The sequence below is a fragment of the Cricetulus griseus genome, chromosome 7 (genome assembly GCF_003668045.3).
Source record: "Cricetulus griseus strain 17A/GY chromosome 7, alternate assembly CriGri-PICRH-1.0, whole genome shotgun sequence".
NCBI classification, from domain to species: domain Eukaryota; kingdom Metazoa; phylum Chordata; class Mammalia; order Rodentia; family Cricetidae; genus Cricetulus; species Cricetulus griseus.
The window spans coordinates 19,844,326-19,916,414 of record NC_048600.1 but is presented as its reverse complement, the minus strand read 5'-3'; the positions used below and the strand labels follow the sequence as shown (position 1 = coordinate 19,916,414).

At 42.5% G+C, this 72,089-nt stretch overlaps 1 protein-coding gene and 1 long non-coding RNA gene across 3 annotated transcripts; one reads left to right on the top strand and one right to left on the bottom strand.

The window, feature by feature from the left end:
- Positions 1 to 24,776: 24,776 nt before the first annotated feature.
- Osr1 (odd-skipped related transcription factor 1) lies at positions 24,777 to 26,455 on the bottom strand. The gene is made up of 2 exons (XM_035448260.1): positions 25,761 to 26,455; positions 24,777 to 25,029 (listed from the first exon to the last, which is right to left on the bottom strand). Exons 1-2 carry the CDS (start codon positions 26,423 to 26,425, stop codon positions 24,894 to 24,896), a joined length of 801 nt encoding a protein of 266 aa, XP_035304151.1. The 5' UTR covers positions 26,426 to 26,455; the 3' UTR covers positions 24,777 to 24,893.
- Positions 26,456 to 34,854: 8,399 nt separating this feature from the next.
- On the top strand, positions 34,855 to 54,770 carry LOC103162357. 2 transcript variants are annotated; one of them, XR_004770877.1, is made up of 5 exons: positions 34,855 to 35,046; positions 35,309 to 35,455; positions 47,554 to 47,705; positions 48,765 to 48,997; positions 50,691 to 54,770. It is a non-coding gene; the product is annotated as an uncharacterized LOC103162357 (long non-coding RNA). The 2 variants fall into 2 exon arrangements; XR_003486976.2 differs by having other exon boundaries at positions 34,856 to 35,046; positions 50,712 to 54,770.
- Positions 54,771 to 72,089: the final 17,319 nt, after the last annotated feature.

Below are 72,089 nucleotides of genomic sequence, written 5' to 3'. Positions count from 1 at the left end.
CCAGTTGGGCAAAGAGGATCAGGTTCTATATAAAATCCTAAGGAAGAAGGTGATATCCGCCCTGGGAGGGGGGGTTTCAGGTCTTCCCGAACATTTCACAGGCTATCCGCTCAAAGTCAGAGCTGCTAACAGCCCTGAGGGTTGCTGCCCCCACTCTTGACTGTGAGACTACATTGTGGCTCTTGGGGATACAGACAGGATTGTTTCTGGCTGCGCTTGAGCTATGAACTCAACTGTAATCCTATAAAGCCCAGCACGGAAAGCCATGGGGAGCAAAGGGAGGTTCCAAGCAGCAACAATACTCAAGACACAAAGGAAGGAGCCTCTACGCTTTACCCACCCAAGCCCCAAACAGAGCCTACTATTTTCCTATATTAAGGACTCCCCGGGTAGAGGCTGTCATTATACCTGTTTCACCATCCAATCAATAACCCTGAAGTTCCTGCCTTATTGTCTTTCTGAAGAACTTTCTTTAACCCAAAACAAAGTCAAAGAAACAGGGCAGAGAAGCAGCCACGTAGGAGCTGGGAGCCATTGCAAGTCTACAGGGAAGTGGTGAGGCTTTGAAAGCCAAGCTCCAAAGAAATATTCAGAAATGGAGATGAATAATTTATGTATAAGTGTGCCAATTACAATGCTACTTATACATTAAAAGCCTAAAACAAATTGCCCAAATTTAGATGTTTAAGAAAGTTGTGCTCACCCTGCAGTGGTGGCACATGCTTTTAATGCCATCACAAAGGAGGCAGAGGCAGACGGATCTCTGTGAGTTCAAGACCAATATGGTCTAAAAGAGCTAGTTCCAGGACAGCCTCCAAAGCCACAGAGAAACCCTGTCTCGAAAAACAAAAAAACAGTTGTGCTCTAGCAATATCATTCCATTTTGTTCAGAAAAAAAAATAGTTCTCAACAAGAGGATTTTTTTTCCCAACTAGCTATTATCAGTTACAATTTGTCTTTGTCTTATTTCCTGGTGCTTTGATAAAATGCTTGACAAAATCACCTTACCTAAGGGAGAAAGATTTGCTTGGCTCACAGTTTCAAGTTTTAGTCATATCTGTGGAAAAGTGAAGGGGCAAGGAACCTAAATCCACAATCAAAATTAGCAAGGGAATGAAAGCATGTATGCTTATACTCAGCTTATTTAGTCCTACACACAGAGAGAGGGGAGAGATCAAGTGTGAAGTGTGTGTGTGTGTGTGTGTGTGTGTGTGTGTGTGTGTGTGTGTTAGAGGGGTGGGAGTGAGTCCAGTACCCAAACCCCAGGGAATGATGGCATCTACTTCTTTGGCAGAGCTTCTTACATCAGTTGACATAGTCAAGAGACTATAGCACAGACATGCCTACAGGTCAACCTAATCATGGTGGTGGTAGTGGCCAGAGCAGAAAATCTGAGATATTCAACACCATCTTCAATGTCAAGTATGGGGCAGAAAGTGAAGTGACAGTTGGGCAAGCCTATAATCTCAAAGACTACCCCTAGTGATACACTTCCTCAAATAAGATTGTCCTTCCTAAAGGTTTCATAGCCTCATCCAAATAGTACTGTCAGCTGGGGCCCAGGGGTTCAAATGCCTGCACCTATGGAGGACATTCCTCATTCAAACTACCACAAATGATTGGATGGAAAGAGGATTTGTTTTTATCTCATGGCTTCAAAGGTTTCATTCCATGATTGGTTGACTTCCTTTCTTCTGGGCCTATGATGAAGCAGAGCATCATGGCAGAAAACAGGTAAGGTTGGTAAGGTTGGATTGGAATTGCTCACCACACTAAAGCCTAGAAGACTAAAAGAAAAGAAAAGAGAGAGAGAAGGACTTAGGGCGATAAATAAACGCCAAGTGGTTAATGTGATGATTCATAGGTGGACAAAGAACTGAAAATAAGTGACTATTAAGTGCTTAGAACTAAATAGGACATTGATATTACTCCCTAAAAGGGTCAGAGAACTTTGTGGAAGAGGGAAAGGAAAGCTTGTGAGAGACATGTGATGGAGAGGAGCACTATGTCTACTGTATATGACAGTCATTATAGTCATAAACACAAGAGTATTGGTGGCTACCTACACAATACCTGGGGAAGGGAAAATGACATGAAAGTATGAGATGGGTAAGAAAGAAAGGAAATGGAAGAAAAGGTAGAAATTTGTTGATGCATAGTTAAATACGCAACTCACAAGGAAGCACCCTGTGACTCACTTCTTCCAATTAGAACTTCAACATCTCCAAACCCTACCACCACTTATGAATGTATCAGTGGAATAATTCACTGGTAGGTAGGAGCCCTCATAAACCCATCAATCCTCAGTAATAAGACTCAGCAAACAGGGAGTGAGACTTAAACATATGGGAGGATACTTCATATTTAAGACACAACGAAAGAGATGTGCACCTCCAGTGAAAGCTCTGGCATAGGAACTTTTCAAGCCAGGAGTATGCAGGACTGCAGCTTGTAGCTCAGTGATATAGAGCTTGCCTCTCAAATAAATTGAAAATCATCAATTAACTGTATCTAAAAATCAAATGAATAATAATAAGGATGAGACACAGGAAGAAAATACCAAAAAAAGAAAGAAAGAAAGGGGAGTAAAAGATGGTAGTAAAAAAATATTTAATTCATAATTTTCAGGAGAATCTCACAACTGAAAATCCCTTAACAATCACAGCGGGAAGTCCAAACTATTGCTTCATTTATATCCTTGATTTTTTTTTATTTATTATGTATACAATATTCTGCTTCCATGTATATCTGCACACCAGAAGAGGGCACCAGATCTTATAATGGATGGTTGTGAGCCACCATGTGGTTGCTAGGAATTGAACTCAGGACCTCTGGAAGAGCAGTCAGCGCTCTTAACCGCTGAGCCATCTCTCCAGGCCTATCCTTGATTTTTTAAATTAATTTTTTGTCTGTGTTAACTCCACAATGCACCATGACTGTCCTGGAACTTGTTCATGTAGACCAGGCTGGCCTCAAACTCACAGAGATCTGCCTGCCTCTGCCTCTCAAGAACTGGGATTAAAGGCATGTGCCAGCACCACCTGTTTTTTAAATTAATTTTTAAGCGTTAGTTCTTTGGGAGTGTCTCGCATGTTTTGATTGTATTCACTCCCCAAGTTTTCCCAGATACATGCTCTTCCCTACCACCCAATGTTGTATCCTTTTTCTTTTAATCTTTCAAGACCAATTAATGCTGCCAAAGTATTCTTGGACATGTGGCCTTCCACTGGAGAGTAGTCAACTGATTGGGGGCTACACTCCTATAGAAAGATGCTTCCTTATCATCCATAAGATAACCATTGTGAATTTCCACAGGTAGGAGTGGGACAGTGTATCCAGTTCCCCTGTCTATGCTGGTATTTGGTTTAGCTTGGGTTGTACGAGCTTTGTGTATGCTATCATCAATTCTCTGGGTTCATATGAGCTTCCCTGTTGTGTCCAGAAGATAATGTTTCCTTGTGGTCGCCCACCATTTCAGGCTCTTAAACCCTTTCCATCCCACTTTCCACAATAATCCCTAAGCCTTAGAGAGAGAGTGGGGTAAAAATGTTCCTTTTAGGTCTGAGCTTTCTGTGGTCTCTTATTCTCTGTACTTTTTCCAGGTGTGGACTTCTGTGTTACTTACCTTCTACTGCAAATCAAAGCTTCTCAGATGAGTGTTGAGAGATGCATTAGTCTATGGGTACAATAATGCCATTAAGAGTCAGTTTAATACTATATCCATGTAGTAGCATAATAGTAATGGGTTCTCCCTGAGGGCCTAAAATCTGTCATTATCAGGTCTATCCTTTGCTTGATAATGGTATCAGGTATATGTTAAGCAGGACTTAAATCTAATCAGAAAGTGGGTGGTTACTCTCATGCTGTTTCTGCCACTATTGTACAAAGTGGCACCTCTTGCTAGGCCAGTCATTATTATAGCTTGAAGAGGTCACAATAGAGAATTATTGATACCTATGTTCCCCTCCAGTAGCTTGCATAGCACTTACCAGCACTATGAAAGCTAACCAGCAGGGATAAGGTCCACACCAGTTTGATTTTACCATGTTCAACAACTCAAGTATGTAGTATCTTCAGCAATAGGGTCTTAGTGTCAAGTTCTGGAGAGTAACCCAGAGTAATAATTTTTAATGTTTAGGGAATGTGTGGGACCTAATTTCCCAACAACTACAAAAGAAGAAACTAATTCTTGCCAATGAGCTTTTTATTATTAGCCTCTTGTGTCTGCTAAGAGCATCTTGCTTTGATATGGAAGCTTCTATTGTAGTTGGTTTGAAAGATTATGTTTCAAGGGTATTTTTAAATTGATCTTGGAAAGTTTTTCATGGGCCTGGAATGATGTCTCAGTACTTAAGAGTACTTGCTTCTCTAAGGGAAGACCTGGATTCAATGCCCAGCACTCACAGAACAGCCCAATACCATCTGCAATTTGATGCCCAAGTATCCAGTGCCCTCTGCTGCCTCCATACCAGGGACACACGGAGAGTACATATGTAGATTCAGGCAAAACATTCATACACATAAATTATTTGCAATATGAGTATAAGTATGGAAGGCCGCCTTATAGATCTTAGCTACATCTTAAGCTTAAACCTACTGTGTTAGGTGGAAGTTCGAAGTCCAAGATAGTCATTTAGAGTAATATGGAAAAAATATGACATACTTACAGATGTGGTTCTCTTTAGAATGGTTGTCGTCAACATTGTCACCATCTCCATCATCATCAAAAGAAAATACGTGCAGGTTCAACCCATAATATGAAATTCAAACACTAATAAAAAAGTCACAGTAAGATAGGGTGTATGTGTATTGTGAATATGTGTATTGTGCGTAGAAACTAAGAGAAGAGGTTATTGCGTATAAGAGACATAAAAGTGCTTAGTTCCAACTGAGGTTAAAGCTTACGAATACAATTCTGTCATGCTAACAGGTTTCAAGCAGATCCTTAACTCTGGATCTCATCATCCACTCATATTTGCTCTTCGGCCTTCCCAGTGGATCCATCTGCTCCCCATGGAAACCTGCAAATGCTGTTAATGAACTCAATGTTCTCTAAGTTTTCCATAAAGGGTTTTTATTAAATAAAATGGAATTTGAGTAGCTCACAGTTTTAAAAGATTCAGCCATAGGTTGTACAGTGTTACTCTCCCTCCACTCACTCCTATGTGCTCTGAAGTCCTAATTAGAGCCACAGCTATCCCTGAACTATTTTGCCCTTTGCCTTTATAGCACAACATGTAATTCCTATTACTATAATAAAGCAGTAACTTCAGTATTTGTGAAAAGCGAATAAAGTTTATAAGCCTATCAAAATACCTCTTGTTTCTTGTAAATGTTTGAGAAACATTGCTGAAATGTTTCTGAGAATTGAAGTTTAAGATTTAGCAGGAACCAAAGAGTAACCTCACACTGCACCTTGCTTCCTTCCGAATGACGTAAGCCCCCCCCACCCTACAAGGGACAGAGAGGGAGAGCTACTGGCACTCAAGAGCAAAGTCGGGAGAAACAGGTCATGATGAAGACAGCAAACTTCTCAGAACTACACACAGCCCTTGCAAGTCCATGCTTGGTCTCCCAACTTGAAAGAGAAGTGAGTGGAGGTGGAAGAGTGTAGTGTCAGACAACCTAAGAGCCTTTGGGAAAAGCAGCCTCTTCATCTTATCAGTATATTGTGCCTGCAAAATCATCTCACAACCTTGTCCTTCAGCGGGAGATTAAAATTCTGTTCACATGAAAAAAAAGTGATAAAAAGCCAGGGTCTCTCCAATTTTCAGAAGGACTGCAGCTTTCCCTAAGCTATGATGTCTATAAGATGCCTACTCAAGTGCCTACCTCTCAGATTTATGACCTGTTCTTCTAGTGTACTTTCTGTTGCAATAGCCAAAAATCAACTTAGGATAAAATGGGGCTTATTCATCTTAAACTTACAGTTCAACAGTGAAGGGAGTCAGGGAAGAAGTAGAGACCACTGAAGAAAAATGATGTTTTACCGTCACTCCTGCACAAACCTGCTTTCTTACACAACCCAGGACCAACTTCCCAGAGGTAACATCACCCAGGGTGGACTAAAGGTATGTCACATCAATTATCAATATCGACAATGCCCCACAGGACAACTGGATGGAGGCAAATCATGTAAGATGCCTTCTTTACAGGTGACCAAGTTTGTGTCAAGTTAGGAAACATTAACCAGCACAATGGTTGAATGATGATAAAACTCGATGAATATTTGACACAGAATTATAATTCTTACCCATCACCACTATCTCTTGACAGCACCCAAGCTGATTCCCCACCCAAGCACTAAGCTGCTTCCAAAGTAGCCAGGGTGTATGTGCATGGAGCTGTTTGTAGATTCAATACCTTCCTTGCTAGTTTTGACAGATGCATTCTAAAACCCAGCTGTTTAAGCCAACAAAGTATTTGGAAAGCAGGTCACACAGGAACTATATAATAACACCAAATATTCATAGCTTACCTGTAACCAACCCTTTACTAATGAGAATGATGATTCTTACCATAAAAGTGGTTTCATTACTTACCACGCTATTTCTGCTGTTGTAATTTTTTCTTTGAAACATACCTGGGTCTTTGATTTCACAGTTACATGAAGACAGTAAAAAATGATGGTGAATAAAGAGGACCCAAAGAGACAATCAAGAAGAGTCGTCACCAAAGTACAAAAGAGGGATGTAACAAAGACACCTTCCATCCAAAGTGTGCAAATTACACACACACACACACACACACACACACACACACACACACACACCTTGAATTTGAGGAGATGGATTAATGGGTAAAATGCTTGCTATAAAAGTCTGAGGACATGAGTTTGAATCCCCAGAACCTAGATAAATGCTGGACACATGTGCCTGTGTGTGTAATCCCAACATCCTGCAGTGAAATAGAAGATGGAAACAGAATTCTTGCAAGCTTGTGAGTCAGCTCGAATGCCCTATGCATCTGAAAACAACTAAAGAGACCTTTCCAATTAAGGTGAAAGTGGAGGGCTGAGCTGTGTCTGTCCTTTGACCTCTTTGTGCTATGTCTACTATGGTATAGGCATTCCTGGTCTCTCTCCTTCCCCCCCCCCATCATGCATATGCAACACATACAAAAGTATTTAAAATCCTAAACTGAGAATGTTGAAGTTTTCAGTACTGCATGGAATAATCTGCACATTGTAGTACAAGTTTTACCTGTTCCTTAACAAACTAGAAGATTCAATACTTTATTAGACCAAATTCCAAAAATATTTCCTAACACTGAACATCACCATAGCTCAACTAATACTGACACCTATCTTAAACAATCCCTGTTCCTCTACACTTGTAACTCTCCATGCTCTTATTCTACAAGAGCACCTGTAGTGCATTTAACCGTTATCTTTTATTCAGCCATGTGTTTTCGGTTTGAATACATAAATACTTAAAACAAACTGAAAAGTCTCATTCTTTCTCCCTAATCCTTTCTCAATTATGTTGAAACCCATTGTTAGTTGCTTCTCTGTCGTCCTGGTCACTTTATCTATCATCCCTGTCTCAGAATTCCCTGAGAGAAGGATTAAAAGTCATGAACAGTGGCTGTGGGTTTAGAAGCTAAAGTCAAGCCCAGAGCAATGATAGTTCAGCACTGTGGACAGCAATGCATGTGTTTGGATGCCCCCCCCCCAAAAAAATAGACTCTAACTTTCCTCTACATCTATATTCCATCAGCACATGTCAAAAATATAGCAATGATAAAAAACACGTGAAACACATTGAATCTAATATATAGGATGAACCTCACTCTAATTTATTTGTTCCTGTGTTGGGAAAAATCAATCTACCTGGCTCTTGAGAAATTGTGTAACTTACCAAATGCTGATAACTAATAAGCTCAATCCAGGTCCTTGATCCCTGTATTATACATCTGTGCAAACACACACACACACACACACACACACACACACACACACACACACACACACACACACACACTCCCCAAGCCTGCCTTCAGGGAGTCTTGTGAAGCCCTCAGTTAACAGAGCCTTTAATACTCCATCTCATAGAGAAAAATGTGATAACCATTAGGTATGTACAAGGAAAGCCATTACTGTGTGTAAGAGCAAGGGGGGGCCTCTGAAGATAAGTCCTCTCCCCAGGAAGATGTACAGGTAGCTCAACATGAGGTCTTTTGGGCACATAAATCTCAGTGATAGGCACATTCCACATATAAACACTTGAATGTGTTTTTGTTTTCATGTCTCTGATGTCTACATTTTTCCCAAGCATCTCAGTTTCCTAATCAATCCCACATGTCTATTCTCAGCTATGCTTCTGAGAGGCAACCAGACAAGCAAAAAAGTCCTTGGCTACAGCAGCACCTGGATCTCAAGGATGTGGACCTCATCTTAAATCTAGCAGAGGCTCTTTGATCTCCCCACTTGGACAGGGTTGTGGCCAGGTCTTTGGACAAAATCCTTCCAGACTCGGTGTTCCCTTCCAACAATTCCTTCTCTACACAGGGGCCCCTGAGTCCTCTCCCTCCCATTCCTCATGTCTGACAGCTCTGGACAGTGAGCACTTTAGCTGTATCCTACTCATACCTCCATGACATATGTACGGTTGTACTGTATTTAACCAAAACATAGGAATATGACTATCTCTCTAACTTGACTATCAGTCAGAGTCAGGTAGCTCCACTTAAGGAGGTAGTCTCAACACTGGGAAAACAAAATGAATTTTAAGCATCATTCCTTTGACTTTCTATAGACCTCTGTTTTTGTAAAATGGATAAACCACTGAGAAACAATAATTACAAAGAGAAACTTGCAGTGTAGTGTATTTCAATGTACTTCAAAGTCTTAATAATCAGAAATACAAAATACTGCTAGCAGCGTTCAGAACACAAGGGTTGAACAGAATAAAAGCCCATCTGAAAGAGCCAAGTAGAAAACTCAAATTTCAATCATAGGGCAAAAGATGAGTAGTTTAACCATTAGGTTAATGATTAATCATTTATAGGAAAAAGCTGACTACATGGTACTATGTAACTTATTCACCTTGCTGCTATGATAAAACCCCTGAGAAATGCCATTTGAAGAAGGGATTTATTTTGTCTCTCAGGTCCAGTGATACAATCCATAATGGCAGGGAGTATATGACAGCAGAAGCAAGAGGCAACTAGTCACATTGCATACACACTTGGGAAGCAAAAATCAATGAATGCCCGTGCTCAACTCACTTTTTCCTTTTATTCAGTCTGGGACTCCAACCCATGGAATGTACCATTCACATTTAGGGTAGATCTTTCTACTAATCACCTAAACTAGATCATCAATCATAGACATGGCCAGAGATTTCTTTCCATGGTCATTCTAAATCCTGTCACTTTGACAATCAAACTTAATCATCATAATATCAAGGTAACTTCTATGTATATTGATGTTTAAATAAAATAATGAATCCATTTTTAAAATCCTAAGAAATATGAATCAATACTTCTAAAATTTTGAGGCACAGAAGGACATCCTAAATGTAAGCCCATTGGCAGGAACAAAAGGCATAGGAGCAGCTATATGTGTGTATATAAAGCATTTGTGTATAACTAAGTGTCCAACTGAGATATTTGTGGAAAAACAGTATAGCATTATTTTCCTGTGATGATTAACTTTGATTGACAATTCAAAATTTGACTGAAAAATACATAGAAAATTGGTAAAGCACTTCTGGGTATCTCTATTAGGGTAATTGTAGTGATAAGTAGATAATAACAACTCTGACATAATAAATGGTTTAATGCACTGGTAGATTGAAAAGGTGAACTGAGCACTGAGTGGTGATGTAACTGTCATGTGGGGCATGGCTGGAGGAAACAAGTCACATGGGCTATCCTTGAAAGATGTATCTTTCCCTGGACCCTTCCTGTTTTACTCTCAGCTTCCTGACAGCCACGAACTAAGGAAGCTCTTCCTCCATGGAATCTTGCCATCATGGTGTGCTATGCCAAAAACAAAATTGCAAATTGAGACTGTATGGAAATTGCCATCCATCTGTCATCATTGATGGTTCCCTACAACAGTTTAGTTTCTAACTAATGCTGAGACTCCAATCATGCCCTGCCTGGTGATTTTACACTTAAGGCTTTAAGATCCGTGATGTGTTTTCTTGAATGTATGACATGAATGACTGAGCTTGCATCATTTCTGACATACCAAAGGTCTAGTAAGAGAAGCTTTCCAAGTTTGTTTGGACTTTCAGTTTGTAAACATAAACAAAAATTTAATTCAGTTTGTTTTCTTGCTGAGCATGCTTTTCTTTTTTTCTTTTTTTAATTTTAAATTTTTCTTTATTTATTTTAATTAGAAAGACAATTATTTTACAAGTTAATCCCAGGTCCCTCTCCCTCCCCTTCTCCCCTGCCCCACCCCCTCCCAACTAATACCCACCTATCCCATACCCTTTCTGATCCCCAGGGAGGGTGAGGCCTTCCGTAGGGGGTCTTCAAAGTCTGTCATATCCTTTGGGATAGGGCCCAGGCCAACCCCTTTGTGTCTAGGCTCAGGGAGTATCCCTCCATATGGGATGGGCTCCCAGAGTCCATTCCTATGCTAGGGATAAGTACTGATCCACTACAAGAGGCCCCATAGATTTCCAACGTCCCCTCACTGACACCCACATTCAGGGGGTCTGGATCAGTCCCATGCTGGTTTCCCAGATATCAGTCTGAGGACCAAGAGCTCTCCCTTGTTCAGGTCGGCTGTTTCTGTGGGTTTCACCAGCCTAGTCTGGACCCCTCTGTTCATCCATCCTCCTTCTCTGTAACTGGATTTCAGTTCAGTTCAAGGTTTAGCTGTGGGTGTCTGCTTCTACTTCCACTAGCTGCTGGATGAAGGCTATACAATGGCATATGAATTAGTCATCAATCTCATTATCAGGAGAGGGCATTTAAGGTACCCTCTCCTCTGTTACTTAGATTGTTAGTTGGTGTCATTTTTGTAGCTCTCCAGACATTTCCCTAGTGCCTTATTTCTCTTTAAACCTATAATGTCTCCCTGTATTATATTATCTCTTATCTTGCTCTCTTCTGTTCTTACCCCAACTCAACCTCCCTGCCCCATCATGTCTTCCTCACCCCTCATCCTCTCCCCTTCTCATTCTCCTAGATCCCTCTCCCCTCCCCCCATGCTCAGGAGATTTTGTTCCTTTCCCCTTCTCCAGGGGACCATGTATGTCTCTCTTAGGGTCCTCCTTGTTTACTAGCTTCTCTGATAGATACCCAAAAGAAGCACATTCATACAACAAGGACATATGTTCAACGATGTTCATCACAGCATTATTTGTAATAGCCAGAACCTGGAAACAACCTAGATGCCCCTCAACTGAAGAATGTATAGAAAAAAATGTGGTACATTTACACAATGGAGTACTACTCAGGGGGAAAAAACAATGGAATCTTGAAATTCACAGGCAAATGGATGGAACTAGAAGAAACCATCCTGAGTGATGTAACCCAGTTACAAAAAGACAAACATGATATATACTCACTCATATGTAGATTTTAAACATAGAGTAAAGGATTACCAGCCTACAATCCACACTGTCATGCGTGCTCTTCAAAGTAGAAAGTTCTCTCCAGCATATCACAGAGGAAGAAGCCAAACATCCAATAACTCTATGCACCATTGCTGATGTGAGGAAAAGAGAACATGATGAAAGAAAGATAGGAGGCATTAAGCCAATATGGAATTTAGAAGTACCCTAAATTGCCAAATTTTGTGGCAACTTATTGTATATCAATAATCCACTAATGTAAAAAAAAAGCACATAAAAATACCTGGTGACTAAAAATAAAATCTGGGCATGGCATGGTTGTGCATGTCTTTAATTCCAGCACTCAAGAGGCAGAACTCAGAACTCTGAGTTCCAGGCCAGCTTGGTCTACGAGGACAACCAGGACTGTTACACAGAAAAACCCAGATTCAAAAACTAAAGATATACTATACTGAAAGAAAATGATGACTGTTTATAATACAATATTTTAAACCCAAATATATTATATGAACACAATTTTGAAAAAGCATGAGAATACATCCAAATGGCCTCAGTGTTGTATCAGATGAAAGGGTTGGAGATTTAAAGTCACATGTTTTCCTGATCCATTTGTTTCCAAAATTAACAAATAGAAACAAAACTGGCTACATTTGTACAACCACTGGGATAAAAAATCTAGCTCTGAGCAAAGTATTACCAGCCTACAATCCTCTTCACCAAAGAAACTAGGAAACAAGAAAGACTCTAAAGGAAAAATGCATGGACCCCAGAGAATGGGAAGGGGCAGGAGCTCCTGAGCTAATTGGGAGCATGAGGGTAGGAGAGAGAGAGCTGCCAGAATGAGAGGAGGAGAAAATGAGGGAAGACAAGGAAATGGAGGAGCAGAAATATTGAGTTGGGGGAAGAATAGAGGAGAGCAGGATGAGAGATACCATATCAGAATGAGCAATCATAGGTCTGAGGAGACATTTAGCACTAGGGAGATTTCCAGATATCTACAAGGATGACATGAACTGACAATCTAGGCAATGATGGAGAGAATAACCTGAATGCCCTTCCCCTATAATGAGACTGATGACTACTTTTTATGCCATCCTAGAGCCCTCATCCAGTGGCTGATGGAAGCAGAGGTAGACACCCATAGATGTACACTGAGCTGAACTCTGGAACCTAGTTGCAGAGAGGGAGGAATGAAGATCACAGGGGTCAGTACCAGGATGGTGAAATCCACAGAAATAGCTGGCCTGTACAAGGGGGAGCACATGAACCCCAGACTGCTGTCTGGGAGGCCAGCACAGGACTGATCTAGACCCCTGAACATGGATGTCAATTAGGTGGTCTCTGCACTCTAGGGAGCCCTGGTAGTGGATTAGTATTTTTCCCTGGTGTAAGAAGGGACTTTAAGAGCCCATCCCACGTGAAGGGATGCACTCTCAGCCTGTACACATGGGGGAGGGCCTAGGCCCAGCCCAGGATCATGAGGTGGACTTTGGGGAGCAACCGTCAAGGGCCCTACCCTGCCTGGGTAGTGGAGGATGGATGAGGTGGGGGCAGGTGGGGGGTTGGGGAGAGGGTTGAGGGGATGGGAGGGAGAGGGAGAAGGGATTGACATGTGAAGCAAGCTTGTTCCTAATTTGAACTAATAAAAAAAAGAAAAGAAAAGAAAAACATCTTGCTCTGAGTGCTGCTAATGTATGCTAGTTACTTAATCAATGAGATGGGAAAGAATGCTTATCATCTTCAGACTACAATTATAGTAAACGCTGTTATAGAAGAAAAATACATAAACACAGCTCCAACACAATGGGGCAGTTATGCTTCTGACCATGAAGGGGCCAGTCCCAGGTGTGACATCAATTCTGAAGGTTATGCCTGCCCAGTCTGGCAGGCAAACAGCCTGTTCCCTGTCACCGCAGATGGACTCTGGAAACACTACAATATTAGCCTTCTCTGTTAATCCTACTAATGCATGTACAATCTCCTTGACAGGCTGCCTATCGTATCCCTGTGTTGGGGCAAAAGCCTCAAGAGGTGGTTGTGATGAGAGGATTACTGAAAGGACACCCAAGAGGACAGAGCCCTCCTTTTCCAGCTTTGTAGATATGCTACATACCACAGAGGGCACCAGGAGAAGCTTGTCCTTAACACCAACCCCTTGGCATCAGGTAACACAGAAGTCCACCCACCCCAGGGGTTGCCCAGGCCACTCTTCCAGTCTCACCATGAAAAAGGAAAGCAAGTTAAGAGAGAAATCTTCGGGGCTGAAGGCTTGGGGTTATTTCCTCCTATCAGAGCCTCCTCTCCTCTGAAAGCCCTATCTGTGAGCAATGAAAACATTGCTGACTCTGAGAATGTGTCTCTAGGCCAGTGGTTCTCAACCTTCCTAAGGCTGCAACCCTTTAAGACAGTTCCTCATGTCGTGATGACCCCCCAACCATAAAATTATTTTGTAGCTACTTCCTAACTGTAATTTTGCTACTCTCTTTTCTTTTTTTTCTTTTTTTAAATTTTGCTACTCTTATGAATCATAAGGCATATATCTGATATGCAAATCATGGAGGTTTGAAGGCCTTGGTGTAATGATTTCACTAGACCCAAGATAAATGATAAATGAGTGTTTATTGGGGAACACTTACACAGAAAGATATAAAGAACTGCAGGAGCACTTCTCTGCCCTTCCTACCCTATCCACTGACCAAAGAGAAAGGGTCACACAAAAAGAAGCCATGTCTCAAGCTTCCCTCTACCCCTTCAGTCTGCCTGAAGCCACGCCCAGAGGGGTGTGGCCACCATTACAGGGTCACCAGCAAGAGCTACAGAGGTTGCAACCCACAGATTGAGAGCCACTGCTTTAGGTTCTCTTACCTCTTCTATCCCATCTTTGTATATTAGCTGCTTTTATTTGTCCTATAACTTTTCATCCATTTGCAATGTGTCATATTAAATAAATGGTAAAATGAAAATAAAACACATTGTCTTCTTGGTAACAGACTGTATCCATAAAGCCAACTTCCTATTTTACCAAAGCAGCTAAGTTTGTCACTTTGGGGGAAAGCATATACTTCTGAGCCTCCATATCCTCATTAAAATAAAAGGAAAAATCTGTTTGTGGTTGAAAATCTCACAGCATATTTTGGATGTGGTTAGAGCTTTATAAAATATTCCTTCTCCATAATTTCTCATTATCAATAACATTGCTCACCAAGAAAGGAGAGAATTGTTTGTAAGTCAGGAATTCTAAGCTCCAAGAAGGTGGGAAAGCATTGGTTTATCAGTTTATTGGTTAACTGATTTTCAAAGAGAAGGTGGAAATTTTCACAGTGTCTGTGATAATCCTCTTGCCAACTAGACTGCAAAGTAGGACTTTTCTGTTCAACACCAGATACATCTTCCTAGGCTAGAGAAGCACACTTCAAAGCCCATCTGAGATACCCATGTTTCTGCTGTGTGCTTGCTAGGATGGTTCCCACACTTCATAGAGTCTGGTGTCTGCCAAACAGGGTAAAAATAAACACTCATTGTGTAAAACAGTGAAATCAGCAAGCTGGAAAGAGCACATGGGCTTTCCCCTCATTTCTTGGTAGCTACAAGGACAGCTTTGGTGATACTTTCTTTGTGGCCAAGAGACAACCAGCAAGTAAATCAATGTCATACACACAAACTCTAGACATTTCTTTTTAGTTTTCAGTCCAAAGTTTATCTAGTAACCAATGAGATGCCTCCAACATCCACAGCTGAAGCCATGAAATACTTGGTATTGACTCATCTGTAACTTCAAATTTTGAAGGGTATAAATAGGAGTGAAACTATGCATGAATGCCTTGAGAGTCCTGTACCACATCTAAGATCCAGTCTAGAGTTGAAAGGAGGGTCTCTACCCACCCTAGGAATGTAGCTAGGTTGCCTGCAAGTATTTCCATTTTAACACAGCAATATGGTCAGCCCTGCCTAACTACCAGGAGCCTTCTCCCTTTGAAATCTGAAATGCATTTGACTTCATCTGTTTCTCTAGAAACAAATATTTACAACTCAAACCTTTATGCTAATTATTTCAAAATTCTTGATTTTGGGCATTTTTCTTGCTTGGAGAACAGTTGCTCTTGTTTTACTGTGCTTCTGAGGCCAGTGAGAAGAGGCTCATGCTTCAGGGTGTTTCCTAAATATGAAATTGATTTACTAATTACAGCTATTTTAATCCATGTCTGTCTGGCACACAGTTCATGTCAAGGCTTTGCTCTTTCTGCCTGAATCCATATATCCACAGGAGTACTGCAAGAGAACTAAAGAATCAGAGTTGGGGGTTGGTTGGTATTAATTTGTGTCTGTTGTTTGTTTGTTGCTTTGTTTGGTTTGGGGTTTTCTGTGTTTGTGTTTGTAGATCTGGTTGAACTAGAACTCGATATGTAGACTGTTGGCTTTGAACATACTGTGATTTTCCTACCTGTTTCCTGAATGCTGAGATGATAGGCATGGATCAACTCACCAGACTCAAAATTGGAGTATCTAGGAATAAATAAAAAGTCTGTTTATTACTGATAACAAGAAATGAATTTAGTCAATCCTAGAAATTAATTTTGAAATAATTTTACACCTATTCCAAGTTCTGAGATCAAAATCTGCTACATGCTAGTAACTTTCAAAGATCTATTTAAATAAAAATTAGATAGATTTAGCAATATTTTCTACATCTGTAGTACAAATTAAACTTTAATTTGTGGGAAAGGAAAGGGTTGGAATTAGCAGACAGGTATTTTTAATTCTTGTTTACAGGTAGGAACTGAGACACTACAGGATTTGACTAAAGTGACCCCACAATGTTCTGGGTGAGGTTTGTCCTAAGTAAAGGATTGTCACTTCCAAGTTTCTCTCATGCTGTGTACTTTAATCTGAATGGCCTAACTTCAGAAGAAACTCTATATTATATATAGATGCCAGGCACTTCTTCCATTAGCAGACTTTAACCAGTAAATAATATTGACTGGAGGGAGGTTTTGTTTCAATAACTATTCCTCTTCCTAAGCAAAACAACACTGAGAAATACATATGGCACAATTCTAGGAAAGAATTTATTTCTTTAGGAAATATTTTGATGCTAAAGGAAACATACTCTAGACAACTTTGAAGCGATTCCTAAAAATCCCATTGCCAAAAGTGTAATGAGGCTTAAAATTTTATACACAAATTTATGTTTAAAATTATATCTGCATAACAGACAAGGGACAAGCACATAAAAGAAAGCAATTCTCCCTGACAATGGGTTGGATTTTCTTATTTTTATAAACAAAATACTAGAAGACAAAACTTTTAATGACTTAAACCTGAAGAGGTTGCAGCTAACCTAAAAATATTGAGGAATAAGTGTAGGAATCATAGGGGTTGAAGACACTAAGAGAACATGGCCCACAGACTCCAACTAAAAGGTACATAGGGGCTCATAGAGACAGAAGCAGTGGCAATCATGAAGCCTACAGGAGTCTTCACTAGGTCCTCTGCATATAGTTAGATTGTTAGCTCAGTATTTTTGTGGGACCCCCTAACATCGGAAGTAGGGGTGTCTCTGACACTTTCGTCTGCTCTTGGAACCCTTTTCCTCCCACTGGGTTGTCTCGTCCAGCCTTGATATAAGGGTTTGTCCCTAGTTTTATCCAATCTTGTTATGCTGTGTGCAGTGGATAACCCTGGGAGGCCATGGAGGAGGAGTAGACCTGGGGTAGATAAGAGGTAGAGTGGGCAAGAATGGGTGGAATAGAGGGAGGGATATATTGAATATATATATATATATATATATATATATATATATATTTATCCACGAAGCCATAAATCATAAATCAATAGTTGTGAACAGGTAATAGTTTTATACCGTCATAGGATCATTCCAGAGATCTTTGTCAACGTATGAGGACTGGGTTCCAGGAGTCAGAATTCAGGTCACTGAGGCTGCATGGCAAATGCTTTAACCCAGGGAGCCAGCTCCCCAGCCGAAGAAAGTACATTTTATACAGAGTAGGGGAGAAGATGTCAAATGGCAGTGGGTTTCTCATTAGAAATGGTGTGAGCTAAAAGGAGCCAGCATTGTTTTCCAAGGGCTAAAATAAAATAACCATCAACCCAGAATTTTGTACCTGGTGACATTATCCTGCAGAGATGACAGGAAGATGCAGGTAAACTAAATTTTATGCCAGCAGGACCTGTCCCAGTAAATTAACTTAAAAGGAGCTCAAATGGAAGGGAAATGAAATAAGGAAATGTGGAACACTAGGGACCAGCAAACAAGGGAAAGAGCAGTAGCTCGGCCAACTAAAGGGAAGAGTCACTGGCCTGTGATTGTCTAAATTATGCTTCATTGTTAAGGCCAAACAGCATTACTTTATATGGATCTCAAACATACATAGGAAATGGTTAAGAAAACTCCACCAGAAGAAGGAGGATAAAGGGACTAAAAATGACACAAAAATTTTTATGATCAATTTGCTATAATGTTGACATCTCTTAATGGTGAAATAATTCAAAGTTTTGAACATGGTTGTGATCCAGGAATTTTTTACACAATAATGTATAAGAAATCCATACCTGCACAGGGATCCATTGGCTGAGTTGCAGCATGACAGAAAACAAGGAACATCTCAAATAACCTAGGTCCTCCACTGCAACTGATGATATCCCTTCACTGGTGGCTTCCCAGCCTCTCTTCAGGGACTCTGACACTGCCACATATGACCAACATCTTCCCATGATGCATTCAACCCCAGGGTTTCTGCAGCATCTAAGGCTGTACCTTCACCAGTGGCCCTCTCCTGGCCTCTCTTCAGGGAGACATTGATCCTTCCACACAGTGCCAGGCCTCAGCTGCTCTCTATGACCTCCTTCATGCCTTCAACACCAGTACCACCTGGGAGACTCCTACACGTTATTTGCCAGGCTTTGCTGGCAGGTTCACGTGTAGCCTTGTTCCCTCCCAGTGGACCACAGCTTCTGTGTGCTGACCCTGAGGAAATACTTCCCAGAAGACTTCACCCCAGTGGTGCTGGGCTCTTATTAATCACAGCTGATTCTTCAGCTCCACTTGGACAAAGCAAAGGTTTCACTTCAGTGGCTTTGGTCTGTTGTTAGCCACAGCTGATTCTTCAGCTGCAGTGGTTCATAACCACAGAGTCTTCATTCAAGTGTGTCATGCAAACAGCCCTGATAGTGTCTTTAAGGGACTCTCAACTGCCCTCTGAAACTTCTCAAGTCACGCCTCTATTTTCTGCATTTCTTTCAATGAAGTTAACTTCCACCCTCCCCCCCCCAGAACACCCATTATACCCTGAGTACCCTGTGGCTTTTCAAGCCCAAAGTTCCAAACACTTCCTTAAGTCCTCCCCCAAACAACACAGGTTTGTCACACTAATACCCTTCTTGGTACCAATTTCTGTCCTAATTTGTTTCTCAACTGCTATGAGAACCACCAAGGCCAAAAACAAGCTGGAGAGGAAAGAGTTTATTTTAGCTTCCAGGTTATAGCCCATCATCAAGGGAAGCCAGGGCAGGAACTTTGAAGCAGGAACTGAAGCAGTAACAATGGAGGGATGCTGGCTTGCTTCTAGGCTTAGATTCAGCTACCTTTCCTATACCACCCAGGAACACCTGCCCAGGGATGGTATCACCCACCTGGCCTGGGCCCACCCGCAATGACTAACAATCAAGAAAATGCCCCACAGAGCTGCCATTGAGTCAATATGATAACAGCAATTCCTCGATTGCAGGGGACTCTTCCCAGGGCTGTCAAATTAACACCCAGGATTAACCATCACCGTATATTTGTTTTCACTTTAAAATTTTAATTTATTTTCTCTCTAATTATTGTATGAGGGAGGAATATGAATGTGAGTGAAGGTGCCCACAGAAGCCACAGGCATTGAACCCCGTGGAGCTGGAGTTATAAGCATTTGTGAGCTGTACAGTGAGGCTGCAGGGGGTCAAACTCAGTCCTCTGTGACAATGTATTCTTAACCAGTGAGCCATCTCTCCAGCTTATAAGATTTTATTATTGCAGTTGTTTATCTTGTTTGTGTGGGGGGCAGGTTGGTTGCACTGCAATGTGCCCCAGTGTGTGCATGGAGGTCAGAGGGTAACTTATGGAAGTTGGCTCTCCCTTTCCACTACGTGGATCCTAGGAATGGAACTCAGCATCAGGCTTGATGGCAAACACCTTTACCCACTGAGCCATCTCTCTGGCCCAAGGTTTCACTTTGATGGTTTGAAGAATGGGTTGGTAGATGCATGTGATAAATCAAGTATAGGAAAATGTTGATTGTAAAAACTTAAGTGGTGGGTAATTGGGTATTCACTATGAAATGCAATTTCTCTGTGTTTAGAAATGCTCAAATTGAATTACAGGGAGAGAGGATGCTGGAGAAATGCAGCACGACAATGCCTCTCCCGGCCTTTCAGTCCCAGCTGTTACAGTTAAATACAAGGCTACAATAATTAAAATTAAAATTAGCCTTTTCTACAGGTAAGAACTTGCCTGACTCCCTGGCTAGCCACCCAACCACTGCCTCATACCTTTCCCATATGAAAGCCTGTCACTGTCCCAGCCACCACACCGAAGAGTCCCCATGAATGCTATTGTCAAAGACAGGCAAAGCTGAGCTCCCTCGGTCGAGCCTCAAGGACAAGCCACTTTCTGTAATAGCCATCGAAGTCACAGAGTGCTTATGGCCCCCATTTCAGCACCCTTGACCAAGGGATGGTGAAAAGAGTGGCTCTGAGGAAGATTGAACAAATCTTAGGTAACAAATGAGGTGGAATCTTGTCAGGCATTAAGGGACCCATTACATCATTCAAAAGGCAAATGGTGTTATACACTAACTTAAGGCATCAAAAGTGAGTACTCAAGTCGCTGAAGTGCAGGGTTCTAACAAGATATCAAGAAGTAGCTCTCCTGCAGTGACATGGTGGTTTAAAGAAAAAGACATTCTGGTGCTCCGCAGCCCCTGCCACACCCTCCCCGAGGTTTGAATTCGCAGAACTTCTGTCGGAGACAAATTGGACTGAAGACTTGCCAGGATTTCAAGAGTGCAAGCTGCATTCACGAAGAACTAAATCTGCATCTCTAGCGCGTAGGATTATAGCAGGATACCGACACCAGTTCCTGCCCCATCCCTGAAGGTGGAACACCAAATACAGCAGGATCCTCCCTTGGCAGAGTTCACCCTCCCTGCAGTCTTCTCAGAGGCTGGCGAGTTCCTCTTGCGCCTGCGTGCGTGCAAAGCTTGCGCGGTGGGCGGGGAAAACAGCTAAAGTGGGAGGGTCCTGCGTGGACTGGGCTGGTGCACAGCGGTAGTTGGCTCTGGAACCCCTGTGGTCTGAGACTGCTTAAACCACTACCACGGAATCCCGAGGAGAATGCAACTGCCGCTGCTCCTCACACAAGGCACCTGCCAGTATTCGGGTCTGCAGATCTCATTGGTGGGAACCGAACTATTTGTGGCGCCTCTGAGGGCACTATTTTCGGGGCGTGGCTGGGATGACTGGGCATCACTGCTCCAGGCTGAACCGGTCTGGTCTGTGATTTCATAAAGCTATATGTTTTATAGCTTTGTTATATGTTATAGTGCCTTTGGTCTGTGGCCAGGGGCCGGTGTGATGCCACTATGTCTAAAAGAGGAGACCGTGACATCACAACGCCCTAATGCGTTGTGATGAAGGTGGGCCGAGCCTGAATTTGAGACAGGCTGATTGAAGAGGATTTTTAACACCACGTATCTAGCACTCTTGAAACTGAGATGACTCCAAGAATTCCCATACCTTCTGGTTAGTTCTTTCCTCTCCCCTGTGAACAGTGAACCCAGCGTCTAAGAAAAGGGTTTCTAGATTGCTGCAAACTCCAAAATTGTGGAAACTCTAGGGACCTGAACTTCTTCCTCTTGAGGAGTCTTTGAAAGCTGTTCCATCTCCCAGGATGCCTCTAATCTCTTCCTGGTTAGGAATTCTACACTGCACCAAACTGATCACCCAAGGCCTGGTAATTCCACTACTTCCTACACAACACCTGCAAGTTGACCAGTTCTCAGAAGGCCAAGTAGGCCCTAGGGTCGGGGAGAGGGACTTGAAGAGCTTACTTTGGTGGGGAGCAGAGCCAAGAGAAGAGAGGAAATTTTCTAGGAGTGCAGGGGAAGAGTTGAAGCAGGCAAAAAAAATCTACCCCTTGCCTGTCCCCACTCCCCCTCCCCCTCTCCCGTGTGTGCCTTATATAAAAGGGACACCGGGTACTAGAGGAGAAACTGAGTTACAGCGCTCCAGAATTGCGGCCTGTTGCGTGATCACCTGCAATCGTTGGGGCTGCATAGTATTGTCATGCCTTGGAGCAAATGCTCCCAAAAACTAGGCTCTGCTTTTACACCATGAGAGCAACATGTGGCATCCTCAGTAGTCTGGGTATTTTTGTCTAGACTGGTGCCCCATTCCTTTGCACCATGCTAAAACTTCTGCCCCAGGGAGTTCATTCTTTTGAGGATGCATGTTTGATATTGAAAGCCTCTCAGCCTCTGGACCCAGGGTGGGGCTTGGGATTCACCATGCCAGAAGTGGAATTCGCCAAAAAGGAAAACATCCCAAGCAAACCTTCTGGAACATTCCACAGCATTAATGATGTCCCGGGGGTCTGGCTAACTGCAGAGGTTCTGAGTGTCCCGAAAGGAGTGAGGGGACAGCTGTGGTAGTCAGGCGGGGTGGGGGGTGGACAGAATTCCAGAAAGAATAGAAGATGGTTTTCTTACAGTTTCAGAAAGTGCTCTCTCTCTCTCTCTCTCTCTCTCTCTCTCTCTCTCTCTCTCTCTCTCGTGTGTGTGTGTGTGTGTGTGTGTGTGTGTGTGTGTGTGTGTGTGTGTGTGTGTGTGTGCACTCAATCTAAGCAATATCATCCTCCTCACTGGACCCACATAAAGGAACCCACTGTCACTGCAACTTGTCTTACCATAAACTGTGATGTAGACCATCCTCATGTCCTGACCTGGTTGACCTTGGGTTCCAAGACTTCAAATCAACAGCCCTTCCAGGAACCCAGAGGCCCCAAGACTCTTGGAGAAGGGCTTCATTCGCTTTGGGGCCTTGCTCTTGTACACTCTGGTGGAAGACATTGGGCACTTACCAATCAAAGGGAAATGACCAGTACCCTTTGACCTGGCACACTACTCACTGGTAAGTAGGTCCTAAGACCATTCGAGAAGTTTTTGAGGGAGACACCTTATATGCTGATGAATAACGGATAGGCACTGTGGCAACTTTTCTTATGGTTGTGGAAACACACTTGGAAGTACCCCAATCTTGCGTCGCCCATCCAAGTCTATCCAGCAGGGGGCAGCACAGCCTCCAACTCGGTAGATGGTACTCACCCGGGCAGACCAGGCCGATGCCCTAACTCTAAACTGAATTCCTGGGAGGCAAGGGTCTAGCCTCCGCCGGGCTTGGTAGAGTTCGCAGAAGGGATTGGGGCAAGACTGGCCATGAAAGGCAAAAGCATTTTAACTACTGCAATCCGAACTAGCTTTCTCGGTCCTCAGGACCCTGCTTGAGGCTGGCTGGGATTTGGGTCACTGAGGCAGGGAAGCACAACCCAGTGATCCCCACTACTACATCGTGCCAGGAGTTGAAGCAGAGAAAGCTAAGCTTGGTTTGGGAAAGGCCAAGGGCGCCACCGTCTGCGCGGTCCTGCGGTCTGGGTGCTGGAGCTGGGGGAGCCCAGCCCCGCCCCCAAGCAGGAGAGCCCCGGCGGCCTTATTTCTAATTGTGGGAAAAACTAAACGCCCAAGGGTAGATTCAGTTTGCCGGGCGCAGTGGCGGGGGTGGCGGCGGGGGGGGATGAACTCTCTTTCTAAGCTGGGGACTGGGGGGATCCCATGGCTTCCCCATCATCCCTCACAAGGTTTCCAAATTCCTAGGAATCAAGAATCACCGCGGGTTTGAAACTGAGATTCGGGTTGGGGACTAGCTCCAAAGACGAGAATTGGGGGTAAGGGGTTCCCAAAGGAAACAGAGAAGGATGTCGACTGGGGGGACTTCGGGAAGACTGGTGGTTGCATATTGCAGACGCATGCTGAGGGCCAGGGACAGAGGACAGCATGAATGCCTTTGAGGTCCCCTGAAGGAAGATCTCACCCCAAGACAAAAGACTCGGGCTGGTAGGAAAGATGGGGTGGGCAGTCAGGGGAGAGGGGTACTGTTCCCTGGTGGGACCCGCATGACGCCTGCACGCACGCGGAGAGGCTAGGATTTAGGATTTCTCAAGGCTTAATGCGGGGGGGGGGCTACAGCTTTTTGGATTTGGGGAGTTGGGACACCAGAGCCCTGACACTGAAAAGTAAAGAAATAAGTACAGGGTTCGACCAACACCCCAGAAGCAGTGCTTCCTCCACCATCCCAGCCCTATCACCCGAACAGGACGAGAAGAGAAAACTTGACAGGTGGAAATTGAATAGAGAAATCTGCTCCTCTCTAAATAAAAGAGTTTTCCCCTCGCAGCCCGAGAGGAAGCATCCATTCTGTCATGCCTGTAAAATAACCGTTTATTTAATAGTTAAAAAAAAAAAACTCCAGTGATAAATGTCCGTTACCGATGGTCAGCATAAAGTGCCAGTCGCAATACAACGCCCGGCTCCTGGCCGGTGACTTGCTCGCGCGCAGCGATGGAGCGGGGAGCCGAGGCCCGGGCCCGGCCAACTCCGGCTGTTTCCGCGCCCGGAGCTGGAGGTCAGCGGCGCAGTCTGAGCGCCCGGGAGTTGCGCGGAGCCAGCGGCTCCTGGGACCCGGTGGCAGAAGCAGATACATGGATTACACTTTCTCGCAGGCTCCCCGATGTGGGGATGGGGAAGGGGGAGGGACTGGAAATTGCCAGGGCGCACAAATCTTTTCTTTCCCCTCTCCGCAGTCAAGACTTTACAAGCTTATATGGTCAAAGGGGGAAAAAATAAAGAAAACGTATAAAATAACAATAGAAAAAGTAATACTTCTGGGAGAGGCGCCACTGCGGCTCGGCGGAGTTTTCGTTCTTTTTTTTTTTCTTCTTTTTTTTTTCTTTTTTCTTTCTTTTTTTTCTTTTAATGCAGTTTCCCTTCCGCCACGTGAGTTGAGTTCCGCCTTTTGGCCAAGAGTTTAGCCGCGTCCTGGGGGAGCGGCCCAGGGTGTAGGAGTCATGGCCCCGGGCAAGGCTCTGGAGCGACGCAAGCGCTAAGGACCCAGGGGACAGGGTTGGTGTGGAAGAAAGATCCCGAAAGCCCCTCCCGCTGCCCGCAGAGTCGCCTTCAGCTTGGGTCCCTCTGGAAAAGAAGGCAGCAGCACGTCCCAGGGTCCTGGTGCCCCGCAGGCTCTGTTTATTTAGCATTTGATCTTGGAGGTTTTGAGCTCCTTCACTTGTGAGTGTAGCGTCTTGTGGACAGCAAGAGTCCGGGACTGGCAGAATCCTTTCCCACACTCTTGACACTTGAAAGGCTTCTCTTTGGAGTGAATATATCTAAGAGTAGAGACAGAAAACATAATGCAATGTTGTTTATGTTTGGCTGTCCGAGATCCCCTCCCACCACTGTTAAGGTGTTTGTGGGTACAAAGGAAAAAAGGCAAAGTAGAGATGTTGTGGCCGAAGACTGTTGGTTTAAGAGTGAGGAGATGGAGGGGAGCTTTGGTTCCGTAAACAAATTAGACAAATAGACCACCTGCCTTCCTGCGGGTGATAAGTAGGCACCTCCTCCTAAAGGCCGAGTCAATACTGGAGGGCAATCAACAGACCTGGGGTCAGACAGTTTCTAGATCTGCACTGCCGGAGAAGTAGACACTAGCCCAGGAGATTCTTGAAAACTAGACAAGCGTAAAACTAAAACGTCCTTGCTTCCTATTTCAAGTGCTCCTTTCCAAACCTCTCCGTCATTGCAGGAACTCCTATTGGACAGTTTCCGAGGACTGAGAAAGAGGGCAAGGAGACCCAACCTTGTGAAGTTCTGATCTTAGAGCCTAATCATTACCGTATTTCTTTCACCCACTTTCTAAAACTTATCCTGGAGCGGAGGTGGGAGGAGGGGGAGAGGGTGGAAGCTCACTCATGGTTTTAGAGAATTCCCAGAGGTATGGGAATGCTTACAGCCACCAGGAACTCTTAGGAACCTTAAAGGGGTTGGGGCGGGGAAGCATAAGGCCAGAGCAGCCAAAACAGAACCCTCTGGGGCCACCCGCGATGCTATAGTGCCGCACCTGTGATCCCGTAGGTGGTCTTGCCTCCGGAAGGCTTTGTGGCAGATGTCACAGGTGTAAGGCCGCTCATCGGTGTGCGTCCGCTCATGGATGAGTAGGTTATAAGATTTAGTGAAGTGACGGCCACAGAACTTGCAGACGAATTCCTTCTTAGTCTTGGAAGGCAGGCGTCCCCTCGTGGGCTTCTTTTCTGGGGATAGCTTGGTCACATCCAGGAGGGCGCCCAGCCCACCAGCTGGGGAGCCAGGACCCTCCCCTCGACCGAGCTTGGAGGGATCTTCTTGAGTGGCAGCCAAGGCCAGGTTAGCGAAATCAAAGCGCGGCTTGGTCTTAAGCGCGGCACCGCTGCCTCCGGTGGTGATCTCTGGCTTAGGGTGTATGACATGAGGAAACCAGGGAAAGGCAGGCAACTGGAAGCGAGCGTCCATCAGGCTGGACACCGCACCTGGCACTTTAGAAAAAGAGGAACGTGGCAAGTGCATGGCTGGGTAGCCCAGCGTCCATTGGTGCAGATGCACAGCATGCAGAGCACTGAAACCATACAGGTTGGGCAGGTGGTCGGAGGGGACGGTAGGCAGGCCATTCACTGCCTGAAGGAACGAGTAATTGGTGAGCTGAAGGGATGGGTGGATGGGCACCGGTGCTGGCAAGGTTTTGCTGCCCATTTCTGTAGCTGGTAGTTGCAATGATTTCGATTATTGATCTGCAAAGACAGGAAGAAGGGTAGGGAGAAAGCCAAAGAGATGTTCAGACTGGTCACCTTCCTCCGGAATTCCAGTCCAATTATACCCTCTCCTTCCCTTAGGGCAGACAGGAGGTGGGAATCAAAGGCCCCACCCATGAACCCACGGTCTCAAAACAGAACATAAGATATAGGAGGGATGTCTGGCCAGGATCCTCAATGATGGACAAACTTCCTCCAAATGTGGCAGAGACACATGTTGTCGACAGAGCCATCAGTGGGAAACTAAGTCCTTAAACACAGACACAACCAACTTAAAATAAACGTCTGCTGTCAACTGTGAAGGATGCAAACATAGGAACACAGGCATGGCATGCAGACACTGACATCCACATCCAGGCAAACCTGGGGCCACACAGAATTACATGGTCCTGCAACAATGACAGACTCTTGGGAAGCACACTTACACACTCAAATTCACATGTCCTGAAGCAGAATCAACAAGAAGGTTGGGAGACAAAGGGGGGCAGCCAGTGCTTTTGTGGGACAACCCTGTACAAAATGCAGGAGCCTTCCAACTTGCATACCATCCACGTCCTGCGTGTTAAGGTTTTGGGGTTCAGCTCAAACAATCATGCCATTATCTTTAAAACTCTCGTTTGGACCTAAATTTGCTGTGTACCTTACAACTGGTGAACCCTGTGGACTCAGTCAGCTGGTTTCAGACTGACTCCCCAACCTTTGGTGGTGACCCCCATTTTATGAAAGGTACTGGCATCCCTGTCCAGTTCATTTGTTCTGTCAAGTCATTGTAATTCCTTATGAGGGAGCTCATGTGCCCTCCCCCAGGGGAGCTGGTTTTCTCTGGATGTTCAGGCTTCCTATGTATTATAAGAACCTTGGGCAAGGGCAGTGTGCGTGGGTAGGAGCACTAATGCCAGGCCTACATTTGCTATGCTCTGTTTACTCTCTGAATGCAAGATCAAGGGTCCCGAATAAGGTTGGTGCCATACTGAAGTGACCAGGAGCTCCAGAGCTGGTATCTTTTGACTACATTGGTGGAGTTCCTCAGTGTGCATGGGAAAATGGGGATGGAAGGGGTGCTCTGCAAAAATGTCTTTCATATCTGGCCCCTCCAGATATTTCTAATTTGGGTCTATATAGTCAACAAGGGGTGGGGGTGAGTAGGAAAGCCAAAAATACTAGGAACCCTTGGGAAGCCTCTGAGCTTGGGGTTCAATGGCAGTACAGTCATTGTCAGAGCAAGGTATCCGTAAATTCCTTTTTCTCCCCCAGTGTCAGTCTCTGCCTACTGATTTCTTCCTGGACTCCGTGCCTCTCTTTCTCTTTCTCCTATCTCTCCTCTATCTCTGGGGTGTATCCGATACATTTTGCATTTTGGCCAGCTAAGACTGGCCCCTGCAGGTCTAAACACCTTTAACCGGGAAAGCAAGGCAGAGAGATTGGAGTTGATTTTCTTCCTCCACCTGGGGCTCTAAAAATGCTTGGCCGATCCAGAGATGCTCAGAACCTTTTCATTGGGTGGGGGGGGTGGGGGGCACTGGAGCACACTTTACCCAGGACACCTTAACAGCTAACAGGAAGGTGACTGTTGGTACAGCTAGATCCAAAGAAAGACATATTGGTAGGGATGATGCTTGCCCCAAACACGAGAGCAGGCTGGATGAAATTTGTCTGCAATTAATTTGGCCTCCCAGATAAGAAAACCACACATCTGCTGTCATCCAGCCTGGTTAGTTAGCAGGATAGTTTGCACCAGCCTTCTCTACTACCCAACTCACAAAACCTGTGCCAGCCAAAAAAAAAAAGGGCCTTCTGGGAGCTCTGGGACAAGGAGAAAGCAAAGTACCCTTGGACTGAAGAGGAAGCTAGGGACCCTTCAGATTTGGGGGAGGCAGCCACCAACTTCAAAGGTCGGCAGGATTTAGGCTAGCTGAATGCTTTTTGATTTTCGACCCCTTCCAGGGACTGGAAATTAGATCCCTATATTAGGCTCTATTGGAGCCAGCCTGGGTAAAGGGGAGGCCACACTGACTTCTCTCCTGCTAGGCCTACGGAAGTCAAGGAGTGATGGCAGAAGCACTCTGACTTGAAAGGCTAGGGCTGGTAGATCCCATGAACTTTCGCCTGACTTTTCCTTACTTCATCTGAGGAGTCAAAAAAGACTGGAGGGGCCTTGGGATCCTGGAGGGGTGGTACTTGCAGCCAATCTGCCTAATCTTATTTCCTCCAACAAGCCATTTATTTTTCTCAACGGACCAAGCAGTTTACTTTCTGTAGCTTTCTGAGGCTTGGGATTCCAGGGGTCATTACCACGGACTCTTTCCCCGTGGGCGAATTTCGTTCGAAACGTGGCTCTTTATATCAGTACTACAAATGGGCCAAATACAAGGTCTGGTTTCAAGCGATCAGTTAGGAAGAAAACATGGACAGATATGCCTCTCTGGCCTGAAAAGATAAGCAAACACCGGGCCTCTCCAGTTCCAGCGTTCCCTGCCCCCAGCTCCTCCCGGACCCCAACCTGAGCTTTTCATCCCTTAACCCGATTGTGACCACCTAGTCTAAGGCCCAGTATCCACTCTACATGGAGCTCAGGCCTGGAGACATGGAAAGCACTAGTAAGTGTCCTGACTCGCTACAGTGAACTCAATTCGAGCCTCAGAGCAGGGGTCCTTGCTCAGCACAGTCATTCAAGTCCCTCTTGGAGTGGAACGCCAATCCCGCGTCTGCCGCCAGCCCTGTTCAGGGCATTAATGAAGTGTGCAGCCTATTAAAGTGGTTTATTCGGGGCTAATTGAGCGTGAGCGAGTTAACTGTTTGCATTAATGAGGACAGAGTGAACCCCAAGAGCTTGTGCCTGAAGAAGCCCAGCCGCAGCCCCCCCCCCCCGCCCAGTCTTCCTTGACATCGAATCCCCAATTGAATAGTGACAGGCTTTGGGATCCAGGTCCAAAGGACTGACCAGCACTGGATACTTTTGCTGCATTTTTCCAACAAACGAGATAGAAGGAACCCACTTTCGTTCGCCATTCTTCGATACTGGGATGCCCGCTGTGTTCCCAGGAGTCGGCTCCCCAATCTTAATGAAACCGCAATTACTTTCCAGAGAGCCTGGGATAGACCATCTACCAGCCAATTGTCAGTTGTCGGTTGGTTCCCCCATCCCTGTCAGTCAGCCCACTTCTTCCCTGGGAGGCTGTGAAACTAGAATAGATTTACACGTGGTTCTCTTCAAAGAGTCAACTTGCAGGTCCCATCCTGGATGAAATTCATCGAATTATTGCCTAAAAGAAACCCTTGCAGCCAAACTGTATTCCGGAGCCCACCCGGCTTGCGCCCGGGCTGCTGAGAAAGGGCTGAGCGGGAGAATTTTTATTCTTATCAAGGCTGTTGGTGGAAGGTAGGATTCGTTCAGCAAACAACAGCCTCTCTCAAATTCTCTCTCTTTTCGGGTTCCTATCTTTCCCACTTATGCCTGTGTTAGGCGACTACCAAAAGAGCAAAAGAATCTCCACCACCACCACCCCACCCCAGACATCTGCAGCTCCAGCATGGTTCCGCTTCTCCGGTGTTCGGGTCTCCAGTTAGAAAACAAAGTTCGTTTGTGCCCCCAGGATGCTTCCCTACACCAGAGCTGCAGGCCTGAGGACACACAGAAACCCTGCAATAGAGAACATCCCAACCACATAGCCTGAGTGCAAGGCAGGCTTCAGACCGGGAGCAGCCTTGTGGTCCTGGGGGTTGAGGCTTTCCCGTGTGAAGACCAACTCCGCCAAAGACTAACTTGCATTAAAGCTTTAATGCGTTGGGGTAATGCACCTGTCCCGGGTGCTGTAGGTTTGGATTATGACCATCCACACACTCTACCCTGTTTCTCAGGCTAGTCTTAATTAAACGCGCATCCTGCAAAAGTTTGTGGTCTCTCAAGTTGCTCTGGGAGTTTCTAAAGGGAGCCCACAGACTGCCTTACAAAATCTGTGGGCACCTTACCGAATTTGGCCTAGCCAAGCACGGTGGGTTTCAAAGGTCCGGACCCCTCCTTCCCCACCTTTCCACCGAGGTCAGAGGCCAACAAGGACACAGAGTCAGAAGTTCTTGAAGGAGCATCCCCATCAACCCTATTCTGCAACTGCTCTCACTTTCACAAAGATCCTGCTGCCTTCCATTGGCAAGAACTTCCTTTGGGGACCCTGAAAAGAGGAGGCACCAGCTACAACAAGGAACCAGGAGTCTTGTCCGCCTTCGCCTCACTGAGTCCAGGCGCCCCGGGGCTGCAGTTACCTTGTTCCTCCGCGGTCCCGGTCTCTGAGGCTCGCTGCGCTGGACTCGAGGAACCAGAGACACTGGAGCCTCCTGGCACCCCTGGCAAGCTGGAGTCCTGTTGCGCCTGTAGCCGCAGGGACTCCAAGCGCCCAAGAGGCGGGAGCGCTCCGCAGTCCCGGAGTCCTGCCTGCCAGGGTCTGGTGAGCTCCGCTCCTGGCTCCCTTTCTGAGTCTGAACCCGAGCCGGTGAGAACTTGCTGGGGAGAGGCCGAGCTACGTCTCACTCATCCCTTAGCACCGAGCCGCCTACTTATTTTAATCCACCACCCCCTACCCCCCCTTGCATCGCGATTCCTCCCCTCCCTTCCCTCCCCTGCCCCCCAACTCTGCCTGCGCCTGCGCACTGAGAAACAAAGTTCTGCTGACCCGGGCAGCCGACTTTGGCAGCTGTGCTAGCTTGGCCTCTGCTTCTCCCGACCGGTGTCCACTCCCCGACAGTCCCACTCGACACTTTCTGTATTTTGTTTTCAAGACACACAAGGGCAGGCAGTAGAGGAAACAGCTCCTACCGGACAAGAGAGGGCTAGAACCGAGCATTTCGGAGTTCTGCTGCGGTGCTTTGGGATTGAGTTTGTGCCTGTGAAAGCCAGGAGGAGCCCGGTGTGTCCCGACACCAGCACCTTAGGCATGCACGCAGTTTGTAGCTTGGCAAAGTCGCTGCTCTTCTGAGAAACTCCTCCCAAAGGCGACAGACCCCTGGCATGGAGCAGCGCTCTGACACCAAAAAGTGCTTGGGACCTGGGCGGTGACTCTGGCAGAGCTAGCTAGTTCCTGGTGCGGAAGGGCAGAGATTACTGACTGCAGTGAGCCATAACATCCGAGTGCCTATGGCTGACCACAGACCCTGGGATGTGGAGTTCCTCAGAAACAGCCGTGGCAGAGCATATGGGGAGGAGTGGAGCTAGTTCCCCAGAACTCAGAACTCAGATTCCACGCTTAAGCTCCAGTCACTAACTCGTCTTACGGTGGGTGGGAGGGTGTTCAGAGAGCACAGGAGGCACTGGGACCTCTGCAACTGGGAGCTGGTTTGGATTGAGTTTGTAGAGGGAATCATGAGGCTCTGGTCTAGAGCAACTAACTACATCCTCCCTGTCTGTGTCTTAAGTACCCTCCAGTACTGTCTTAACTATCGATCCCTAGGGCTGACCTACCGCTGACCCCAGCCAACCCCCATCCCTCCCTACCACCTCCTGGAATGCCTGACCTAGCTTCTTCAGGGGACTACCTGAGGATTTCTTACTGACTTCCTGACTTTGCCCCAGAGATAGGACTTCGGAGTCTCTCCCTCCCTCCCCCCTCTCCCCCCTCTCCCCTCCTCTCCCCTCTCTCTCTCTCTCACACACACACACACACACACACACACACACACACACACACACACACACACGACCTCCTGGGGACCAGATGCCTCTCCTACACATTGATACAGTCCTTTTGGAAGAGTGTCCCACTCTCCAGTTTTAGCGTGCAAAGCTGATCTGTGAGATTTTCTTGAGGTAGCAGTAGCAGGCATTTGATTTCTAACCTAGGGCATAGTCAGGGTGGATGACCCACACTCCTTTCCCATCCTTACCTACCCCACTAATGTAATTGAAACTGACTTGGTGTTTGCAAGCCTTTATAAAAGAACCTGCCTGGCAGTCTCTGGCTAAGTTTGGCTAGAGTAAGGAAGAGCAAGAGAGGTGGAGCTATACTCTTCACTCAAAAGCTTCACCCACAGCATCCCACGGGTTGGTGTCCAAGTTAGAGACCCACATCCATGTGCCTATGTGCCTAGAAGCTTAGCAACTGTGAGTACTGACAAAATCTTGACCACAGTGCTGCTCTTGAGCAGAAGGGAGTTGAGATCACTCCCTTCCAAGAGCTGGGGACAAGATAGAAACAACATCCAGTCAGGCATTCCCTTCCCCAGCTTCACAGACTTCCTACCACTTTGGCTTAAAACATTTCTGGGTACCAGTCTCAGGAAAGCTTGGAGAACTTCCATACTAAAGGTATAGTCTCCAAATTGACTGGTATACATTTAAGAAGAGCAACTCAACATCAAAACTAAAGACCCTCCTGGGGCTTGTACATCCCATCTCCAGCTGAGGATTCCTCACAACTCAGTTCTTACTGACTTCCTGGGGCAGGGTGGTGGTGGGGGGTTCTTGGTCAATGCCTTAGGAATTCCAGACACCTCCAGATAGTAAGATCCCTAAAAGAGCCCTGCCACCTCCACCACTGGGAGTGGGAGGAGAGTGAGGGGATGTGATGGGGATGGGGGTCAAGAACTTTGTACATTGGTGAGGCAGTGCTCTGATTCTAAGGCAAAGATTGTGCAAGTGGGTTGTTTTAGATGCTGCTTTACTGAGTTATCTAAAAAAACTGATCTAGCCTCCAATGGAGAGGACTCAGATAAGGGTGGGGAAGCAAGGTTGGGACCTCGGGCTTTGGCTTTCAGATCTTTTTAGGGAGCTAGTTAACAATGCAGGACAGGACTCTACAGGACTTCCATACTAAAGGTATAGTCTCCAAATTGACTGGTATACATTTAAGAAGAGCTGAGATCACTTCAATGGGCTTTATAGATCCCCCGACTCCTAAGTGACTGCTTCCTGGGTCAGTCACAGCCTCAGAAGGCTAGGAAACGAAATTCAAGATGCCCTATGGGCTGAGAAATGCAGCATCCCACTGTGAGTCCCTTGGTGAATAACTCCCAAAGTGTGACTCCCCAATGTCCTGGAGGCCATCCAGGGGCCTGTTTTCTTCTGGGTGGGACTTTGGGAAGAAACCCCGGGAAGCTGTGGACCTCTCTGTGCTCTGTGCTGAAAGAGATGGGATCCTTACCACCACCACCACCACCACCACCACCACCACCACCACCACCACCACCCGCCCCGCATCTATTTAAGAGAAATTGGCCAGACTAAGCGGGACTTGAAGGAGTGGGTGGAAGGCAGGGCCCAGAATACCTAGGAAGTCTGGGACACTTTTTGAAGAAGTTAGATTCGTTTAGAATTCTCCAGGACCATTCATTTCACACTCGTGGCATGCCATAGATGGCCCGTACCCAGAAGTCCTGTTGGTCCCACCAGCCCAAGAGTCACCAGTGGAGGTGAGGAAACTCCTAGCCTGCCCATGCCTCATCCATGGGGTCCACGAACTCCGCCCCTCAGAGCTTCTACTGAGAGACACAGTAGCTTTAGGCTCGCATAGAGCCTGTGGTCTGCAGCCTACAAGCAGACTTGGCGGTTTACCACTCCTCTCTGCCTCTCTCTCTTTTGACCACTGCTGTCTGTCTCCAGGGCGGACACCCGGAGAAGTCCCATATTCCGCTGGCGATGATCATTCCGGAAAGGGTCCCCTCTACAGAAATAAGAGCTCTAGCTCTGGGCCCCGCGCATGCTGCTCTGTGCATCCTGGTCCCCGCCAGAGCGCGAGCCCTAGCCCTACAAGAGAATCCTCAACTTTGACCACACACGGGGGTGGGGGGGGGGGGGGGGTGGAGCAGTGCAGCCGCTGCTGCGAGTCCTGGCTGCCTTTTTTCGAGGCATACCTGGCATAGTATTGACCTCCACTGTGCTCACTAACCTCAGCCCCTTTCCGCTCATCAGGAAAGAACAAGATACAGCCTGTCTTGGAGTTAAAATTGGTTTGGGTGGTCTCCGCTTTTTTTGTTTGTTTGTTTGTTTTGTTTTTCGTTTCTTTTGTTGTTGTTTTGTTTTGTTTTTGAATCATGAAACTTGCTTCTACACACTGCCCAGATACACAAAAGTGACCTCATTCTATGGCTAAGTGGAATTTACTTGAGAGGTGGTTCTTCCACAGCAAACGTTCTTGTAACTGCTTTTAGGACATTTTTTTTGGGGGGGGGTCTTCTCATTAACCCCTCCTTAAACGCATGAACGGAGCGTTCAAATAGCGAGGAGATTTAGATTTCCCTCTGTATTCATTTAGATGATGAATTGTAATGGCTCGATAGTTCCTCTGGAACCATTATAGTCAATCAGGTCAAAATCCAGCTCGGAAGAGGTGGGGTTAAACTCCGGAGGTAGGTAACAGCAACCTTACCGCCTCTAAAAATGTTCAAGCCAGCTAAGGTTCTGAGACTAGAAACCAATGGATGCTACAGCGGATGTTTATTGTTGTGACAGTGACAGACAAGTAACAAACTGAAAGGGAAAGTGAACACCATTTCCCCAGGCATTTCCCGCGTCCCAAGTTCCTTGTGGTTGTCCTAGCATCTTCTCACTGGCAATAGACAGAACAAGACACACACGTGGGTGTCTATCCACCTTTCTCTTTGTTTCTGTTTTAAGGATACGTAGGAAACGTGAACATCCACATGTGGTTGCTCGAACTCTGGTCATTCGGTAAAATGAAATGATCATGATTCGTATAAAATACGTTTGAAGGGGCACGGTCGAGGTTGGGGTGGTTGTTGTGTTGTTTTTTTGTAAAACAAATGTGAATGGTTAGCATCATTTTTTGACACACATCCAGCTGTGCTCTGACGGTTTTGAAATTTTCTCTCCTCCAAGGTGGGAAGTGAGTGCAGCAGAATAGACCTGGTGTTGTTGCAGTGGAGTTGGGTGAGGTCGTGATGGAACCCTGGATTAAAATCACCAACCACACCTGCGGCCCTGGTGCAGGACCTGCAACGGACGCTTGAGGAAGGAGCACTCCAGGTAATTAAACATTTCCAGACACTGGAGGGCTGTTATCTGCACAGTGATTTCCGGCTGGGGCCTCTGAACAAGTCTGGCTGCGAAGTTTTTAAGTACATTCCCTGGACGCAATCCTGAAGAAAACGCGCCCCCTGCTGTTGAGGAAGCGCCATCTCGCAGTACCCCTTCCTAGAATAGCCAGGAACCCAGCTATCTCCTTTTTATTTTACCTAGAAGTGGTTTTCAAGTGTTTTCTCTCCCCGCCCCCGTTACGAAATTTGCCATTATTCCTTTAAAATCACATGGACTTTTACTCTTCTAGAAGCGAGCTGAGGGTTTTTGTTTTTGTTTCCTTGCTTCAAACCAGACATTTCTGATTTTATTTTATGTTTTAAAGAATAACCTGAAATTCTTAGCAATTCCTGCCACCAGCGCCTTCTCATGTGGGGAACCACGATGAACCAAGATCTGAGAGGAGGGAGCGAGCTTTTTAGTTCTCAGAGCTGAGCTAGGGAGATGAGGTTACTGATTCTCAGAGCTGGGCTGGGGTGTATCTCCTGTCTGGGTGCCCTGAGATGAGATTCTCCTCTCCCTGGAGCACATCGCCCTCACAGATCCCTTTCTGACTTTCTGAAGAAACATAGGAATGGAAAGCAGAATGTTTTTGTGAACTATTTCTCCCTAAATTCTTGAGGCACCCTGTACCTTCCTCTGTCCTATACCATTTGCTTTTCCCTTCCCATAGTTGAGTTTTCCCAGTGGTTTTTTTTTTTTTTTTTTTTTAACTGGACCCTCTCTTTTCCTTGTTATCAATGCTCGGGATCTTAGATTCTTCATGAAACAATTCTCCAGACAGTTCCCATACAGAAAAAGGAAAGAAAAAAAAAAAGTCTTAGTCATCATAGTAGCAGTGGTTGTCTCTCTCCATGGCCTTAAAACAGGTCTTTATTGTAGAGCTGAAATTTGACAGAACACCAAGATGTAGATTTAATTTGCTTCAAGCCTCCCAAAATAGACAAAGTGTTGGATAAAGGCTCATTTGCATTCTTCTTGTTCTCTTGTACCAAAGGTCAGCTGGTACCCTGGTATCTACCACTTCTTTTGCCCCCTCTAAGTAGAAAAAAATCTGGCAATTTTTTCCTCATTTTGAACTTTCAGTCAAAGGTTCTAAGCGAGTGGACCCCAGATAGATAGTTCAGGAAATTGCTATGTGTACAGCTCATGCCTCAGCAACTCAAGGCCACAGAGGGCTTAGTCTTGCTGCTTCAGGAACATTACCTATCCAATAGAAGGGCAGCAGGTGCCTCTGCCTCCTTAGTGCTTATGCCAGGGGGGCTTCTGGATCTTGGAAATCATCCTTCATTGTGCTGTGTTTTCTACATGGTGTTCTGCCACCAAGTGAGACTGGAACTTGAGTACCAGCTTTGGGTAGATTGGATTGGAATTGAGAACACAGAATAAAGGGGCTAATCCAGGATGAGAGGACAAACTGAGAACCATTCTGACAGAAAAGTGACCTTTCTGATGTCTGTGAAATCAGATGAGGAGGAGATGTTTATGATATGTGCCACATCACAGCTCAGTGAACCATCTACACAGAGCTAGAAATCACAGCTCTTTATATTAAGCATTCACAAAGGCAAGCCACCCTTCTTCCATGGTATAAAATGGTACCAGAACACCCACTCCAAACAGAGCCCTGTTTCCCCAGCTAATCCCAAGAATATCAATTTGCTAATAATGAATCCAGTTTCCTAAAGAGAAGCTTTCCACTAAAACATTGCTGAAACACTTTGAGCAAATACAAAATATAAGAAAGATAATATATATCTTTATATAGATATATAACAATCTTTATATTATATGTTAATTTATAAAAATAATATATATCACGTGATACTTGTAATATAAATGGACAAATTATGCTTTTTTCATGCATTTAAGTGCTACTTTGCATAGGAAAGATCAACAAGGAAATGGAAAAAACTTTAAGACTAAATATTGTTTATATTTTATATTATGTATTATATAACATAATAGTTATGCATTACAGAGTTCCTGGATTCATAATTTTATTTAATTGATATTCAGTTTATAACACGTATTTTAGGAGATTGATTTAAAGGGAAATAGCCATGTATTGTGGTGGGAAATGTTCGTTTTAACTTTCTGATAGCCATGGGTAGCTATAAAAGACCATCTGGCTCATATGAATAACAAAGGAGCTCCCACTGCATGGATGGCAAAGTGAGTCAAAGTTTGGGGAGTCAGCAACACAGGATGCTTACTTAACACAGGATATGCCAGTCCTAGGTAACCTGGTACCAAAGGCATGAGCAAAGGATAAGGAGTGATAGGCTAAAACCTATCAGCTCTGTTCAAGAGCAGTATGGCGGTGAGGTGGCTCTTGCTGGGATGGTAACTGAGAGTTAAGGTGGTTCTTATGAAGATGCTTGAGAATATCTCACCATGGTATATCGCTCTGTGTCTGTCAAAAACAAAGTCTCCAGGCCCCATCTTCAGCACTTCTGATTGAGGAGAACCACAGTGAACCCTGGAGCCTGCCTCTTTTTTAGAGGACCACAAGTGAGACAGACAGAAGTCTTTAGCTAACACACATTTGGAAACAACTGCCAAGCATAGCTCTGCCCACTATTTGGCAGCAGTGTTCCCAGGAAGTGCCCTCCATATCCGTGCAGGCACACAGGTTTTACTAAAGAAAATTCTGAGGATCAAAAACTTACCGAGATTCAAAAACAAAGCTCTTGAGTCTTTATACCTCTTGTCTTTATAAAAGAAAGAGGTGAACATGACACTCATCAAAAGCTCTTTGAAGTCCTAGCCTCCAAAACTCCATTACCTACTAGAGGAATAGAGTGTTATTTGGAGGCAGGATAAACAGGTTTGTTTCTAACCACCTCATAGGGGAGGCTCTCTGGTGGCCAACACATATGGTTTATCTGAGTGCATGATTCATCCTAGCTCTCTCAGTTCAAAAAGGAAGAGTAATTTCTTGGAGTGGGGTAGCTCCCTTGGAAATTCAGAGAACTGGGAGACTAGCAGTGAATCTTGAACATTGTTGCCTACAGTAGTCAGACTTCATGCTTGTAGACCATCAAGAGTACCCAAATTTCAAGGGAAGTTGGGGTCAAGATGTCTCTAGAACAATCTAAGGGGTATCTCCCCCTTTACAGGGCAGTTTGTTGTGTATTACTGGAAGCTGCATGAAGAAATCTTCAGACAGCTTAATGGGGAACCCTAAGTGTGTCCATCCATGCTGCACACTTTAGACTTTCTCTTAGGCAGAAAGTTCTCCACTCCACACAGAGGCAGTCTCAATAGCCAAATGGAAACCCTAGGCTAGCTGATTGTTCTTGTGTTAGTGGGGGTCAGGACATTAGGCAACAGCCAACAGATTTGTTTGCTCTTAAAAAATGTTTTCTCATTTGTTTGAGCAGTACTTCTCAAATTTGTTTTGGTAAAATGTCAGCTTCCACGTCTATAATTCTACAAGTAATATAAATTATTCTATACTTTTTAATTTGGTCACCTTTCATGTACATAGATAACAACACACACACACACACACACACACAGTGCTAACAGACCATTTATAAGGATGGCCTCAGGGTGGAGTTGTCCAGGAACCCCAGCATAACAGAAAGTGCCAGTCAGTCTAACCCCTAACACCAGATGAGCAACTTTGATCATCAAAAGAGCCAAGGTCACTGGAGCAAACAGATTTTTTGCATGTGTGCTGCCTGCAACAGTGGTCATCCTTCTGTGACCACTTCTTATTGACAAAGAAGTGAGAACCAGGGGCCCTGGGATGGTTGTGATGGTGGCTGGGTCCAGACTGCTAAGCAGGGTTCTAGAAGTGGAATGAGGCACCAGAGAGCAGTAACCAAACATAAGACTTGCATGGGTCCGCTCCTCTCGGGAGTTGGGCAGGTGCTGCAGACCTACTTGACCTGGGTGAATTCTCTTAGCAAACAAAGAAGTCCAACAGGGTGGTTGTTCTCAATTTAGATCTGAGTAGAGTCCAGCATAGAGATAAAACATAGCTTGTCCTGAAGTTACATAGCTGGAGAAGCCTGCAGTTAGGTCTCAAACCAGATATGGTTTATACCAAAGCCAAGTTCCCAATGGCAGCACACTAGATTCTTAGCCATCTGTTAGTAACAGCAGTATTACCTGGCAACAGTAGAGCATACATAAGCATAGGCCCTGTTTCAGACTGACTTTCCTGGAACCTGAATTTTAATAAAACTCCTACACCCATAAGTAGGCAAATGGATATTTACAGTACACACCATTCTGATCCCCAGCCCCAGACATTAGCCCTGATTTAATGTCTGTTTCTAGAATAGAGAGGGAGAAGTCAAGCAAAATACTAAAGTTTAGAAAAACCACAACTCGAAGGTGCTTATAGAATCACAAATCCTAAAGCTGATGACACTTCTGCTGTGGCCTGACAGTAGGTCAATGTGGTTTGGCCGTCCACCTGATTACTCTCACCCAAGTGGCCTCGCCCATCCCTGGCACCCTGAAGTCAGGCTGCCTAAGTAAAGAGTCATGGAGAAAGACCAGCACCTTCTAGGCTTCTGAATATGCATTTCTGAATGTATGAGCCAGAGATGAGCCTGAGCCTGATGGTCACTGACTAGCAATGGGACTTGCCTCATTCTCCCACCTCCAAACAGAAGGAGAAATAAGGGCTCATAGATATTTGTTGGAGGCATGTGCACAGACATAATCACATATAAGACACTGATGATACATGTGTGTTGTTAAGGCTATCTTTCCCATATAATCTTGTCACAGTACCATTTTTAAGTTCAAAAGGCATTGCTAATTAGCAGTGTTAAAAACATGGCTATCACAAGGATTGGGAGGTTGGGAAGTGTGCAGTCTCTTGGATCTCTAGACCTGTCAAATTCGGTGTTTATTACATCTTTGCCTGTTGATGCTCTATCAACAAACAGGAGGTGAATTACAGCAAGTATATTCCATATCTTCCACCTCATTTTTTTACAATGAAATGCAGAAGATGCCTAGGTTGAAGCAAAGTACTAGGAACCCAGCTGTGGAAAGCATCTGAGGGCATTGTGGGCTGGTAGAGTCCAGAAGGTATTGTCTCTCCTTCTCTGGGTATATCTCCTTCTCTTAGAGCCTAGTGTATTCAGCTGGCTCTCACTGATCCTCTCTCTTCCTTATAATAAAGAGGTTTGGGGATGGCAACCATCACCACATCTGTAGGTTGTGCATTTTAAGAGGAGTATCTGGAAAGAATCATTTTTAACCAATTGAAATGGTAGAATTCCCGCTATTAAAACACACTTTATATAAAATGTTGGAGAAGCCTTACACTTACCAACTTCAGCATTCCCATTTCAAAGATAAGAATTTTGATGCCTGAAATATGATTTACCCAGCAACAAGGATGTAACTAGGAATCAACTTTCTCAGCTAAGAATGAGTAGTCTTGGAATTCACTACACACTCGCCAGTTTTGTGATTCAGATCCAGAAGGGGGTAAGGCTCATCAATGGCCTCTATTTACTCTGTAGAGGACAAGGCCTACATTTGCAAGGAAGCTTCCAGTGAGGGGCCCCTCACCACCCTGTAGGCACGCAGGGATGTACAGATGCTCCTATGCCGAGGCCTGGGGGTTGGATGATTGCTGTTCACTGTAGCAGCTTTATGAAAACATTAAATGTCATTACTTATTTCTTCATGTCCAAAATGTATACTTCAACATTTTTCTTCTGTAGACAAGTGTCACTTTTATTGCAATCTTCAGGCCAGATGTTCCTGGTATAAGTGGTAACAGCTGCCATGCTGGCAAGAGTGTGGCTCCAGCCAAGTCACTTTCTAAAGGGCCCCAGAGCTGTCTGTTCAAGAACACTGACATGGCAGAAGAAACCCATACCTGGCCCTCCCAAGCTTCTTGGGAGACCTTGTGAAGTCTGGAACAAGGGTTTTGGGGTGGGCACTCTGCCAAACTCAGGGCTGTGTTTGCTTCTTCCTTGGTGATGAGCTGGGGATGCAGGCCAAAGAGAGCCAACTTCTTCCCTTCAGGCTTCCCTCAAAGCATTTGTAGTGCCATCACCCATTACCCACATCCTCATATGTCTGGAGACCAAGTCGCTGCCCTTGCATTCTGTCACACTAGCCACGGCCTTCTATGATCTTAAGTTGACATTGTATTGTTTTTGAATTTTGCTCAACTCGCAGCCGCCTGGTAGCATTTATCTTCTCAGCTCCCTTGGGCCTTGATGAATTCCTCAATAAGGTCCTATCTCAGTGTCAGTATTTCCAGAAAATACAAGCACAATTTTCTTCCATCTTCAGCTAAACCCAGAGACTTGATTCAGCCAAAAAGTAACTCCTGCCTTTGCAATTTTTGGCCAAATGGCTGAATGGCCTGTTATTCAAGAATGTCATCCTATTGAGAAAGGTTGACTTTATAAGACACCAAAAGTCACAGAAGAGCAAATAGACACAAACACACCCTTCACATAACACAACAGAGCTGTGGGTGGCTGTAGCATGTTGCTTCCTTCAGGAGGTGTCGGGGTTCATTCAGACTAAACCTGTTTTTTTTTTTTTTTTCCCAAGGTAGTGAAGCCATTTCCAGCAGGAATAAATCATTAGGTGTTGAATCTGTCTGAGCAGAAATGAAGGATGGACATCTTCCTGGACCAAAGTGTTCAGTTCAAGAGGCCACTGGGTAGCATAGGTCATTGATCCTGAGCCTCCATGATTAGTTCAGCCCCAGTAGTGCCATTCAGAGCCTCCATATATGATGAAGCAAGTTCCTCCCTATAAACCAACAAGTGGTGTAAAACACTGGGCTTCCAGGCAGTACAGGGCAGTTTTCAGTCCTGAGCTTGTCTTTTTTCTGCTGCTTGGTCTTGGACAATTGCTTAACCACTTGAAACATCCACATTCCCATCTTGAAAATGGCAAGCACACATGTTCTATGATTTTGTTGTGATGGATGAGCCAGCATTTGTAGCTTCTGGAGTAAAGAGAATAGCTGCTTCTTCTGATGCCAATTTCTTCACCTCTTTAACCAAGCAGTCTTGGGGGGAAATCCCTCCTTAAATTCAGGACTGTTTCCAAGCCGAATGCCATAAGAATAGGATTTTTTTTTTAATTCCAAGGCTGTTCAGTTCTACCCTCTGATGACTGGAGGCCTGGAAACTGTTAGACTTGCAGTAGGGATCCTAGGGAGGAGACTAGAAGGCAGTTTGCTCCTGTTTCTGTCTATATCGCTTTAGCAACAGGCCTTGACCAGCAAGCTCCGGTCTGCCACTTCTTCCTTTGCCCCACATGTCATTGTCAGTAAGCCGGCAATGCCTTGCCCTAGACAGCTGAGTCCCTACACCGTAGATGTCTTACTCTGAGCTCTGAAAGCATCCCTCTCTACACAAGACTTAGCCTAACTCCTTCTGCAGTGTCTACTTACTGAGCTTTTAAATTCTGATAACACCAACCTGTACCTTCTTTCTTCCCTCTGACGTTGGTGTTTCCCCCAACCCCCCGGCACCCAGTGCTACAGCTCTGTCATCTGTTCAAGCCATTTCATATATCAATTTCTCTGTTTAGATGCCCAGTGTGGCTTGTTTTTTTGGCAGGATCCTGATTGTCACAGGAACTGTACGTCCAGTTTGCTGTGATTTGTCCTCATTCACCCTTGTTTACCTGGCATCTTGTCAAGTTTAGCATTTGTCCCAGACAAAACTGTCCTGTTTTCGATGATCAATTGTAAGGTCGCTTTAGGTATATTGCACTCCATCAATGGGCTATGGGAGAAGGACCTTAACTTCCTGCACAAAGTGGCTTCTTTTCATATATTTTAAATTAACTTTTACATTAGCAAACAGCGTAGTGGTAGTAGATGTCACTATGGTATTTTCATACAGATGTGCAATTGTATTGTTTACTTCTTAAAATAAATTTAGTTTTCACTGAATATGTCCATTGTAAATGGGCACTGTGTTTCATAAAAACTTTTCCAAACACACTGAGCACATCCCCGCATGCTCCTCTACCTTCCCCATTCTCCCCCTATTCTTTTCCCCTCCTCTGTTCCCCCCTGACAGTTTCATTTCTACTTTCATGTCATATACATAAAATCATATGATTATATATACATGGTGTATAAATATATGATCTTATATGTGTATATAAATCTAAGAACCACATATGAGAGAATATATACAATATTTGTCTTACTGAGACTGGCTTAATTCACTTAATGTAATTATCTCCAGTTGCATCCACTTTCCTGTAAATGGCATGAGTTCATTCTTATTTATGGCAGGGAAATTTTCCATAGAGTACAAAAGCCATGTTTTCTTTCTTCATTCTCTGTTGCTGGACACCTATGTTGGTTCCACTCTTCGTTGTTATGAATGTGCTACAGGCAACATGGATGTGCAAGTGCCTAGGCTTCTTTTTGTAGGTTTCCATAGCTTCCCTTTGACTCAGAGCCACACTTTCTTCTCCCCTTGCTATTTTTTAGAACTCTATGACTTTGGCTTGGTGCTGGGGTTACATGAACACCAATTATCACACCTTCATTGTAATTTTGCAGTCAGTCAGTGCATGCCTACTGTAGTCATGCTCCTGTCCCAGATGAATCTTTAAGGGAAATACATCACCAATATAGAATACTCAGTGTGGGAAGACTCTAGTTTTTATTTTGAACATTTTATAATGTTTTAAAATATTTTTATAGCATGGCTTTAGTTCCTGTGCAATAGGAAAGTGACTAGAGTTGATACTTTCATTGATCTGTAGATAAGGAGTTCTCTTGGCCTGGTGCATTATTACTTCTGCTTCTTTCCTAGTTTTTCATACCACCCCCTCCTCTGCTGAGGTTTCACTTGGCCCTGTCACAAGCTGGCTTCCACTCCTCTCACCACCAACCCATGCTGTGTATTTCCCCAGCTCATTTTGACACTTGTCACTTACTGACTGATCTCAGTGTCTTCATGAGAAGATTGCATATTACAGTCACTTTGAAGGCATCCTAAACTTGGTCCCTTGACCATTTGATAGTGTCTTTTGTAGATGTGTCTACATTTGTTCCTTGAATGCCTCTCAGAATGCATCGATAGTCTTTTTCACTCAAGGAATCCAAGCTGCACACCCTCCTCTTGGTCTTCCCCTTCCCCTCCCAAGCTCACTCAAACCAGGACATTTTCTCCTTCTTTACTCTGTCCATGGAGTTTCCCATCTTAGATTTCACTTCTCTCTGTTTACCTGAGTTGTTCCTCTACATCATCCTTTTTAAGCCTTCTCTGAGACACCAGGCTAAGCCAAGTGTCCTTCTTCAGTATCACCACTGTCCTCCATCACAAACCCTATCTTTTTGACTTGCCAAATTATGTTGAAACCATACCTTATGTGCCCGTCCTTTCTAGTGAGCTTCCCCATAAGCATCAAGGATAAATGATGTGCCTCATATGTCTCAGCACTCACAGTGTGGCGGACAATGCCTGTCACATAGGGGGCCCTTGATAAATGTTTGTTGACCTAAACTTAATATGTTTTTGCTGAATGACTGAGTGACATTCCATGAGCTGCCTTTTTTTTTATCCCCTGGACACATATTTATCTCCTCCTTCCCCTGCCAAAACCCCAAAGATTGTTTCACTGTTCTGTATAATCTTTCTGTCAGGTCGCTGACACACAAAACACATGTAATCATTCCATTATGAGGCCTGGCACTAAGTTTCAATCCAGCATTCCAATTTATTAGACCTTGTACTGGGAAACCAGGGAGGCAGGGCTTAGAAGGATTCCCCAAAGGGGTGAGATTGCTCCTGGACATCAAGGTAATTCTAAGCTCCAGTGGGAGCCTCAGCTATTCTGTTCCTGCAGATTGTATTCCTTCATCTTCTCTTGTGAATGTGGGCAGGCCCTGACATGGAACAAGCAATCTGCTCTTCACATAGTAATGTGCATAGCATAAAACAACTAGAATGTGTGGTACCAGGTACTTGTCATTTGGGGAAAAAGGCAAGATGAACACAGTTTAAACATCCATTCACTTGAAAGTACATGCTTTTCTTGGGGTAGTTTGATAATTTGACATGCTTGTGAGTCCCTCTACATGGAAAGGTGAGGTATTAGGTAATAGATGCAGACAGTGTATACTCAATGTGCATTCCAACATCCATCAAGGATTTAATTCTCCTTGTTGTCTCCAGAATGTGTCTTGTCTAAATCCAAATCCCGTCTAAAACCTCAAGGGTCAACTAATCCCACCTCCTCTAAAAAGTTTCATAGGCCATTTCAGTTTGTAAGCCTCTGTCTTGACATCCTGAAAATGAATGATGTCTGCATTAGTTGCTTTCCTCACTGCTTTAACAAAATACTGAAATGAAAGCAACTTAAGGGAGGATGCATTTATTGTGACTCAGCTTGAGGGCACAGTCCGTCATGGTAGGGAAAGTGTGTGGGTAAGAATATGTCTCTGGACAGTAGCAGAAACATCAGGCAGATGATCCCACTGGAAAGCAGAGAGGTCAGTGTTGGTACTCAGCTTGCCTTATTCATTTCCGTTTTCTTCAGTTTGAGAACTTAGCCCATGGGGTAGTGCCAATCACACTCCGGGTGATTTCGTGAAACCTCTCTGGGAACAGCCTCACAGACAAGCCCAGAGATGTGTCTCCTAGGTGATTCCAAACCCAGTCAAGTTAACAATGACTAGATTGTAAAGTGCCTACTGCAGCACTCCATTTTCTTATCTTAAAGGGATAGGTTAGTGTGAAAAATTCTCATCTGGGATTTGAAAAGCTCATGTAGTTTAATCAGTTCCTTTTAGGACATTGGTTAAGTCATTTCCACTTGGTGAGTTTTTTTTCCTTTCTCTATTCTCCCTCTCCCATTCTTCTCCTCTTACTCCTGTCTCTGCCACTATTATGATACTGTACAAAATAACTGTTGCTAAGCTTTGGGCCAACTTTTATGGGAAAGATCAAATGACACATATGTGAATATACTGGGAATACTATAAAGCATATAATAGCAAAGGGTCACAGTTAGAAAGAAAGCCTTTTAGAGGTTATTCCGTTGCCCTTGTCTGCCTTCCAAATGCAGTGGTACCAGAAATAAAAAAACACAAAGAGATTTTGGAAGAATAAGCTCCAAAGATAAAAGTCAAGTTTGAATTAAATAAGTAGTGAGTGCAAACTATTTGTTAAGGAGGCCTGAATACAAAGGAATGTCCATGGGGTGGCTAAACTCTAGGTATAATGGGAATATTTGCTCATTCTCAGTCAATGTACAGTTAACAAATAGGATGAATCTCAGATACTGTATACTTTAGACTGAATTATGCCATCCCTAAATTCACGTGGAAGCCCAAACCCCAGATGTTAGGCATTTGAAGGGGAAGATTTACTGTCAGTCCATTTTGTGTTGCTGTAATAGAATATGTGATGCTGGGTAATGTGTAAAGAAAAGAGCATATTTGGTTTGTGATTCTGGTGGATATAATGTCCAAACAGTAGGTGCTGAAGTCTGGTGAGAGTCCCCTGCAGGGATCATCCATGCTTCAGAAAGAGAAGTGAAGCTGCATGTGTGTTCTTAGAACAACCAGCTTTGGTGGTAATTAAATCACTCTAGCAAGACCAGCTTTAGTCCTTTCACAAGGTAGTCAACATGAATTCTACTAGTGACAAACTACAGCAGGAGAAAATTGGGCTTAGATACAGGTGTGGCCTTAGGGTGAGATTTATATCCTTATAAAACACACAAGACATCTGGTGTTTGCCATCATTCTCTCAACACATGCACACATGCACATAGACACACACACACACACACACACACACACACACACACACACACACACTCACCTGCACAAAGCCACACATACATATGCATACACATATACATGCACAGACAAAAATATAGACACACATGCCCACATAAAGGCATACACATGTACATAGAAACAAATGCACAGACAACAACACCACCACCCCCACACACGAAAAGGCCATGCAACACATAATGACACAATGGTCGTCCACTTGCCCAAAAGAAAGACCTCACTGGAAGCCACCTGCACTCACACCCTGATCTTACATTTCCAGCCTCAAAACCAGTGGGAAGTGTTATCCAAACCACCTTGTTTGGAAGAGAATGACATTGCTGCCTGAGCTGCCCAAAGTAAGATGCAAGGCCAGGAGACACCCTGATAAAGGACATTCATTCTTTTTCCTTCCTGGCATTTCTAACCCAGGAGGTAAGTGAGGCTAGTAGATAGACACAACCAGGCAGAGTAGCATGAAATACAAAGATGGCAGCCAAAGCTGCTACTGGAGGGCAGAGGGGGAGCACCTAATTTGTTCTTGGGTATTCAGGAAGGATTTTCTAGGACAAGTGACATCAAACTAAGAAATGCAGACTACAAATAAGGAACAAATAAGAATCCAGAAAGAAGATGTCTGGGGATAGTCTAGGGAGAGATTTGCAACCAGGCTGCCAAAGCTTAAGAGGCAATTGTCTCACTGGCTAAGGCCTTTGACAGAGCCCCATCAGGATGCAATGCTGTCCTCTACACTGAGCATTTGGAATCAGATGTCTACCCCAGGTCAGCTAAGCCCATTGTCTCTCTCCACTCTGGCTTTTCTGGGTCACATCTTCCTTGGGGAGAGACTCAGACTTTCAACAAAAGTCCTGCATCTGCTTTGCAGATCAGGCAGTTTGGCATGTAGTAAAGACCAGCAGAGTAACTGGGATGTGAGTATGTTGTCAGCCCTCATCCCTGGAAGCATGTGGGTAGAGGAAGAGACGGTATATATGGAGCTAGACGCTATTCTATGGAAAATGCCTCCAAAGCTTACAGCTCCAACTTGTAATACCTTCTATTCTGGTTTTTCCAATCTCAAAAAGAACTGCAGTATTACAGGATAGCAGGCACAAGAATAAAATAAAATTGTGTAAAAAAATCAATGAGTTGTGGAAAAATAAAGTTTAATCAGTCATGTTAGGATGAAGACAAAATTACCTTTCTCTTTTTTGTGTAAAAAGTTTCTCACACCAAAGAATGCTCAACTGGGAGTGTGGGAGAAATGTGTTATGGAGGTTTATCAGGAAATTAGTTATTTAAAGATAGTATTTTCCTGTGTTTTGTGATGTGTGTGATATTTGCCATCTTTGTAAACTATGTGCATTTTGTAGTTTTTTCTCAACCTAAATGTATATTCACATTCATATCTAATTTGGTTTGTAATTTTGAGTTGTGTTTGTTTTATAAAGGGACCTTTATCAATCAGGCTTCTAAACCTAGTTTCTATTGTAGGATTCATCTCTCCTGCAAACAACTTTCTCCATAAATGACTCTATTCTTTGATTGATGTGTAAATTCAGAGCTGGAGGGGGGAGTTGCACCTTCCCTTGGAGGCTGTATAACCAGAAGCAGAGTCACTGGCATCCAATGAGGCATGACACTTGAGGTCTTGAGGAGGCCAAATTGTACCTTGGTAGATGTCTGTCTCCTGTAAAGTGTTTGGTCATGAAGATACACACAGCCGGGTAAGTTGGAAGTTTGTGTGAGTGGGAGATCTGGAGCTGCCCACCTCTGTATCATCCCTGCCTTCATCCATTTGTGCTTATCACAAAATATCACAGAGTGAACCTTTATAGACAGTAGAAACATATTTTCTTTCCATTTGGGAAGGCCAGTGTAAAGAAGATGCCAGCAAACTTGGTGCTTGGAGAAGACTGCTTTCTCTGCAAGGTGACGAAAGGGCTACATCTTTTGCAAGGATCAAACACTATGTCCTTGTAAGAGTGGAAAGAACAGGAAGCAAAAAAAATGTGCTTTTCTAGTTCTTTCCAGGCGTTTTATAAAAGGAGTTCTCATGACAAAATTAGCCCCTAAAAGCCCTGTGTCTTAATAGCATTGCATTAAGTTTCAACCTGAAATTTGGAGGGGACACAAATATTCAAACCACAGTATTGTGCTTCATGAGGTTTTGGGTGACATGCTTCAAGTGAAGTTCAGAATGTAAGGAGAGGCCCAGGGTTAGTGTGTGGACAGTATGTGACCTCAGAGGGCAGAAGAAGTGAGGGGAATGCCTGTCAAAACTAGGCAGAGTGAACTTTTTGAACAGCTCCAAACCACCTCCAGATGGCTGGGAAGTAGGGTCTAAGCAGCACTTAGTGGAACCTGAGATCTTGCTTGATGCCAGGCATGGACTCACAGTGTGAGGCAATGAATACATCCTCTAACCTTTAAAAGCTAAAGACCCAGGGCAGTATCACTTAGAATTTTGTGGACACTATTATACAAGGCTTGGAAGATTCTGTCCATACCAGCACCCGTGCCTGTTTACAAACAGAGATGCTCTTGTGTCCAACATGTTTCATTTCTCAATTTCTGGACAATGTGCTAAAAATACACTTTGGGCATTGATTAATGAAAGACAAAGACCCTAGAATTAGATCATGTTTTTGAGAGAAACAGAACACATCTTCTCATAATAAGGGAGTGACTCATACAATTTAAGGAGGCCAGCAACTCCCGAGACCTGCAGTTGTCAAGCTGGAGTTCCAGAAAACTAAGGCTGCCATTTAGGTCAAAGTCCAAAAAGGTCCAAACCAAGAAAACTTAAGATACTATCCTTACCCCAAGCCACAGGCTAAGCACTCGGCCTCATTGGCTTCCACCATAGCCTGTCCCTCTACATCTTGTTTGTGTGGTTTCTTCATTGCATCTTATATTCATAAATAGACTTGAAGTTCTCAAAAGCAAGAAATCTACCTCCCATGCACATTACTGACCACAATCTTAGCTTATTAAATACTGAATAATTTATAGTCAAGCCCTCAACATTTTTATTGTGCTCTATAGAGAAAACAGGTCCCTTTGTATCTCTCTGTTCTACAGAAGATAGCTAAAACACTTAGCAAACCTTAAATAATGAATTCCTATCATCAAGAAAAACTTAGAGGAACATACAAATTCATGACTGACAGTGATCATTGTGATCAAGTGATGTCTCTCAGTATCTTCTTTTTAGAGTTTCATTCAGGAAAAGTCTTTTTCTGCCCCAAATAAGGTCTTGTGTAGACAAATGAAATATGCCAGTTTAAAAATATCATTACCATCCATATTTTGATTTTTCTTTTGTTTTAAAAGCTCCATGTACAACAAAGATATTGAGCTATTTTTATTTCATTGCAAATATAAATAAATACAATTTTAATTGAAATTACTTAACAGGTGACTTTACTTTATATTCAGCAGAAGAAAGGGTGTTTGGGATGATCAACGTGAAGGCCACAGCATGGGAAAAGCTACAATTCAAGTCCATATGTTTGTCTTAAAAAGAAGATCAAAGACTTTGGGTTCCGCATGAAGCACAGGGATTGGAGAAGCCAAGTGGCTCTAAAATCACATCTGGGAATTTAAACTTTTAAGAACACAAAAGAAAAATCATGTGGGGGATTCTTTTGAGTGGAATAGAGAGTTCATTCCTGAGGAGTGATTTCTGTCTGAGGCAGGTAGATTACTTACTTGGAGGTTAGAAGAATAAAGTGTAGATAGGTTTTCTAATCTCCTTTTCATTGATAGCTTGCCTGTCTACACTGATTCACCAGGGCCAATGGAAAGGATTAATGAAGAACAGTGATCCTGGTCCTTTAACAAGAACTTCTGAATTGAGGCTGTTCTCAAATGGCCAAGGTCAGGAACTTCCCCTCAATTAAAACTTGGTTGCTTCTTTAATAATTTAGCCCTGACCTCCTTTTTTTTTCTGGACCATCTTCTCATACAGACTCCAATGAATCCACTGGCTACTCTTCTTGTGGAGATCCCTAAGTCCCACTAGTGCAGTGCTCTTTACAATCCATAGAGAAGTGGGTTATTATTTTGCCAAGGAAAGTAAAATTACAGACTTTTTTCTTTTATCTTTTTTCCCTATATAATGGCATGATAGGCAGAGCCTACCAAAGTCATCATATTGGGCACCTCCTGACCATATTCTGATGGGACTCTGTCAGGGACAAAAAAGAAAAAAATGGAAGAAATAATGGAAGAGACACACTAATATGAGACATGCCGAGACATGCGATGGCTCCCTTACTAGCTGCTCTTCCTGAGTATTGTGAAACAAAAGCTTCTAGGACAACAGGCTTCACTGGCATACTGGAGATGTTATCAACCTCTACCTTCATAGTTTAGGACACTGAAGGGAGACAGAGATGTTTTCTAAATGTGGATGGCGTAGGGAGTGTCAGTAGCTGCATGAGTTCTGGTCTAGAGGGAGGGACTCTGCAATGCTCTTGCTGCTGCCTCGGGCTTCTATTACAAGAGTTAAGGACACCATCTCAAGGGCACGTCAGGTCAAGTTTGCAAACATATTATTGATGCACAAAGTGCCGCCCAAAAGAGTACTTTGCTTAGTGCAGTGGTCCTCAACCTTCCTAATGCTGCAGTCTTTAGTGCATTTCCTCATGTTGTGGTGACCCCCAGCCACAAAATTAGCTTCACTGCTACTTCGTAACTGTAATTTTGCTACCATTATGAATTGTAATGTAAATATTTTTGGAGCTAAGAGTTTGCCAAAGGGGTCATGACCCACAGATTGAGAGCCACTTGTCTAGGGGCTTGAGTTCCATTTGATAGGTTGCCCTTGGTAATTCACTTGGATGGATGCTTGCTCTTCCAGCAGATGGAGAGAGAAGGAATAACACCCAACTTGGAGATGAAGCACCCAATGCTATCACTATGGAAAGCAAACAAACCTCCTTTTAACTCGAACTGTACTTCAGACACTTTAAATGGTTAACTTTGTAGAAGGAGAGTTAGAGACAGTACCTAATCCCAGCTTGATGCAATTACTTTAACATGAATTTAAAATAAAATTAAAGTTAGCAGTTTAAACTGATGTTTGAGGGTTTTAAAAAGATTTAGTTTCCTTTGGAACCACTGTGTCATTTGATCCAGTACATCTTTACCCCAGTACCATTACTACTAGATTATGCCCATAGGTTGAGTTACAAATGTCTAAAAATCTTAAAATTATTAAGCTCAGATTAGAGTGTTCAAAGCCTATGGTGTTATTTTAGTCTCCTGCCATATCCTCCATTTACTATAAACTTGTTATATTGGCATTCAAATAAAATGTCATAAAGCAAGTATGTAAGGAGGTGTTTGGGGTTTGTTGCAGGCTTCTGTGAGCCAAGTTTGCATGGCAACCAAGATGTATAACAGAAACACTCAAATGGTCTTCATAAAAAGAAATGCTGAGCAGATCTTAAGGATCAAGCAACTTCGAAGCTCAGGAAGACTATGGGAGCTGGTCAGAGTGATAATTGGGTGCCTGGATGGGGACAGCATGTGACCCAACATGGTCTCAGAGGTTCTTCAAATCTCCCTTTGTTGTAGCCACCAATTGCTAATGTGTGAGAGGCCAGGTCTCCAGGGATGCAGCTTCATGGAATTTGCAGCTGTTACTCTTGGAAGCCACCATCAACACTACCTTAACCAAACCCCTTGCATTACAGATGAGGACATGGAGACCCAGATTTCCTCACAGTCTCAGAGGCCTGCTTATATAGCAGAAACACACAAGTATGCATTTACCCATATTCTCTGCTTCAGTGACTTCACTTATGTTTTCCAATTGGATCACAAACCCCAACTGTTTTAAGTCAGACCAGAATGAGCAAGTGTGGATTTATAAGGCTTCCATTTGGACATTGCCTCCACAAGACACATAGGAAACTTTTTGGTTCATACATCATGGGCAACCCAGATCAGTCAAACTACTAGATACCTCCTTAGAAAGGACATCTCATGAGATTAAGTCAACAGTGCATCGTTTTCTCTGTGGAGAAAGTACCCAATGAAGCTGAATTAGCTAGTCAGTACTTACAGAAAGGGAGGTGAGCTCCCTTGAAACTCTCTGGATTCCTGAAACCCAGATGAAGGATGCAAGATCAGTTACCTTGAATGAGGTATGGAATAAGTCTTACTTAGAGCAAAGTGAAGTCATTTAACTGTAACACATTTTTCAATATATTAGTGACTACCAAAAAGGATGTAGCCTATTTTTTTTAACCATTCCAAAGGTGCTTGTAGTTTCCTCTGTAAGCCCTACTAAGAGGAGGATTCACTAAAAGTTTTGCTAAATACCTCTGCAAGCACAAATTGAAACGAAGAGAGGCTAGGAAACCATTTGGCACTATTAGAAAATGATGCTTCATTACACAGAAATATTTACGTGTGTGCTAAGTGGAAGCACTTCGTGGGGTAATGTCTGTCTTGTCTCTCCCTATGCATGTCCATCACTTAGAATCTCCCTTAAAAAGTTATCTTCAACATTGAGGAGATCCATCAGTCAGTTAGGGCTTCATCAGAAAGGCAAAGCAACAATGAATAGTATAGAATCAGGGAGTTATTCTAGAAACCAGCCTTCATGCTATCTTGGGAGTTGGTATTTCATGTTCATAAGGTTTTGTTGTTGGATCTAGCAGTCAGTAGGACAAAGGCATGGTTATAGGGGGAAACAATGACATGCTGGGACCCTGTCTGTTTTTTCCTGCATCCAGATGGTGATGTAGGTGACGTGGGATATGGTGTCAGTTTTCCATAGAGGTTCCCAGGTATCTAATGTAAGATTTAGAAAAATCAGTGAAGGGGACACATTGGGAGATAAAGGTGCTATGGGTCCACCCATTGCCCCAATAACAAAGCAAGCCAGTGCAGCATCATCATCATAGGTTAGTCATACCAGAAGCTGAACCATAGATCGCTCACACATGTAAACAGGCTACCTCGACTCATTGCTGCCCTCAGTTCTGAGCAACTGTCTCTTATGCCAAGTCTCTTTACAGAACTATTCAGACAAAGACATTCTGGAAAGTGTAGTTTAACTCTTTGTAGCCAGCTAGCCTGTCACAAATAAAATCACTAAGGTCACCCCCAAATTCTTAATGAGAGAGTTGCCAAACATGTGACCTGCAAGAAGTATATGCCTTTTTAAAAATTATTTTGATTTCATGTAAACAGTCTATCACTGAAGACTTAGCTTGCACTCTAATGATTATTATGACTAAGAAGTTTCTTACACATTAACCAGCCATTTGGAAAGCTTCCTTTATGGAATTCCTATTCAGCTTTCAAAACCAGTTTTTCCTAATTGGCTATATTTCTCTTACATGGTATGAGGTCTTTATTACACGCATACTTTGGATATGAGTCCTCTTTCAGATACATTTGTTGAAAATATGTTCTCCCCTGACATGGCTTGCTCTTGGGAGTTATTAATGGCATCTTTCAATAAATAGTTCCTAACTATAATGTAGTCTAATATCTTTTATTGTTCCATTTTGTGGCCCATTTAAGAAATCTTTTCTTACTTAAAGGTCATACAGTTCCTTTCTTATGTCGTCTTTGGAAACTATACTGTTACCTGCTGAACTGACATGTATGACTTGCATATGTTTAGCCTGATTGCCTAGTTTATGATAGAAAAGCAATTGCCACACAAGTTAATTTACCACCCCCACACCCATGGAGATGGAAGGTTGATTGCTTTCATTATCTTTCCTGTACAACTTTCCCATAAAACAAGTATCTAGCAAGCAAAGTCACTGGGTATTAGGGTTCCAGGGTCTCTCCTCTTTTGAAACTTGAAATTTTTAAGTTCTTGGTACTCTCAAAGACTGAGGCCCTAATTTTTGTCTTTCTGTCCTGTGACATTGCTAGAGTTCTCTTGGATTCTCTACTTAGCAGGCTGCCCACTACCTGGCTTTGACTTGTTGCAGAATTTTCACAATGGAGGGGCTGGAGAGAACCTCTTTCTGAGACTGGGCATTCAACCCCAGACTGACTTACTATTAGCTTTCAGAAGGGCTTACCATTTTATCTGTTTTTCCCACTGAACATTTTCAACAAAATAGGTATAGTCCTTCTATACCCCTGGGTAATAATTTCAATGAATGCAGTCTAATTAGACATGTTTCTAATCTCATTGTTTGTGTGACTGCTAGTATACTGTGTGTGTGTGTGTGTGTGTGTGTGTGTGTGTGTGTGTGTGTGTGTGTGGTGTTGAAAAGGTTATTTTTGTTTTGTTTATGGTATGCTATATTAGTCAGGGTTCTCCAAAGAAATAGAAACAATACAATGAAGATTGGTTCATTGATTCACTGACTAACTTACATTGACTTGTGCATTTCTGAAGGTTCACAACTTCAAATATCTAGTGGATAAATTAGCAAACTGGGACCCATGAGAGTTGGTGGTATAGTTCTAGTCTGAAAGTCAACAAATGGGAAAACCAAGAAAATGCCCATAAAATGATTCAAAGACACTCAAAAGTAAGAATTGTCCCTCAGTTGGGGAATAGTTCATCTTTTTAAATTGAATTTTATTTAATAAACATGTTTTCATTTGTTTTATATACCTACCACAGTTTCTCCTCCCTCCTTTCCTCCTGTTTCCCCTGCAACACACACATACATGCCCATCTACCTCTCTCCCCATCCACTTCTCCTCTGCCTCCATTCAGAAAGGGACAGGTCTTCCATGGGCTTGAACAAAGCATGGGACATCAAGTTGAGGTAGGACTGAATTCCTTCCACTGCAAAAAGGCTGGGTGAGGTATTCAAATATGGGAAACAGGTTCCCAAAGCCCAGCTAAGCATCAGGGGCAGGTCCTGACCTCACTGCTAGGAGCCTTAAACACAGACTAAGCTACACAACTGTCACACACATGTAGAGGCCCTAGGTTGGTTCCATGACTAAATATGCTTTGCTTAGTTTGTTTGTTTGTTTGTTTTGTTTTGTTTTCCAAGACAGAGTTTCTCTATATATCCCTGGCTAGTCTGGAATTCACTTTGTAGACCAGGCTGGTCTTGAACTCAGAGATCCACCTTCCCATGCCTCCCAAACATTGGGATTAAGCCACCACAGCCAAGTTTAGAGTGTAATTATTTAAAGACAGCTAGAACGATACCTCTCTTTCAACCCCCTTATTTGGGGGAGAAGTTATAATAGGAACTTCCCTCTTCTGAAGAGGGGTCTGTCCTCCTGTCTCTTAAGTGGGAGGAGATCTTGGCCACTGTATCAGCTCTCTCCACTCTGTGATTTTCATCCTGTATTTCAAGCATAGAGTGTTCCCCACCCTATGCACAAAGATTCCTAATATTACTAGCAGAAATTTTTGTAATGTTGTATCTTGATGGCTAGTAATTAGCCATTATGTTTATTAATTAACTGCACACTTTTTTCTAATATAACCTAGTATGTTAACACACACCAACAAAGATGAGGAGAGTTGGTGGACAAAGGGGAGATAAATAAGGTAAAAAATAAAACAATATATATTTACCAAAATAAAACAACCATTACACAAGGCAAGACTGGTTGGTGGCTACTGAAAAAAAATGAGACATGTGTTTCCAAAAACCCGCATGATTTCATTTGGTGCAGCCAAAAGCTTGACATTTAAAAAATAAAAACAAGTAATAAATAGAGGTTAGCTATTCTGGAGATTTTTGCTTGAAGTAAATTCAGAAGGAAAAGTAATCACAGCAGAGACATCTCAAGTTGATTTTTTAGAGAAAATACACAACACTCGGGTAAATTTGAAATTCAGATAAACAAAGATATAGTCATTTGAATAAATAAATCCCACACACGAGGTACCATACTAAAATTTATGTTTCATCTGTAAAAAAATTAAAAACTAAGTGCTCTCTAATTTTTGTTTTTTTAGCCAGAATTGGCATAGTATAAATTTGTATAAATCAGCTGAAGTGAGCATTTCAAGGATTTTTAGTTCATGCTCAGTCATTCCTCAACTCTGTTTACCTTTGAAACATTTCCTTTTACCCTAAAAGAAGTCATTTAGTACTCATTATCAGTTATGATGCCCTGTCCCATTGCAGACCCAAAGGAGCTTTCAGTATGCATATTGGGGGTGCTTATCACAGGAGCCAGAATCTTAGACCAGCAGGCACTTTGGCTGAGGTAGGAACCAAGTTGTTTTCTAAAGGAAAACCCACAGCAACCATGGATTCTGCAGCAACACTCAAGAACCTCACTGAAATGCCAGGCAGTAGTGGCACATGCCTTTAATGCCAGAACTTAGGAGGAAGAGGCAGGCAGATCTCTGTGAGTTCAAGGCCAACCTGTTCTACAAGAGAATTTCAGGACAGCCATGCTCTTTCACAGAGGAACCCTGTCTTGAAAAAAACCAAACCAACAAAACAAGCAAAGAAAACAAGAAACTCACTGAACTGTTTGCAGGAGGACTCCCTGGGCTATGCCCACACACTGTAGGGTATCCATAGACCCTAACCCTAACCCTCACCCTCACCCTCACCCTCACCCTCACCCTAACCCTAACCCTAACCCTAACCCTAACCTTAACCCTAACCCTAACCCTAACCCTAACCTTAACCCTAACCCTGTTTCTACTGCTTCTGCCATTGCTGCAGATGTCTGTCTCTCTTCCACATCCTGAAATCATTCCAGATGAGAGAAACAAGATACAAAGGCCCAGATTTCATCCACTAAGAAGTCACTATCTTTTTCTTCTCCTATTTGTTTTTAGGTAGTCAGATTTTGCTTCAATCTTTATGAAGCATCAAAAGACTTAATAGATAAGTAATTATATTTCCTATATACTACTGCTATACTAGATTATCTGCAGGATTTGTTGGGGGAAAAGAATTTAATAAAATATCAAATGAGGGGATAGAATTTAGACACAAACCAGGGCTGCACAGAGTTTTTCTCCAACTGAAGGATCCTCTGGCTTTTGGGCTATAGAAAACCTTATCTAAGCTACTGTTTCAAAGGAAAGACAATTCCCAATCAAGATGGGAAAGGAGGTGAAGAAAATTCTCCCTCATTGATACAAAGCAAAGGACAGGCAGAGCTCTTTACCATTAACAAGCAATGTGTTTGGTATAAAACTCTGCAAATAGAAGGAGATGATGCTTGTGAGACAAATTGAAAAGAACAGAGACAAACAATATGGTGATGAGAGACAAAGGAGATGCCATGTGTAAATGACAGAGGAAATGAAGTCAATCTCATGCAGGACCTCATATATAAGATGTTTAAACAACAGACCAAAGTGCCAAGGGTTAGGAAACTTTTAGAATCAAAAAAGCAAGGCAAGAACCACAACACCACACTAAAGAAAATATAATTAATTAGAAGCAGTGTGGCTAGGCCTTGGCACAGCATAAAACAGAATTAATGACAAGTAGGAAAGATTTAAATAATCATAATGAATATGGAGAAAAAGATGACAACATTAAGGCAACTAGAACAGTGTCACCAACCAGCCTAGAGAAGCTGAAAATCTCTAAAGAAAATTACCCAGTAAATGAAACACAAAATTTCTTGAAAATTGAAATAGAAGAAACCTAAGGGATTGACTACATCTTAAATCTATTGAAAAAAAAGTCATTCTCTATTTCCACTTCTCTACCCCTGCACCTAAAGCTCAGGAATCATTGCGAAAGAGAAAGCAGAAATAGTATAAGAGCCAGAGGAATAGAATGTCTGTGGTGATTTATGTCCCCTAGACATGTCAGGGAAGCTATACCCATGAACTCTCAACAACAAGGTTGCCTAAACATAACCTGAACAAGACACCACCAACAAACATGTCTACATGGAAGGGGGAAATCTCCAAGTGTCCCACCCCTAAACAATGAACTACAGTAACTAAAGAATGCTGACAAAATGGCCTTCGACAGAGAAGAGTCTCCTAATTGGTTATCCAATACCAAATGATCAGAGCTGAAATCATATACATACAATTAAATCTATAGGGACTGAGAAGATTGTACTTATATATTTAGGGATGTATAATATATTATACATCCCTAAATATATAAGTACAATCATATATATATATATGAAGAAAATCATATATGTATATATGAAGAAAAAAGAGTTCAGAGGCCATGAATTTGAGAGAAAACCAGGTGGAATACATGGGAGGAGTTTGGAGGGGAAAAGGAAAAAGGGGAAACTGATGTATTTATTTTTCAGTTAAAAAAAATAATTAAAGTCACCCCCTCTTCGAAATTAGCAGAGACACAGAACAACTGAGACAGCCCCACATCCAACCAAGGCAATAGACTTTAAGAAATTATTAAAAGCTAAAAAAGAAAATACAAAACTAAATAATACATGTCCATGTTGGTATGTATTAATATAATAGTATTAATATACTATTGGCTATGTATTCCCATACACTAACATTATTTGTAATACTGATAAATATAAATAAGATAAACTAATCAATTAAAAGGTTTTTGAATTAGATAACAAACACTAAACTCAAACACAAGAGAAGGTGTACATGAGAAAAACATGGGGACATGTGGCAGAACAGAAACATGCCATGTGAACACTACACTCATGTTATGGAGACATTCTCCTATGTCTTATTCTGGCTTTATACTTTTATTTTTGACATTTAGATCTCTGATTCAGAATTTATTTCTGTAGATATTGTGAGAAATGACTCTTACAGTATCTTGCCCAGATGGCTTTCCAGTCATCCAGCCGTAGCATCTTAAAATTCCATCTTTGGGGCTGGGGGATGATGGCTCAGTTGGTAAAGTGTTCTTGTAAGAACACCTCAGTTTGATAACCAGAATCCATATAAAATATAAAATCTGGGCATGATATTGCTTGCTTATAATCCCAATGCTAAGAAGAAAGCAGAGATAGGTATATTCCTACAACTCCCTAGCCAATCAATCTAAATTCCTTGATCAGTTCCAGGACAAGACCCTGTCTCAAAAGAAAATAGTGAATAGTACCTAATAAATGACACTTGAAGTTGCCATCTGTGTCTACATACACATATGATATACACATACACACATGGACTTGAGCGCGTGCTTGCGCGTGCATACACACACACACACATACACACATACACACACACACACACACACACACACACACACACACACACACACACACACACACCACATCTTGGTCTCAGTAGTATCTGGGTCTCAGGAGCTATCATTATCATATTCTAGAAAATCTCATGAAGTTCCATTTCTTGACTTTTCAAACATGTCTCTCATCCCACACAGTTCTGTCCATTGTCATATTCTGTATCTCCATATGGTTCTATCAACTTTCAGACTTTCTATTCTTGCCATCATTCCATTTGTCTAACCATGCACCATCGCCTGCATGTTTGAATTATTAATGCTACATAGCATGATTAGGTAAATAGGCACTGGCCTGCCCACAATAAACAAAAATCCACTTCAGTGATTCCATCTTCCATGGGAATTTTTTCAGTGTCTGCTTGTCTAGTTTTAGGAAAATCTTAATGGCATTTGCCATTGGTGTCACAATAACTTGGTGAGTTCATTGAGGAAGAACTATCATTGTGAAGGTGTCATGCTAGCCTAAGCAAAAACAAGCAGTCTCACAGTCAAGCCTACTGTTGTGTCATTCAGCAATGTCTTCCTCAGCTTATTTCTGAGCTTGTAGTTTCTTCTCATTTCTACTTGTTGTGAGTGGAGTTTCTCCTCTATTGTATTTGGAACTGGTTATTATTTGTGCTCATGACATTATTTCCCCAAATTGACAATTCCCACTCTGTTCCTCATGACACAATGAGCATGTATGTGATTACTGCCTGTGAGCCCTTGTGTAGAAGGAAGAATAGATCCAGATAGTAGTCCAGGCTAGGGCACAGGACTCAGATATTTCCTGACTTAGCAGTGGTTTATTGGAGCTGTCTAGATAAATACCTACATAGGAACATGCAAGGTTCTCAGTCATGATCTTCCATGACTTGTACATTGTCTGAACTACTTCTGGAAGGTCGGCCAGAAAAGTCTAAGAACAGTTTTCTCAAAGTGTTGCCATAAAAATACCACTAGTGTAAATTTCTCCTAGACTTTAAAAAATGGAGTTCTATATAGTTCAATGGCATTTTCTGCATTCGTCTCCTGTGGTGCTTTAAAAAAAAAGTGGCCCCCAAAGGAAGTTGCACTATTTGAATGTGTGGCCTTGTTGAAGGAAGTGTGTCACTATGCGAGCCGGATTTGAGGTCTCTTTTCTCAGGTTTCATTCGGTGTGACTGTCAGTCTACTTCCTGTTACCTGTAAGATGTAGCACTCTCAGCTCTAGCACCACATCTTACATCTGTTTGCATGTCACCATGTTTCCTGTCAAGATGACAATGACAATGGACTAAACCTCTGAAACTGTAAGTGAGCCACCCCAATTAAATGTTTTCTTTTTAAGAGTTACTTTAGTCACGGTGTCTCTTCACAGCAATAAAAACCCATAACTAAGACATCTAGTCCTGGTGACAGTAGCACTGACTGGGTAGTAGTTTAAAGCTATACACATTTTCCCCCTTATGTATCCCAGGAGTCAGAAATTCATTGTGGATTTCATAGAACAAGATCAAGTTGTAGACAGGGCCACATGCTTTCTGGATATTCTAAAGACAATTGTTCATTCCCTTTTATGGATTCTAAAAGCAACTCTATTCTTCACTCCTTGATCCCTTATTCCAGCTCGAAAGCCATCATGTTACCATGTCATTCCATCTCTACATCTCTATTTTGGGGTGGAGCTTCCTTGCTTTGTTCTCATTTAAAAAAACATATTGAAAATAGTAGATTCACAAAGCTAATCTAGAACAATATTCCAAATCAAGCCCCTAAAAGTAACCACACATGCAAAATCCCATTACCATGTAGATTCACACAGCTAATCCAGAACAATATTCCAAACCAAGACTCTAATACAATCACAAATGCAAAGTCCCATTGCCATGTAGATTCACACAGATAATCCAGAATAATAATCCAAATCAAGACCCTAAATGCAATCACATACACAAAGTCCTTTTACCACACAAGACATCGCATTATTAGGTTCTGAAAAATAGAGTGTAGACAACTTTGAGGAGTCTTGTTATGTTTACCACATTCTCATTTTTCTTTCCTCCCATGATTTTTGAGTGTTGGAAGGCACAGCTGAGGAGGGTTCAGATGATAACTGGGAAACAGCAGAGTGGGACACAGCCCAGAGTCTAGAAACTAACGGACCTATATGTGTGCTCTGGCACTCTGGGAATTCCTATTGGGTGGCTTGAGGATGGGACTTCTTTTCTTCATCCACAAAATTAAATAAACCATACTTGTGTCTAGTGCATAAGATCACCAAAAGAAAGAAGTGAGTTGAAAGTATAATATATCCAGTGCCTGGAACATAGTCAGAACTCAATATTCATTCCTTACAATCTTCTGGCACTTAAAACCAAAAATAACATTTTAATGATGCTACATTGATATTATATTTAATTGGGGGAATAATTGGACTTCAAATATGTAAACCAGTTTTTCTTGTCCATTGAACAGTTTTTAGAAAGGATGACTATAATTATGAAAATTTGATAACTCAAACTGATCCCTACTTTTACTAGCTAAAAGGGGCTCACCACTCAGGAAGCTCTATATTAACACTGGAAGATGGTCAAGCCCTCTCATGCCCCCACCCTAATGGCTACCTCTTGGCAGACAATATGGGCTACATTACATGTCTTCAGTTCTGAGGTTTGCATTGGAGGTAGGCTATTTTTAATAATCTTATTCTGTGTCTGCATGTAAGAATCCAACATCAATATTCTATCATTGATCCAACAAAAATGTCTGGATATATATATATATATATATATATATATATATATATATATATATATCAAGAAAATATCTGTGCTTTAAAAAAACCTTTATTTTCTGGCTTTATTGGACTATCACATATTATTTGAGTGGGGTATCAGACATAATCACTATCTCTTTTATTTATTGTAAGTCTCCCTGTGAACAACTAAGCACAGATTCTGCCTTATCAACATTGCTGAAGCTGATGTTTCATAATTATATTTATTTTGTGTTCCTTTAGTACTACAGGAACTCAACTAATCTTTTATGTCACTATCATATTGGACTTCATTCTCACACCTGCCTACATTCCAATAACTATAATGACTAGTATGTCATCAAAGATACTTCTTAAATGGTATATATTCATTAGTTTTCTTGCACCTACCAGAAACAACTTAAGGGAGGAAAGATTTATTTTATTTCACCATTTTAAAAGGTATACAGTCTATCATAGTAGAAGGGCATGGTGGCAGGAGTATGGAGCCCACAGTCAGAAAACAGAAAGAGGTGAACATTGGTGTATACTTTCTCAGTATTTTCTTTTGTTCAGTCAGAGATGTTGCTACTAAAATTCAGGGTGGGTCTTCCCCTCACTTAAATCTCTTTAGAAGCACCATCACAGGCACACCTAGAGGTATCCACAGGTAGTGATAAATCCAGTCAAGTTGAAAATGAAGGTCACATCACATGGCTGCTCTCTTTTGTAACTTGAGCTTTCAAATCTGTCTGCCAACATACCCATTTCTACATCTGCAATATTAATTAAATCCACACACTTAGATTTATTTATGCAATCTCTTGTAACATACTGGCTGTCACATTTTAGGACTACCGTAATCATGTGTAGTTTACAAACTACTATATTTCTAGTGGTTATTTTTTGGCAAAGGATTCTATTGTCTCTACTGCAGTCTTTCTTTCAGCTCAATCTAGTCCAGGCATTTGTATGTTTGCAAACAGATGCAAAGGGACCAAGTTAGAAGCTTTGCCATCATACTACCTAAATCCTTCCAAGTTTCATTTTTCTTATTCAGCAAAACACTTTAAAAGGATTAGCCACACATAATCCCTTCTTGACTTACAAGTGAAACAATTTGCCTCTTAGTGATTTCAGAATTAAAGGTCCTTGAACACTGTTAACATAGATGATCGTGTGAAGAGACAGGGATCCACAAGTTATTCTATGCCCTTTAAATTATTTTCAGAACTGTATTTCTGTGTTCATCAGCATTTTCTATTCTTTTGTGTTTAAATTCATATTTCTTATTCTTATATGGGTATGCATGAGGCAGGCATGCCAAAGCATGCACACAGAGGTCAGAGGTTAAGTAACTTTGTGGAGTCAGTTGTCTCCTTCCATCTTTCTACAGATTCCCCAAATGGAACTCAGGCTGCCAGGCTTGTAAGACAAGGTTCTTTACCCACTTTGGCTGTGACTCTCTAGCTGGCAAGAAAAGTTAAATTAAGCCAATAGATAATGAGGATTTTACTATCTTAACATCATGATCCTTTAGTTGGCTTAGGGTTTTCCAGCTAAATATTCTAATGGCTTCTCTCATTGAGTAGGGTTGCAAGACGACTACGACTCTGCTGGGCCAATGGACTCAGTAGAACCCAGTGTCTGAGTAATAGCAGGTATGACCCCTATCCTACCTTGCATGCCTCCATGAGCTATGCATCTCCCTGTATACCTTCTTTCCCCTTACCATTCCGTTAATGGCTGGGGTCAATGTAGCCTCACCACCGCAACCCTGCCCCATTTCAAGCCACAGGATCCCCTTGCCCAGTAAGTCTTTTCCTCTGCTTAACCAGAGACTGCAGCTCACAGATGGAGCTTTCTACCCTCTTCCTTTTCTGGACTATATTGACTGCATCCAGGCATCAAATCTGTTGGTGCATTATGTTTTTCATGTTTCAGAAACTCCATATAATTCAGATAACACTGTGCTGGCAACAACCTGACTCTAGCGATGACACATGAACACCAGAGGGACCTTTTGGAAAGTAGAGGACTTCCAGTAATTTCAAAGCCCCCCAAATCATAATTCAGACCTTGGGTATATCTGATCTTAAGTGTATTCTACATGAAACATTTTATTTATACTCTGTTTTGTGCTACATTTTATTTTGACTTGGAAGTGAAAAGTGCTGATTAATTCAACTCACTAGAAGAAACAGTTGAAGCATTTTTTATAAACATGATAATGCCAATGATACTAGAAAAGACACATATATAAATGGAGGTCAACTTCATATCTGATTCTGAATGAAATCCAATGTCTCCTCTGGAACGTACAACTAGTACAAAAGAAAAATAAAAGAATGGTGTCTTGCTTAAGTGTAAATCACTGAACGATGATGCTTATCAGTAAATGAAACTTCAGATATAATATGCTAAAAGCCTCTATCAGGGACAACTTACAGTCAGCTGTATGCTGTGGACATGAGAAACCATTAAACTGCAGAGCTACAAAGACACTGGATGTGAGAGTGCAGTCTGACGTCACAGATGGGGCGTACCTGAGCATATGGAGTAGATGGTGTTGAAGCTGTGAATGCTTAGAGAAGTAGCTGTTGGCACATATGGAAACAGACATCTTTCTCTGGGAAAACAGAATAAAATCACAGCAAAATCCATGCAGAGAGTAAAATCATGGCCACCTAAATACATGCACTAGGCGTCAGCCTCTTTGGAGCCTAAGGAAAGCAAAACTGTGGAGGACAGTGACAAATAAAGTGACCTGATGTTACCATCAGGGAAGGTGACATGCTCACTAGCAACTGCTGTTTTTATCTAAACCCTTTGGATTGGCATTAGTAACATAAAGCAGAGACCCACTAGAAATTTTCTGGCAGTCCAGGATTTTCTGTGATGGTGAAGATATTTCATTCGCTGGGTATATTTCCTGAGCAAAGACACACAGTTGGCATAAGCAGTTTCTAACTACAAGATGTGTTCAGCAGAAAAAAATGTGCAGACACTGTCACTAAACAATACTTTAAAGATTGCAAAGAAAACATCATATAACATAGTACTGACTTCAGTGTGTAGCAGTGCTCTGTAAAAGAAAAATACAACGCACAAAAATTGGGATTATTTCCCACCAAGTGGCAATAAAGCACCAAATGCATGCATAGGTTTGTACATATGTAAAACTTCAGCATTTGAAGTTCATTTTAGTTTGACAAAACAATTGGCCTTCTTTCTGAGTTGAGGTCAACATGTGACAGTGTGGTCCAATTTTATACATCAAGATGACAGATGAAATACATGGTGCATACCTTAAAAAATCCTCAAAGACAGTGAGGATGTATCACACACTGGGGCTTTGAGCCTGTCTGGCATGGGCTGCCAGCCTCTATTGTAGCAATAGGTGATTTCTTTGGAGAGGAATTGAGGGCTACTTTGCTGACAAAGCAATCTCCTTCAAAATATTCAATCAGAGACACTTTGTGATAGGTCTAGACTGGTAACTATGCCCTCATTGTCAACTAAAGCCAGTTTAGTGTCTGTCCACCCAAGATACTAATGAGGTGTCTTTGAAACAACAACAACAAAAAGGTGTCTAAAGCTAAAAATGAAGAAAACCATTTGCACCAGTTAACGAAAATACTTTATACAAATGCCAACTTCTTGCATAGTATTAAGAACTATTTTTATAAAGTGTAGCTCATTTCCTTTTCCTGTATTCTTCCTCAAGGCTTGTACGATCTCCGTTATGTTATACCTGCATGCCTGTGCAGGCTCCTGAATGAGCTCTCTTGGGGGATTGAGGTTTAGGAAACAAAGTGAAGCAGTCTAACATACTCTTGAGCTGAGTGAACCCCAGTGAATGGCATGTCACTTTCACACATGCTGGGTGTCCACAGCATGCAGGGCAGCATCCAGGGTCCCCTCAGAATTTTGGTACCTGTGCAATTATAACATCTTAGCCACCCCATAATGAAATTCACATGGAATCTCCCATCCTAGCCAGATTGTGTCAGCTTCCTTAACATGTTCCAGTTGCATGAGATACTAATTAAAGGCATTCATTGTGAAATGATATAAATGGTTTCCACTTAGTCCATTATAGGTATGGGCTGTAAAACAAACAATTATGTGACAGATGATACATATTAACATAGAGAAATTCTATAATGACATTTCTGTAACATTGTAACCTCTTCAACAACCATATGTTCTATGTTAGGAGCTAAAAGGGGTACTGATTGTGAAGGTGGCACACCCTCAGGCTTGTGACTTTTTGACTAAGAATAGAAATGCCTGGAGCACCTCTGTAGCATTTACATTACAAATGGAGTTGAGCAATGAAATCATTAGTGGGGCTTGGCTTCAACTGTTCCATGTGTTTAGAATCCCGCAACCCAGTGCCAAGCAGAAGCATCATCCAATGACATTTTCCTACATGGGCTGAAGGAGATCCCAGGCAAGCAGCCATAGACAGTGGAACATCCTAACTTTCAAAAGTCATTATTTTGTCCCTGTGCAGTCAAGTTTATACTGTGGAAAATTAAGTTTGAGGTATATTATGTTTTCTCCAGAAGATAAGACACAACAAAATACTCAATGGACAGGAGTAGTCTCATGGAGATCAAATGAACACACTAATTAAGGTATGAATGGCAAAACAGCCTCCACTCTCTTCTAACTGTATTCTATCCCAGCACAAATTATAAACATCTCTTCTACAACACCAACTAAAGAAAGATTATGTGGATGCTGTCAGAGGATGCAGATTTTGTCCTACACATTCAGCTAAGCAGTATCCCTGAGTAAGAGACTGTGTAAACATTTTGCTAAGTTACAGATTGCTAACATACAAATGAAAAATATTATATTTATATGTAACCTGTAGTAACTGTAAAGCAGTGGTTGTCAACCTTCCTAATGCTGTGACCCTTTAATACAGTTCCTCATGTTGTGTTGACCCCCAACCACTAAATTATTTTGGTTGCTAATTCATAACTCTGATCTTGCTACTTCTTTGAATCACAATGTAAATATGTGATATGAAGGATATATGATATGTGACTCCTGTGAAAGGGTCGTTCAAGCCCTCCCTAATGGGTCATGACCCACAGGTTGATAACCACGGCTCTCAAGCAAACTCATCACCACATGCTCTGGCAAAGGCTTTACAATGTTTATCTCAAATATTTCTTATAAAATTAATATTTATAAGAGTATTAATAATAATATTTTATAGAATACTGTTTGGGATACAAAAGTTAAAGATAGGATCAACCCACATCCTCACACAGTCTGGCACAGGAGTTAGTGAAAAATCATTGATAACAGCCAACTAAATAAAACAGAGCTATGTGCCATAGAGGAAAATTTCTAAGATCTTTTACATCATATGAGAACAGGGGTTAGTGGGTCAATAGGATTTGTCTGAAGAAGTGAGATTTGAGACCCAAAGTACAGCTGGGACTCAGGCAGGCAAACTCAAAGAGATGCTGATCCATATATAGATATGGACATATATTCTTTATATATATTCTTTCTTTGTTCTCTATAATTAGTGTTTTGATTATTATGTGAAGTGGGGACTTTCTTTCCTGATCCAATCTGTTTGGTGTTCTGACAGCTTCTTTGTAGGCATGTCCTTCTTTAAGTTAGGGATATTTTCTTCTATGATTTTGTTAAATATATTTTCTGGGTTTTTGAGCTGGGATTCTTTTCCTTCTTCTAGTCCATTATTCATATGTTTGGTCTTTTTGAGATGCCGATTTTTTTGTTTGTTTGTTGGTTGGTTGGTTGGTTTTTTGTTTTGTATTTTGAGATGGGGTATCTCTGTGTACCTTTGCAACCTGTCCTAGAACTAGCTCTTCTAGACCAGGCTGATCTCAAAATCACAGAGGACCTCCTGCCTCTGCCTCCCAAGTGCTGGGATTAAAGGCGTGCACCACCACTGCTCAGCCAGATGACTATTCTTAATCTAAAGTTGTGAGATGAGAGAGAGTGACAGTATGTAGATGAGAGGTCAGAAATCAAATTGGTTCAACCTAGTTCTGCATGGCTCTCATTTGAAAAATAAAAATAAAAGGACGAAAAGAGAGCAAAAGAAAGAATGAGGAGAAAGGAAGAAAGGGGAAACCGAAGCAGAGAGACTAATGTAAACAAGGCCACCCAGAGACAGAATTCAAATTTAACCTTCATTCTCCAAAGCCAGTACTCCTTTGCACAACACTGTGTTCTGAACTGTTGTCTTGAAAACAATCCTTGCGATAATTCATTGCAATGCTTATATGGCTTCTATTTCCTAGCCATAGAGATATATTTTCTCAAGTTTATATTATGTAAGTTGCCATACAAAGAGGAGAAGTATAAAATTCCCTGTAACCAAACCACTCAACCTAAGCAATTTTCAGTATCTTTCTAAAGAGATAGCCAAGTTTAAGGAAGCAACATTAGTACGAATGGCAAAGTACTTAGAACAGAATTTAATCACAGAGAAATTGTGTCTTCTGACAATGATTATCACATGCATGCATTGCATATAATCCCCCCAGACAAAGTACAGGAGTATGGAGCTGATGTGAAGACCACATTTCCTACAGCAAATAAGGTGAGGAAGTGCAATCTTAGGAGTCAGTGTGTGTTCAAGTTAGACTGCTTCAGGCTTCTCTCCTTGAGAAGGTAAGAAGCATACATGGTTCCTTTAAAAAGCAACAAATCTCTCCTCATATATTTTGTATATTAAATTCTATATGGGAGGGTATGGCACATGCCTGTGATCCCAGCACACAGGGTACAGAGACCAAGAATCCCCGGAACAAAATGGCTAGCTGAAAGTCTAAGCTTCCAGTTTAACAAGAGACTGATGGAGAAATAATGCCCCAAATCAAACTCTAGTACACATTATAACACAAATGTTGGAAAATTATGTGTAATTATCAATAACAGCAAAACAATGTGTTTTATAATAATAGTTATTGATTAATTCATTTAGATTTCTATATAGGATGCTGAATCACCTAATAAACAAGTTAAACTGGCATAAATTTGACTTTAAATATTTAACCTTATAAGCATTTCTGACATTAATTTGAATCTATCAACTTAGAGTGAGAAAAATTACAGTATTCTTCTTATTCTCCATGCCATGGCTATATTGTTGTAAAGAGTCCAAGACATAGGTTGAATGAATTCTACTTTTAAATCATCTCAAAGTTTTATGTTGCTCAAAATACAAGGCTTGGATTAAAATTACCCAACAGGCAAAAAACAAAACAAACAAACAAAAAATCACAAAGGTGGAGTCATTGAGTCACCATGTAAGAAAAATTACTGAGAATAGAAATTTAACATACAGGAAGTATCTTTTGATTAAAAATTTTTAAATTTTTCTCAAAGGAAATTTAATTTAGTCCTACTTCCAGGTATATTAGGTGTTGGAAGTAACAAATAAAGATTTGACAGTTTTTTTGTAATTCTCATTAATAAAGTAAAAGAGCATGTCTACCATGACTAAATTTTCAGCAGAAAAGTTTATATTATAGAATATAAATAGGAAGAAAACAGGAAATTCTAGAATTGAAAAGTGTGATCTCAGAGCAAAACAGAACACTGGTTGGATTTAACATCTGAAAGGACACAGGAAAGTCAAGGGCACATAAACTTGAAGACAGTGTTAGACAGTAACCACAGTAAAGGACAGAGAAATAAAGAGCCCCAGAACTTGGATGAAACCAAACAGTGCAATACAAAACCTTAAAGATATTCAAAGAATCAAGATGTTAGATGAACAGCAAAATGTCCATGCTGGGGGCCACCATTAATTAGCTGGTGTAATACCCAGTCCAAACCCTGACAAATCATTTGGAAATAAACTTAATGAGAACCTAGAAGAGGTGATCTCAGAGAGTCTACATAGGAGTTCTGGGGAGCAGCTGAGGGAAATAGCAACATCCTATACTGTTTGGGGTGTTTCTTGGGCACCTCCTGACCAACAACTGGAAGGGAGGGTTCCCTTGCCTGGCTCTGGGTTTTTTGTTATTACCTAGGAGGAAGTACTATAAAAATTTATAAGCACTTAAAACAGACACTATATAAAGGTCAGAAAACTCCAGCAAAATAGAACTAGATACCAGAGAAAACAAATTCAATATGAAAGAAATGATCAATACAAATAGATTTTTTTAACTTTAAAAGATTTAAATATTTCTACAAAGGAGGAAGAAAGAGGGAGGGAGGGAGGGAGGGAGGAGAGGGGAGGGAGGGAGGGGGGAGGGAGGGAGGGAGGGAAGAACAAAGGAAGGACAATTAAATGACACAGGAAACATATAAGCAGAAACATTCTACAGATCCAACTGGAATTCAACAATATTAAACAGTTCTAAGACTAACTTTTTATGTTATTTAAATTTGTTGATGATATCCACCTTGTACAAATAATTTAAGAATACCAGATACATTTATTTCAACATGCCAACAACATTTAAAGAAATTGAAAGAGATCATAAATGTGTATTTCAGACATTAAATTGAACTTATTTTGCAAATGATGTCACCAAGTATTCAAGAAAAAGATAGTTAAAAATATAGAGAGTGACATTTCCTTATCTTTTTGAAGAGAACATAATGATGACATAGAGTGTAAGAAAAATAATATCATAGAGAAATCCAGCTCAAGGATAGGAATGAAGTCATCTTGAATACAATTAATAGCTCAGATGTCAACTATGAAGTAATATATTCTGAAGAAGTAGTGTTTCCCCAGTATTGTGAGTCTGGCTCAACAACCAGAACCCCACCCATATAAAGGACCCTATTAAAGGATTAAAGGGAGGATTGCTTAATCATCTCAGGATAAGCAGATGAATCTTATTCGTGTTAAGCAAAGCAAAACAAAACAAAAAAACATGTCTGAGAGTATGTGGCATCAAATCTTTCCTGGATTTAGGTTGAAAATCTAAAAGCTTA

What these genes read in the sequence shown, in the direction of transcription:
- Osr1 (XM_035448260.1), bottom strand. Translation starts at nt 26,425, where the DNA reads ATGGGCAGCAAAACCTTGCCAGCACCGGTGCCCATCCACCCATCCCTT. An exon ending in GACCACCTACGGGATCACAG is followed by an intron (nt 25,030 to 25,760) that starts GTGCGGCACTAT and finishes CTCTACTCTTAG; the next exon opens with ATATATTCACTCCAAAGAGA.